General features: G+C 45.9%; 1 pseudogene; it reads right to left on the bottom strand.

Moving 5' to 3' along the window:
* Positions 1-34,547: 34,547 nt before the first annotated feature.
* Positions 34,548-34,712, bottom strand: LOC147661206 (U2 spliceosomal RNA; annotated as a pseudogene).
* Positions 34,713-72,089: the final 37,377 nt, after the last annotated feature.

Here is a 72,089-nt window from a genome sequence, read left to right as displayed (position 1 = left end):
GCATGAACACAAACATTAATAGTTTAATCAATTCTTTCTGACTTAAACATCAGTCAGTTCGTTTCTGGCCCCACTCACAAAGCTGGGCACTGTTTGGATCTAATCTTCGCCCAGACTGGAAAAGTCTTTAGTGATATACTCGATTTGGTACTTAGCCTTCCGAGAAGAGCTAACACAAAGAAAGACCTTACAGTATTGCACTGGCTGCCAGTGGAAGAAAGAGTCATGTTCAAGGCAATGTGCCATTGCCACTGCATTCTATTAAAGAACGGCCCAAGGTACCTTCAACCGTTAATAACCCAATACATCCCAGGACGGATTCTGAGATCTATGGGGAAGGCACTGGTGACTGTGCCGAGAATACTTAGACCACGAATGGGGGCATGCTCATTCAGGTATCTTGCAGCAGAAACGTGGAACACCATGCCGATGGCACTAAGAATAGAGTCATGTGAAAGTAGATTCTGTAAACAGCTAAATTCCTGGCTGTTCGCTAAAACTGAATAAAGGTAACTCTCGGATAGTTTGTACAACCCGGTACAGCATGCAAAGGTAGTCGCATCTTTTCAGTGGTTTTGTCTTAGCGCAGGGACACACCGGTGGTGTAACCAAGCACTCTACAAAAGGATAAATAAATAAATACACTGCATTCCTCTGGCATGGACTGATCATTTTATGATACCTTTTAGTTGTTTTCTACCTGAGAGATGTTGTGGAGTTAATAATGTTGTTAAGAGTGCTAAAAGGCGAGCTTTGTCTGGACTTTATGCCGGGAGTTATTATAATGCTCTTGCAGAAGAAAGGTGTCCTTCATCTTTTCTTCCCACTTCAATATTGGAAGATGACTTTGAGGTTTTTAACAACAAAATCACCCTTGCCCTTGAGAAGACTGCCCCTTTTTCCACTTGCATCTCCCATCGTATTCAGCCATCAGCTCCATGGTACCACAACACATATAGGAAGCCAGACTCCAATGGAACAAGCTGGAGAGAGTATGACACATGGATTATGCCCCTTAGAAAATGGAATTAACGACAGTTCAGTGATATTACAAGAGAATTATATACTAGACAAGGACCAAAAAGTACTGTAGGATACTCCCAGACGAAGCATGGAAGGGAGAAGAGCTTGAGGCAGGGACATTTGCATCTGGTAGGGGGCCCCATGTTGGAAGGACAGAAGATGACCATCAAGAAGATAGAATATTAAGTTGTAGCATGCCAAAACACAAAATAGCTTTTTTGTCACCAGAATATCTGTCCCAGAATAGTGAGAGCAAACTCACTTAGTTGTGAAGTGAGAAGGGGCAGGTTTCAGGGGGTGGGGATGATTCCTACAGCAGTTAAACAATATAATCCTGAGAAAGCCATCGACATTTGGTGAGGAGAAGGGAGCAGGGACTGGAGTTTTGTAGGGCGTAGAGCTATATGAGAGGATGACCAATAGTGGAGAGGGAAGGAGGGCCCAGAATTTGCCATAAAGTTTCTCCACCAATAAGAGTGGAAAGGGAGGGCCACAGAAAGGAAGGAGGATTCTATCAGTTGAGGTTGAGACTGGCTAGGTGGTAATACCTTTCCTTACCATAGGTTCTCCTGCTTATTTCCAGGAGGAAGGCGCTAGAGCCCACCAAGAGTTAGGGAAGTACTGGGAGTAAGAACCCAGGAGGAGGAGCCCAGTTTCTGTGGGTAGCTACTCAAGCATGGGGTAAAAGTTAACCCAGAGGAAGCCCAAGCTCAGAGTATGAGAGATAGGAACTGGGGCACATAATCAAGGTTACAATGACTGTGAATGATTAACTGTGTGAGCAAAAGTCATGTGGCCGGGTATATATACCATGAAGGGGATTCAATCTGTGGATGGAAATTAATAAACCTGTCTATCATAACACACAGTCTGAATCCGGTTCTGTCATTAGCCAGTTGACAGAAACCAAAGAGATTTTCAGGATGGTTCATTTACTTTCTTCCCTTGATTGTTTAATGTCCACCCTGATCCTTTCTCAAGCCCTTTATAACAATCGTTCTGATTTTTAATGACAAGAGTTCAGATTTTTATTGACAAGTCATTTGCTCCATCTTTCGAGACAGCTCCCTCCACATTGTGACAGACAATATGTTTGCCACTCCTTAAGAAACTTTCCGTTGATCCGACAGTTTGGAGCAATTTTCATCCAATGTCACTGTTACCATTCCTCATCAAGATTTAGGAGATAACGGGGATTAAAGGGCTTCCTCTTTTTTGGAATCTAATTTGATCTTGGACCACGGCCTGGGCTTTCTTGGGCGTTCTTAAAGCACTGAGACTACACTGGTCCCGGTACTTGATGATTGCACATGCTGGAAGATGTGAGCGAGTCTTCTGGTCTGGTTTTAATAGATTTGCCTCCCACATCTCACACAGTGACCCAACATATTACTGTCTCTTTTTTGATGACATGGTGCAGAAGGACGATACTGCCTTTGTATTCCACAATTGTAAGCTTGCTGTGTTTGACTGGTTGAAGAAGAACTACATGAAACTGAAAAATAACAAAATCAGATTAGCATCTTCTCAGGAAAAACATGCCCCAAAGTCTTTCGAACCATCTTTGGCCTAACCAGCTTGACCCCCCCCCTCCTCCACCCCATGCCTGATATGTCGAGATCAGAAATTCTTCAATTTTGACACTTCCTCAGCCCCACAGATTAATAAACTATTTCCTTCCAACATCTTTCAGCTAACAGCTAACATCTTGCACAATATTCTTGCTTTCACACATCCTGAGTAAGTCGCTAACTGACCCAGGCATCGCTCTTAAGTCATCTGGATTACTGCAAGGCATTGCTTTTTAGTACACCACTTTATTTACTTTCAAGACTTCAATGAATGAAGAATGTTACTGCCACGTTAGCACTCTGTGCCTCACCTTCGGCCTCTGCATTAGGCTGTCTGAAGTTACTATACTGGTTCTCTAAGAGGATCCTTTTTAAGTCCGTGTTCATTACATTCAACGCTTACCACATCCGGGGCTCAGTCTATTTAAGATGCAAATGTATTCATTTTTCTCTTCCTCTGCAGCTGAATCCACCAATGCCTGCCTGTTAGCAGCCGCTGAGTGTCTGCATGTTCGGTGGGAGTTAGAGCGGTCTCAGTTTGTGATATAAGAGTTCTGATCAGATAATGACATTCGGGAAACTCCTGAAGACGTTGCACTTGGCAGGCTAGTGGTCCCCTCTCCTCACTTGCCCCTCCGTTGTACTCAGCTTTTTTTGGTGACTCAACATCTTTGAGGTATTTGCACGCTCTATACAATTTTAAATCAATCAATCCTTCTTTGCGGAGTTTGTGCCCACATTAGATACCAGATGTGGGTGCAAAGGCAAAGAGAACATCATGAGGCACATTGATCTGACAGAGGGGGCACACCTCAGGGCACCCTCTCAAGCTGCTCCTTTAAAATGGGGAAAGAGGATCTTAGGGAGCCCTACAGCATCCCCTGCAGGTGAATGCAGTCACTCACAAGACCCGTCTGCAGAGGGATCTCTGGCCCTACTTTGTAGCAAAGGCGAGGTTGCTGCTTTCACAGTAAAAGGCAGTCTTGCAGCATTAAACAGCTAGTCCACGTTTGCCCCAAGGGATCCCTGCAAGGGGACATGCAGTCACTCATATAACCCCTCCGCAGAGGGATCTCTGTCCACCTTTGTAATGAAGGCGAAGTTGCTGCTTCTACAGTGAACCGTAGTTTAGAGGCATTAACCAGCTAGTCCACGTTTGCCCCAAGGCATCCCCTGCAAATGAATGCAGTCACTCTTACGACCCCTCTGCAGAGGGATCTCTGCCCCCCTTTGTTGAGGACGTGAGGTTGTTGCTTGCACAGTGAAAGGTAGTTTGGCGGCATTAAACAGCTAGTCCACGTTTGCCCCAAGGGATCCCTGCAAGGGGACATGCAGTCACTCATATAACCCCTCCGCAGAGGGATCTCTGTCCACCTTTGTAATGAAGGCGAAGTTGCTGCTTCTACAGTGAACCGTAGTTTGGAGGCATTAACCAGCTAGTCCACGTTTGCCCCAAGGCATCCCCTGCAAGTGAATGCAGTCACTCTTACGACCCCTCTGCAGAGGGATCTCTGCCCCCCCCCCTTAGTAGCAAAGGCGAGGTTGCTGCTTGCACAGTGAAAGGCAGTTTGGCGGCATTAAACAGCTAGTCCACGTTTGCCCCAAGGCATCCCCTGCAGGTGAATGCAGTCCCTCACAGGACCCGCCTGCACAGGGATCTCTGCCCCCCTCTGTTGAGGACGTGAGGTTGTTGCTTGCACAGTGAAAGGTAGTTTGGCAGCATTAAACAGCTAGTCCACGTTTGCCCCAAGGGATCCCTGCAAGGGGACATGCAGTCACTCATATAACCCCTCCGCAGAGGGATCTCTGTCCACCTTTGTAATGAAGGCGAAGTTGCTGCTTCTACAGTGAATCGTAGTTTGGAGGCATTAACCAGCTAGTCCACGTTTGCCCCAAGGCATCCCCTGCAAGTGAAGGCAGTCACTCTTACGACCCCTCTGCAAAGGGATCTCTGTCCCGCCTTTGTAGCAAAGGCGAGGTTGGTGCTTGCACAGTGAAAGGCAGTCTGCTGGCATTAAACAGCTAGTCCACGTTTGCCCCAAGGGATCCCCTGCAGGTGAATGCAGTCACTCACAGGACCCGCATGCACAGGGATCTCTGCCCCCCTTTGTTGAGGACGTGAGGTTGTTGCTTGCACAGTGAAAGGCAGTTTGGCGGCATTAAACAGCTAGTCCACGTTTGCCCCAAGGGATCCCTGCAAGGGGACATGCAGTCACTCATATAACCCCTCCGCAGAGGGATCTCTGTCCACCTTTGTAATGAAGACCAAGTTGCTGCTTCTACAGTAAACCGTAGTTTGGAGGCATTAACCAGCTAGTCCACGTTTGCCCCAAGGCATCCCCTGCAAGTGAATGCAGTCACTCTTACGACCCATCTGCAGAGGGATCTCTGCCCCCCTTTGTAGCAAAGGCGAGGTTGCTGCTTGCACAGTGAAAGGCAGTTTGGTGGCATTAAACAGCCAGTCCACGTTTGCCCCAAGGCATCCCCTGCAGGTGAATGCAGTCACTCACAGGACCCGCCTGCACAGGGATCTCTGCCCCCCTTTGTTGAGGACGTGAGGTTGTTGCTTGCTCAGTGAAAGGCAGTTTGGCGGCATTAAACAGCTAGTCCACGTTTGCCCCAAGGGATCCCTGCAAGGGGACATGCAGTCACTCATATGACCCCTCCGCAGAGGGATCTCTGTCCACCTTTGTAATGAAGGCAAAGTTGCTGCTTCTACAGTGAACCCTACTTTGGAGGCATTAACCAGCTAGTCCACGTTTGCCCCAAGGCATCCCCTGCAAGTGAATGCAGTCACTCTTATGACCCAACTGCAGAGGGATCTCTGCCCCCCCCTTTGTAGCAAAGGCAAGGTTGCTGCTTGCACAGTGAAAGGCAGTTTGGCCGCATTAAACAGCTAGTCCACGTTTGCCCCAAGGCATCCCCTGCAGTTGAATGCAGTCTCTCACAGGACCCGCCTGCACAGGGATCTCTGCCCCCCTTTGTTGAGGACGTGAGGTTCTTGCTTGCACAGTGAAAGGCAGTTTGGCGGCATTAAACAGCTAGTCCACGTTTGCCCCAAGGGATCCCTGCAAGGGGACATGTAGTCACTCATATAACCCCTCCGCATAGGGATCTCTGTCCACCTTTGTAATGAAGGCCAAGTTGCTGCTTCTACAGTAAACCGTAGTTTGGAGGCATTAACCAGCTAGTCCACGTTTGCGCCAAGGCATCCCCTGCAAGTGAATGCAGTCACTCTTACGACCCATCTGCAGAGGGATCTCTGCCCCCCCTTTGTAGCAAAGGCGAGGTTGCTGCTTGCACAGTGAAAGGCAGTTTGGTGGCATTAAACAGCTAGTCCACATTTGCCCCAAGGCATCCCCTGCAGGTGAATGCAGTCACTCACAGGACCCGCCTGCACAGGGATCTCTGCCCCCCTTTGTTGAGGACGTGAGGTTGTTGCTTGCACAGTGAAAGGCAGTTTGGCAGCATTAAACAGCTAGTCCACGTTTGCCACAAAGGATCCCTGCAAGGGGACATGCAGTCACTCATATGACCCCTCCGCAGAAGGATCTCTGTCCACCTTTGTAATGAAGGCAAGGTTGCTGCTTCTACAGTGAACCGTAGTTTGGAGGCATTAACCAGCTAGGCAACGTTTGCCCCAAGGCATCCCCTGCAAGTGAATGCAGTCACTCTTACGACCCATCTGCAGAGGGATCTCTGCCTCCCCTTTGTCACAAAGGCGAGGTTGCTGCTTGCACAGTGAAAGGCAGTTTGGCGGCATTAAACAGCTTGTCCACGTTTGCCCCAAGGCATCCCTTGCAGGTGAATGCAGTCACTCACAGGACCCGCCTTCACAGGGATCTCTGCCCCCTTTGTTGAGGACGTGAGGTTCTTGCTTGCACAGTGAAAGGCAGTTTGGCGGCATTAAACAGCTAGTCCACGTTTGCCCCAAGGGATCACTGCAAGGGGACATGCAGTCACTCATATAACCCCTCCGCATAGGGATCTCTGTCCACCTTTGTAATGAAGGCCAAGTTGCTGCTTCTACAGTAAACCGTAGTTTGGAGGCATTAACCAGCTAGTCCACGTTTGCGCCAAGGCATCCCCTGCAAGTGAATGCAGTCACTCTTACGACCCATCTGCAGAGGGATCTCTGCCCCCCCTTTGTAGCAAAGGCGAGGTTGCTGCTTGCACAGTGAAAGGCAGTTTGGTGGCATTAAACAGCTAGTCCACATTTGCCCCAAGGCATCCCCTGCAGGTGAATGCAGTCACTCACAGGACCCGCCTGCACAGGGATCTCTGCCCCCCTTTGTTGAGGACGTGAGGTTGTTGCTTGCACAGTGAAAGGCAGTTTGGCAGCATTAAACAGCTAGTCCACGTTTGCCACAAAGGATCCCTGCAAGGGGACATGCAGTCACTCATATGACCCCTCCGCAGAAGGATCTCTGTCCACCTTTGTAATGAAGGCAAGGTTGCTGCTTCTACAGTGAACCGTAGTTTGGAGGCATTAACCAGCTAGGCAACGTTTGCCCCAAGGCATCCCCTGCAAGTGAATGCAGTCACTCTTACGACCCATCTGCAGAGGGATCTCTGCCTCCCCTTTGTAACAAAGGCGAGGTTGCTGCTTGCACAGTGAAAGGCAGTTTGGCGGCATTAAACAGCTTGTCCACGTTTGCCCCAAGGCATCCCTTGCAGGTGAATGCAGTCACTCACAGGACCCGCCTTCACAGGGATCTCTGCCCCCTTTGTTGAGGACGTGAGGTTGTTGCTTGCACAGTGAAAGGCAGTTTGGTGGCAATAAACAGCTAGTCCACGTTTGCCCCAAGGGATCCCTGCAAGGGGACATGCAGTTACTCATATGACCCCTATGCAGAGGGATCTCTGTCCACCTTTGTAATGAAGGCGAGGTTGCTGCTTCTACAGTGAACCGTAGTTTGGAGGCATTAACCAGCTAGTCCACGTTTCACCAGACGCTGTCCCCAGTGCAAGCACAGGCTCTCATCTGCACTGTGAATAATATATGTGCTGTGATAGAGAGCACTGTCCCGGTCTGTGCCCGTCTTGCACACTTAAGTGTGCACCTTAGCACTGAGTGGGACAGTGTGCGATGTATTTAGAATGTTGACCCAGGTCTTCATTTCCTGTCAGAGATTTAGCAGGCGGGCAGTGGATCGAGCCTCTTGCGAGAGACCATGCCCCATTTTGGCACTGTGACCAAGAAGGCACTACCCCAGGTCACATAGATCTAATAGAAGGAGTAACAAAACAGTTTAGGGTCAAAAGATATAAAGGATCGGGAGGAAACAGACACAATGAAGCTAGGAGAAATTTCAAAATGCTGTGCGGATAATAACCAGGGACCAGGGGCGGAGCTTTAGGGGGTGTTTGGGGAGTTACACCCCCTAAACTTTTATTCTGTAATAAATAGTTGGGTGCAGGCGCTTTCCGTTGGGTATGGTAAGGTGTCTGTCGGATTGTACCCTCAATTTTCCACTTGACCACACAGAAAACAAGCATTTACAATGCAACGGTCTCTGCATTATTAAAGGTAGAGCTATTAGCATTGCTCATGACATTTTTTTTCTTTTTTTTTTAAAAACATAAATAAATGGTATTGTCATTTACAATGGCAATAGGTGAGCATTAGAGAGTAGTAGAGAGTATTCGCGGACAAAGAGCCACACACAGAGCCCCACACACACACACACACATACAGAGCCACCCCCACACACACACAGAGCCACCCACACACACACAGAGCCACCCACACAGAGCCACCCATACAGAGCCACCCATACACAGCCACCCACACACAGCCACCCACACACAGCCACCCACACACAGCCACCCACCCACACACGGTCTCGCCTTTGAAAAAGTTAGAGCTATTGGCATTGTAAATGACATTTTTATTTATGTGTTGGTCTTGAAAACAATGCCAATAGCGTAATCTCTCGCAAATGCTAGACCTATTGCATTTGCACCCACACACACAGAGAGAGCCACACACAGAGCCACACACACACACAGAGCCACACACACACACAGAGCCACATACACAGAGCCACACACACACACACAGAGCCACACATACACACACAGAGCCACACACACACAGAGCCACACACACACAGAGCCTCACACACACACACACACAGAGCCACACACACACACAGACCCACACACACACACACAGAGCCACACACACACACACACAGAGCCACACATTGCAATGATTAATAAATTTGATTGTCATCATTTTTTTTCAATAAAGCCTTATAAAACAATAAAAAAAACGTAACATGTTTGAGTCTTTCATTTTGTTCAATTATTCTCGCGTCTAGAAGCAACGTGACAGGTTCATGTCAAAAACCCCTTCAGCTACCTCACTACAGAGGTGAGGTGACCTGGATTTATTTACAAGCAAATAACAACACCAGGCAAAGGATAGTCTACCCAAGCCCCCAACCACCACAGCATTTCCTGCCTTGAAATTCAAATACCTGAGTACAGAGTCCAAGAGAGGAGAAAAAGGCATTTCTTTCTTTCAGCCTCACTCCGCGTCCCACAGCTATCCCCTTTCCAGACCATTCACCATTTGTGAAAACACGGAGGCAAACCAAAGCCAGCTAGGTAAACAAGCCAGGGAACCAAGGCCGGTCAGCACAACTAACAGGTGAAAAAAAAGCTACGTTCAAATCAAGCCAAAACACCTACCGTGAGCACCATGGCACTGGCTGAGCAGCCATTTTGTTTCCTGCACACACTGCTATGCTGCGGGAATTTAGCTTCGTTTTCTGACGCTACTCTAGCTCGTTTAGAGCCAGGCACGATGGGAAATGTAGTCCACGCGCCGCTCGGATGTGGCTCCCTCTTGCAGGATTTGGAACGCTGAAATACAAACCCCAGCAATCGCCCTTGAATCCACCGCCCAGGCCTAGCAGAGAGACTCTGAGAACAGGGTGTACCACGCACATCGAACATAAGACAATATAAGAAGCTGTTGGCTTCTGCTGCCTGATCACTCAGAGCTTTAACAATCACTGCTTCCAGTCCCAGACACTAATGCCGCCTCTTGTTCAATCTCGCTGCCATTTACTGCCAGTGTTCCGGGTTGCCCGGGAGATTAGCGCTCCCCTGTAACAAGCTGACAAATGAAGCGGTTCATTTCATTGAACAGAAAGAGCCCCGCCTGCTGCGTGGAGTCTCCCCGTTGTCATAACCATTTCCCGATTGTCTTCGGTGGATCTAGGGACGCCACGTGGTACACTGGCGCCCCCACACACCGCCCGCTCCTCATCTGTAATGAAACCCGCCATTGTGTCAGGAAAGCCCCCTTCACATCTGCTTGGATATTTCACCGTGGCAGGCGAGGGATTACTTACATGCAGTGCTCCTGACGTAAATAATTAATTTACTCTCTTAATTTCTATGCAGGTAAGTACTTAATCAATAATAACTCAGATCGGATGAAAAAAGACAGAGTCCGTGGTGTTAGAGTTTCTAAGGGTTTTATTCCTCATAAAGGAATGGTCGTGACCAGGATATCGGATTCTGAACACCACAGGGGTGTCAGAAGGGATAGATGAGCGCGCTACATTTTATTGTCAATACATAGCTTATATACTTGATTCACATCATAAGCAACAGTGCAAGAGGCGTAACAGCTGAGAGAAGACAAGATAACAGTATACACGTGGTACTAGTACGTAATCAAGAGGCGTGAACTGGGCGTGAACTGGAGGTGTGTGCTAGAAACGTCACTGATAGGTGACGCAAGTGGGTGGCACCAAGGGGTGGTGCTAACAGAATTGTTGCAATGTCAGCAGAAATCGGAAGCTTGGATGCGCGCGCAGCTGCATGACGTGTGATTGAAGGGGTGCAGGGGACTTGACATTTACACTGACGGAAAGAGACAGAAGTCTGGCATGTCAGATCTACTTGTACTTCCATCATATCTGATATCTGATGTTTAGGAACCATACTATCTGGGCGGAAAGGTCTCTAGGGCAGAAGCTATTCTATGCTAACTGTGGATGCGTGTATAAGCGCCTAAGTGTCTACATGAGAAGCGTGGGGGCACGGGGCCTTCCATGGGAGCATGGTAACAGAGGCTATGAATTACTTGTATTGGGACAGGTCGGCCCTTTGGCTCTGCAGCTGGGGAGGATGTTTACTGAAGCTAGTAGGCAGGAATGTATTCTCGAGGAGCGGAACAGATAACTCGAAGGTTATAGTCAGTCTTGGCAGAAAGCAGGCTGAGCTGAGCGCGAGGGGCCGCGCTGGAAGTAAGTCAGAGTTCACGGGTACAGAGGTAGGCTGGGCAGAGGCTGTCAGAGAAGAAAGCCAGAAAAGAGGCTCGATGGCAGAAATTCAGGGCCTACTCTGCCAGAGCAGGAAAATATGTAAAGTACACTACAAAAAGACGGTGGCATAACATACTTAGGAACGGACTATATAATCCATTCAGGGTGGATCTGAAAGAGGACAAGTTAACGTTGGACGCAAATGTATTTGCGTCCTCATAGCTGGCACAGGAGGGAAGTTACATGCACTCTAAGCTGGTACATGGAGTCGGTGGGGTACGCGCTAGGGAACATAACATGACCAAAAATTTATATTTCCTCATTCCCTCCTTGTTCCCTACGGACCCTTCATGATATATCGATCCTCATGAATCGATCAGTTTGTTCTTGCAACATCATTTGTTCTTCTTTCTTTCGTTTACGTTTTGAGAGAAAACTGGAATGTTCAATACAAGAGGTGGCACACAGTCCACAAATCGCTGGCCCACACTGTAGGCACAGGCAGCAACTAAATACTAGGACTAGGCCAATGCCTAGGAAGGATAGGATCTTCCATCCCCAAGCTGTTAACGTTGTCCAGAACCAACCGGACCAAGTCCAGGTGCCTGGATTCTGATGTATCTGATTTGCAATTTTATGGAGACGGGTGATAGCTTGATATACAGATGGTGCGTTTTGTGGTATGAAAACACAGCAACTTGACCCGATGACCTTACAGGCTCCACCTCTATCTGCCAAGATGACGTCAATAACAAGACGGTTCTGAAGGACAACAACCCGCATGGCGGACTGCTCTTCTGTTAAGTTACCTAAGGAGGAGGCAGTTTCATTCACTACTGCCTCAAGCGTTCTAGTTAATCTGCGTATTAATTTACTATTCTGAACAGGTCCTAAAAAGAAAAAGAATCCTTTATTAAAATCGGTGTACTGTTCCCATGCCGTTTCTGTGTAGTCGACAAGTGGGATATCTCTTCTGGGTCTATTCTTTACTAGATTGGTATTTCTATGGTAATCAGGGGGAGCTAGGAAGACAGGTGGCAGAAGGAATGCAATGTAACAGGTACCATCCCAATCTGGAGGTAGACGTATGTATGCGGTATGACCACAAACAAAGTAAGAATGACGAATAGCTTTAAAGGACGATTTACCTTGATCACTGAATTCGACCACAGTAGTGCATTTACTATGGCCTAAGTGTACTGAACCTTTCTTCCTGATACATAATTCACCGGTGACTGGCAGTACTGACATAATGGGTAGAACTGGCGTAGCTTCGGACTCAACAGTAAGAATCATAAGGCTAATTGTATAATTACCTAATCCATACACTTCATTTTCTAGATCAGTTCCTATTCTAGTGGGGAGTCCCTCCTTATCAGGGTAACAGACGTCTAGCAGGACTAAGTTCAGGTTTCCCCAAACCCAACCCCCATCGAAAACAGCAATATCAGGATCTAAGGAATTAATTATTTTAAACCATGCACCGCAGGAGCCATTGTGGGTGAATGGGTACGGAAAGAGGGGCAGAGCTCCCTTGTAGTTCTGGTAGGGGGGGAGTCGGCCACATATCCAGCAATTTGTAGCATTGTTAGTTTGATGAGAATGATGTAGCATACTAATGAATGTGTTGTTGCGCAGCGCAAGTCTGTAGGAAAGTTCATGTGGAGGTAACTCACTAAAAGTGTGTTCAGCAGATACATTATAGACAGATTGTTCACGCTTGAAAATAGGATAGTAGATAGGTAAAAGGATGCTAGTAACAATAATTAAAATACTCAGAATAAACATGATTAATAGTGTCACTATACAGTGACTACGAAGTGATTTACAATATGTACGTTTCTTGGCTTCTCTCTCTCTCTCTCTATCTCGATCTAGGGGATACATGTCAGAAACTATTTAACCGATTCACCTAGGGGAGGACTTAAACAATTAAACTGTCTGACTTGCTAGATCGGAGTTTCATACGGTATTCTTCTTGGGGAGTTTTTTCTCGTTCAGATTCTGTAAAGTCTTTTGGCTCGACACAGTCTTTGGTGGGGGTGGACGAGTCTCGATCAGGTTTCAGTCCAAAGAATTTTTTCACATGACTCGTATGAACCCACCCCTTTCTCCCCTCGATCTTCACGGCGGTCCTCGTGGTGAGAAGGACGGTCTTCGGCGATTTCCAGCGGGGCTCCAGCGGACTTTTCCTGTCGAAATTGCGCACCAGGACTAGGTCGCCAGGACGGACGTCGTGTGGCTTTACATCAGTGTTGTCAGGGAAGGCTGCGGCAACCTGTGAACGACATGATTGGAGTGCAGACATCAAGGAGGCAAGGTAATCTGTCAACATATTACAATCAACATCAGTAATCTTTTTCGGAATGGGCGTCCCCCACATATTCGGTGGTCTGCCAAAGACCACCTCGTACGGGGATAGCCCTGATCTCGAATGGGCGACCATTCTCATGTAGAATAGTGCCACTGGCAGGGCGACTATCCAGTCGACCCCTTTCTCCTGACATATTTTGGCAAGGCGGATCTTTAGTGTCTGGTTATGCCTTTCTACAAGGCCTGCGGCTTCGGGATGTCGGACACAATGGAACTTCCACTGGTATCCCAGTAATAAAGAAACTTCTTTCATTAATGCAGATGAGAATGGCTGACCGTTATCTGAGTACACGACACGAGGCAAGCCGTATCGTGGGAAGAATTCACGAACCAGCTGCTTGGCAGTGGTCGGAGCAGTGTAATCTGGGACTGGGTATGCTTCGGTCCAGCGGGACAGAGCACAGACAACTACGAGAACATATTTAAATCCTCGACAACGGTCCATCTGGATATAATCCATCTGGAGGACTTCAAAAGGGTGATCGGGAGGATGAAATCCACCTTGCTCTACAGGGACACTTTTACCTGGATTGAACTGACAACAGATCATGCAAGTACGCACTTTCTGTTTCGCTGCTGCTCGTAAGTGTTTATTGTTCAAGAGATTTTGTAAACTGTCTAACATCGCTTTCTCTCCTAGGTGTGCTGGGCTATGTGCTGTATTTATCATGACTTGAACCATAGAGTCAGGGAGAAACCATGTAGATTTTCCCTTCGTCACCCAACCTTGATCTGTTTGGATCCCTCCTTGTTCAATCCATTTCTTTATTTCTTCTGGAGTAGCATGTGTCTGAATGTCGATAACATCTAGTGTGGGATCCCTGACTGTCATACAGTTTGTCGGTTCTGTTGTCTTTGTCGTATCAGTTGTCTGAGTGTGAGTCAGTGCTGTATGTTTTGCTGTCTGGTCTGCCAGGTCGTTACCCTGGGAAACAGAATCTGTGACTTTAGTATGTGCTTTACACTTCATGACGGATATGGCTGAAGGCAGATGTATTGCTTCTAACAATGCTTGAATGAGGGGACCATGTTGGATCTTGGCTCCATGAGAGGTCAGGAAACCTCGTTCTTGCCATAACATGCCGAAGTCGTGTACAACTCCGAACGCATAACGGGAATCAGTGTATATGTTGACATTTCTGTTCTTGGCTAGAATACAGGCTCGGGTCAGAGCGATGAGCTCTGCCGCTTGAGCAGACAGCGTATCAATACGATATGTTTCTTCAACTTCGGTTTCAGTGGTCACAGCATATGCGGCCACCAATTCTCCTGTACTTGTTCTCATACATGAACCATCCACATAAAGTGTCAGGTCTGGATTTGTCAATGGAACTTCTGTTAAGTCTCGTCGGGGCTTTGTTACTGCATTAATGATCTCTATGCAATCATGCGGAGCTGGATCTGTCATAATTGTAGGTAACAGTGTTGCTGGGTTCAGGATACTGCAACGTCTGATTTCTATGTGTGGCTGGAATAGTGTCAATTCGTAACCTGTCAGTCGTGCTATAGTCAAGTGTTGAGTCTGGGTTCTGTTTAAAAGAACCTCTACAGAGTGTGGAACTTGTACTGTTAACTGATGGCCTAAAACAATTGAATCGCTCTGTCTTATTGCTAACGCTGTTGCTGCTACTGACTTTAAGCACGCAGGGAGTGCCTGGGCTACTGAATCCAATGTACTTGAAAAATAAGCACAAGGCTTATGTGAACCTGCCTGATCTTGAGTGAGGACAGACAATGCTGTACCGTCACGTTCTGTAACAAAAAGTGTAAACGGTTTGCTGTAACATGGTGTCGCTAAAACTGGTGCTTGGCATAATGCTTTCTTTAATTCCTCAAAGGCTTGTGTATGTTCCTGAGTCCAAAGGAGGGCAATCGAAGTTGCTGCCTCCTGCGTCGTTAACTGGATGAGTGGTTTAGCTAGAAATGCATATTGAGGAATCCATTGTCTGCAGTACGAGGTGAGGCCTATAAAGGCCCGCACTTCCTTTTGTGTCTGTGGTCGTGGCATATTTACAATTAACTGAATGCGATCGGGAGTGAGCTGTCTCCCCACTTTGGACAGCAAGTGACCCAAGTATACAACTTGCTGAACACAGAATTGTAGCTTCGAAGGAGACACCTTGTGTCCCTTGTCGGCCAGGAAATGTAAAACTGTCAATGATGCTTGTTCACATTCGGGCTCACTTCGTGCGGTGATCAGTAGATCATCGACGTATTGCAGTAAAGCGGTGTTAACTGGCATTTGAATACAATCTAGTTGTCTTTTCAGTGCTTGACTATAGATGCTGGGGCTTTCTGTGAATCCTTGAGGTGCGCGGGAAAATTTGAAACTTCGTCCATTTAAACTGAATCCGAAGAGATATTGGCTCTCTGGATCAATAGGTACACTGAAGAAAGCGTTCTTGAGATCAATTACAGTAAAGAACGTTGCTTCTGAATCAATAGCAGTCAATAGGGAAGAGATATCGGGGACCACAGGGTACTGTGGTACAATGCATTTGTTCAGTTCTCGAAGATCGATCACCAGCCGATATACTGGCGGTGCATTGGGGTCTGTACGCTTTAGAATTGGAATGATGGGTGAATTACAGATATTGGAGTCAGTCTCTATGACCACTCCCTGGGCAATAAGCTCTTCAATGATTTTCAGTAAAGCCACTACAGCATCGGGTGGTAACTTGTATTGTCTGATTCTTGGTAGAACAACTCCTGTTTTGAGTGTAACACGGTATGGAGTGATATGCATACAACCTACGTCAGCTGGGCCTTTTGCCCATAGGTGATCTGGTACATTTTTCAATCTGACATCAAATTCTCGTAAAACATAATGACCCTTGAAATCCCGTAGAAAGAGTCTAACTCCCTCCGGGGAACAGCATATTATAGCTCCTAGAGCTTTCAGAGTTTTTATTCCTAACAAATTTTCTGGGCATGATTTCGTAAGTAATAAATCTGTAATTCGTGATAATGGACCCACAGCCAAGGGTACTGGTTCCGATACTTCATTTACAATAGGCTGTCCTGAAAAACCAAGGGAAACATTCTGTGAGCCTGAGAGGGGTGCCCCTGGGACTTCATTGTGACTTATTGTAGTGCGACTTGCCCCTGTGTCAATTAAAAACTTTCTGTCTTTTCCCAATACGTGACTGTGTACATAAGGACCTTCTTGATCTACAGGAATTTCAATAAGAGGCAAACCACCTTCCCTCTCTAGGCTGTTTCATGTATATCGGGGGTAATCTGGATATGCAGATTGGGCATACTGGTACATCTGTTGTGAAACTTGCTGAGTCGCGGCAATGGGCTGTGGCTGTGGTACTGCTACTGTCTGCGCTGTGTGGGATGGAGCATGCATAGGCTGTGTATTCTGCATTGGCTGTACATTTTGTGAGGTCTGTTGCTGGACCTGATCTTGTCTAGGCGGATGCGGTCTTTCTTTAGTTTTGCCTGTTAAAATGTTATGTTTCAGGACTGGGCATTCATGTACGTAATGACCTGGCTGTTTACAATAATTACATGTCCCTTTAACGGGAGCTGTAGTGTGATTTGTCTGGGTCCCACCTTTTCTTTGACCGTCAGCTGGGACCGTCTGAGCTACTAACATTTTCATCTTTGTGTCCTTCATACGTTTCTGTTCCTGATCTTGTTCTTCTCTAATTCTGTTCTGATGATATTGTAACATTTGTAACATCTGGGATGGCGTATTTGCCTGCCAAGTACTTTCAACTTTATACACTCTATTTTTTACTAATGGTAGGGAATTCTCGACTAGTTTTGATACAAAAAGGTGTGGATATGACTCGCTGCTTGGTTGTAGGCCACTATTTATAATGAAACATTTCTCGAATCTTGAATAGAAGTCACTAGTATCCTCATCATGTTTCTGTTTACAGGACGAGATGGCGTCCCAATCTTCCTTTCTAGTTGTCAATAATCTTGGCAACACCTGTACTATTAATCCGGGCAATGCTTTAGTCTTATCCCCAAGGCCTAACCCTGGGACCCGTTTACTTTCTTCGTCTTCTATCTCTGCCCATGCAATCTTTGTGTCCCCCACCTCCCATTCTTTTTCTTTTAATTTCTCGTAAATGCCCGTGGGCAACAGTACCTTCAACATTTTCATGATATCATCATACGTGTAATCCCCCATCAGTAACATGTCTTTAAGCTCTCTGTGAAAACCTGCAGGGTCTTTATCATGACACGGAACTAGTTTCTTCATTTCTAACAGTTCTAACTTAGTCAGTGGTGTGTGAACATATACACGTTTCAAGATGTGATCCGTACCCATAACTGGGTGTACTTCTCGTAAGGGGTTCTGACTTTCAATGCCACTACCGCATTGCATGTGGTACATTTTCCTTTCTGGAGGTGGGGCGGGAACATATTCAGAGCTTATGAAGGTGTTATATTTATGTCGTTGTTCTAGAATTATTTGTATTAACTTGGTACTGAAACCTCTCCATCTATCCATGAGTAGTGCTTCTAATGTTTCGTGTAAGGGACCTGGATCGGAATGGTTGTTTCTGTACTTGATGAGGAGGTGCTGAATCATGTATACACCTGCTAATTTCTGCTCGTCTGGGGAGAGGTTCAAGAATGTCTGCGCTAACGTATCATCATTATATATGTCTGGATTCTCGGCCCATAACACGGCTGACCGAGCTAGTTCCTGTTCATCCATAGAATTCAGTACATGGTATCCCATTCGGTCTCGAAGCCTTTTATCAGTTTCCTGGAACTGATGTTCAGAAGAATTCGGGTTTGTTAAAGCAGAGAGAAAAACTCTCTTGTTTTCCGGGCGGATGCCTTTCCTAAGGTAGTTTCCCTTACCTACATACGCTATAGTGTCTGTAGTCCTTCCTGGTTCTGCAAGTTCTTCTTCCTCCTCGGAGGAAACTTTGTCATTCCCTTTCTGGTGTACCGTTATCACTGCTTTTCTAATTTTCTTGTACATACTGGCTATGCAAGCCCCCCTGTCATGTTTTCCATCGGCTATGTTTTGACCCCACTTGTTTAGTGCATCTAATTCACTTTGATCTGTTCCGGGCCTGTCTCGTTCTCTTATTAAACAACCTTCTGTTTATCCATTGCATCCTTGATACTGTCAGGGTCTTTCCCTGTCTGAACAAACTCATATATTCTATCTAGACGTTCCTTCATTCCTACATAGCATAGCAAGATATCAGTGGCAGATCTTAACCGTAGTGATGCCAATATCATTAGATCGTTTTTTCCGGGTACTGGATCATATCTGCAAACTGACATGTTTTCTTTTAATGCGTCAAGGCGAGAGTGGGGAGACTGGAACGTGAGAGGACTCTGCGTGTCCCTGAAATTGAATCTGCGTGTCAATGGCGGGGTCCGAAGACCCACAGTCGCACCTCCTGAGGCGGACGCTTGGGCATTATCTCCCTGCTGAGTCTGGCTCTGAACTTGAATTTGTCGTTTAGTAGGATCAGGTAGGACTTGTTTCGGTAGGTCAATCTTGGGTGCGGGAAGTGGCGGAGCTGGTGGAACGGGGGAGGTCTGTCGCGGTACCGGCGGAACATGATCTGGGGGCGTAGTGCCACCCCCGTCCCTGTCAGTGGGCAGGGCACGAACAGGCAGATTGGCGTAAGCTGGTGCTACATCCTCTAAATATGAATTTAGGAATATGTCTTTAGTAGTTTTATGCATTACTTTAGTTGGAACTAATGGTGGCGGTAAGTTTTTCGGTATATCTGATAGGGCTTCAGATGTGCCTTCGGCCGCGAGATACATACCGTTTACAAGATTGTTTCGGGCACGGTCTATTTGTTCTGTTTTTACTCGGATCCCTTCAATAACTAATTCATTTTCTTGGGCTTTTTCTGATTCTTTAAGTCTGTCCTCTCTACGGAGTGCTTTCTCAGCACGCTTATGTGATTCCTTACGCCAGAATTCTATGGCGTCTTTCTGGGATTGTCTAGCTTTCTTTTTCCATAATGCTTCTTCTACCTTCATGATGCACTCGGCATCCCATGTTCCGGTAACAGGCCATCTGTGTCTTTCGTCTAGGTGCTTGGTGTAATCGGCCCATAAGTCTAGATACAATATGGCGTCTATGCCATGTTTGTGATACATAAAGTTACCTGGAGTGTCCCTAGGGGGAATAGGAATTTCTTCCTCCAGTATCCCTTTCCTAGTTCCTATCTGCTTTAACTTGTTGAAAAACGGCATTTTGCTTACTTATTACTGAATACTCAATCCTTACTACTTAATACTGGTTACAGCTACTTTATACAAGAAACACAAAAATGCACATTAAACGGTCACATTCATACCACGACATTAATCACATAAGAAGACATTTAAGACATAGATGACTACCCCCCTATACTGGATGTACTGCTCAACAGTACAGATACACTGGTGTAACAGTGCAGAAATTCGGAATACTAGATATACTGCTAAACAGTACAGATACACTGCCTAAAAACAGTGCAGACCGGACTTGTGTACCCAAACCCGTCTAGATACGTCCCAGCAATGGTACTCACCGGGAAGCACGGAAACAGAAGGCCTCAGAAAACTCGACTGGACTCGACTCGGTACTTCGGAAAACTTCGGAAACCTGGTGGGCCTCTTGACACTTCGGACCTTGCTTCTTTCGGCTAGGCTCTGGTCGGGATCCTCCGCACTCCTCACCGCCTCGTCTGGGCACTGATCGCAGTCTTCGTCACCTCCGTGGGTCAGAGGGAGATGCAGGAAATCCTGCCAGTACGCGTAGGTTCCGTCTAACTGATGGCAGGGGACAGAGCTTGCAATGCGCCAACCGGCGCGTGAGGTGGGGGAGGGGTCCCTGTTCGGGCGCCAAAATGACGTAAATAATTAATTTACTCTCTTAATTTCTATGCAGGTAAGTACTTAATCAATAATAACTCAGATCGGATGAAAAAAGACAGAGTCCGTGGTGTTAGAGTTTCTAAGGGTTTTATTCCTCATAAAGGAATGGTCGTGACCAGGATATCGGATTCTGAACACCACAGGGGTGTCAGAAGGGATAGATGAGCGCGCTACATTTTATTGTCAATACATAGCTTATATACTTGATTCACATCATAAGCAACAGTGCAAGAGGCATAACAGCTGAGAGAAGACAAGATAACAGTATACACGTGGTACTAGTACGTAATCAAGAGGCGTGAACTGGGCGTGAACTGGAGGTGTGTGCTAGAAACGTCACTGATAGGTGACGCAAGTGGGTGGCACCAAGGGGTGGTGCTAACAGAATTGTTGCAATGTCAGCAGAAATCGGAAGCTTGGATGCGCGCGCAGCTGCATGACGTGTGATTGAAGGGGTGCAGGGGACTTGACATTTACACTGACGGAAAGAGACAGAAGTCTGGCATGTCAGATCTACTTGTACTTCCATCATATCTGATATCTGATGTTTAGGAACCATACTATCTGGGCGGAAAGGTCTCTAGGGCAGAAGCTATTCTATGCTAACTGTGGATGCGTGTATAAGCGCCTAAGTGTCTACATGAGAAGCGTGGGGGCACGGGGCCTTCCATGGGAGCATGGTAACAGAGGCTATGAATTACTTGTATTGGGACAGGTCGGCCCTTTGGCTCTGCAGCTGGGGAGGATGTTTACTGAAGCTAGTAGGCAGGAATGTATTCTCGAGGAGCGGAACAGATAACTCGAAGGTTATAGTCAGTCTTGGCAGAAAGCAGGCTGAGCTGAGCGCGAGGGGCCGCGCTGGAAGTAAGTCAGAGTTCACGGGTACAGAGGTAGGCTGGGCAGAGGCTGTCAGAGAAGAAAGCCAGAAAAGAGGCTCGATGGCAGAAATTCAGGGCCTACTCTGCCAGAGCAGGAAAATATGTAAAGTACACTACAAAAAGACGGTGGCATAACATACTTAGGAACGGACTATATAATCCATTCAGGGTGGATCTGAAAGAGGACAAGTTAACGTTGGACGCAAATGTATTTGCGTCCTCATAGCTGGCACAGGAGGGAAGTTACATGCACTCTAAGCTGGTACATGGAGTCGGTGGGGTACGCGCTAGGGAACATAACATGACCAAAAATTTATATTTCCTCACTCCGACCCGCCCAGAGGCTGCTGGGGCAGCACCCTTAATATTTAAAGTAACAAGGACCCCCTGGTTCAGTAGAATACTTCTAGGACAGAGTAAAACACAATGTAAATATCTTCCTAGACAGTAATAAATGCGGGCAATTATAAGTAGTATATCATTCTTGAGCAAGGAAAAATGTAATGTCAAGCAAGGAAAATTTTATTAAAAATTCAATCAAAATCTTGAAGTGCTTGTTACTTTGGACATTGAGTCCCTTTACAGCAACATACCACAGTCGGGTGCCGTAACAGCTGTCAGCTGGTTCATAGATACCTTCAATATACCACACTGTAAACCCTTCATTATTGAATGCCTACAAATAATACTGACGGAAAACATCTTCTCCTTTGGTAATGAAATGTTTCGCCAAATCACCGACGTAAGCATGGGCGCATAGGTCGCACCGTCCATTGCTAACATCTATATGTCCATGTGGGAATCTAAATTCATTTTCAGTGAGGTTGCGCCCTTCTTTGAGTCGGTCACCCACTGGTCCAGATATATCGATGACATCTTTTTTATCTGGACCGGTGGGATAGACACCTTAACGAACTACGTGGAGTGGCTCAACCTTACTGATCCCAACCTCAAATTTACATCAAACAGTATCAATACTCATGTCAAATTTCTTGATATTAATATCCTCAATCGCACGGGCCATCTGGAAGTAGACTTACATATCAAACCTACCAAACCAGGATTCCTAAAGATGATGAAGAAAGCAGCACCCTGATTAAACAGGGCATGCCTGCAGCGTGAGCCGGAGCCCAACAGCTGCAGCCACGCTTATGAAATTAGAGCTTCGCCATCAGTGCCAGGGGAGGGAGGGAGGGGGCGCTGTCCGGGGGAACAGAGGAACCAAAGGCAGGACGGGAGGGAGGGAAGAATGGTGATATATACACATGGAAATTAAAAGTGAACGGGAGGCCCGGGGCAGAGAGAGGGTACGAGGAGAGAGGAAGGGTGTAACTTCGAGACAAGTAGCACATCAGTTATGTTATGTTATGTTATGTTATTGGTAATTTGTATAGCGCAGGGGCACCCAGAGGTTTCATGGCGCTAGAGAAGGGGAAAGATGGTGATCAGTATCCTAACCGTGTGCTTGTTTGAATAACCAGGTCTTCAGTGCGCCCCTGAATTGCAGTAAATTGGTGCAGCTCCGAAGTGAAAGGGGAAGCGAGTTCCAGTTCTTTGGTGCCAAATAAGCAAATCGGCATCCGCTGAGGCATTTCTTTTTAAAGAGGGGCAAGGTGAGGAGGGAAAGGTGGGCAGAGCGGGGATTACGAGTCGGTTCGTGTTTGTTTATGAGATGGTTTATAAACTTGGGGCTTTTTCCATGAAGAGCCTTGAAGGTCAGGCAGCCTACCTTGAAGGTTACCCGTTGGGCTATAGGTAGCCAATGAAGGGTGGCTAGCAGTGGTTTCGCCGAGCTCCTGCCATTGCATTTAAATATTAGTCTGGCCGCTTGATTTTGCACAATCTGCAACCGATTGGAAAGAGCCAAGGGGATACCCAGATAGATGGAGTTGGAGAAGTCAAGGCGGGAGAGGACCAAGGCAATTACCACCTGGATGAGGGCGGAATGCGTAAGCTGATGAGCAATTTTCTTAATCTTCCGTAACTGGAAGAAGCATGAGGAGATCACAGTTCCCACCTTACTTTTTAAGGATAGATGGGTGTTAAGGGTGATCCCAAGACTTTTTACCGATGGAGAGGGAGACGGCGGAGATCCCATAGAGGGCGGCCAAAAATGAGGGCCCCAGCTGGTTGCACTTTTACCTGGGAGTACTAGCTTGGTGGGTAGTCTGTGGATGGGTAGAAAGGGAGGGCAGCGCGGAGCAAGGAAACGAGGAGAAAGGCGTTTTTAGGGCGAGAGAGAGTCTTGATAACAAGGGAAACAATCCAGTATCCGTGCGTTAGCAACTTTACACTCACTTGATAGGAATGGACGCTCTGAACACACAGAACAAGGGAGCTCCGGCAGCATCATTTTCGTGATTGGGGTGCGCGTTTTCGTTCTATCCTCTTCCCATTGCCTGGAAGGTAAAATTCCAGCCAATGGGAAGAGGAGAGAAAGAACACAAGAAAGAAGCTTAAAAAAAAGCTCCTGAATCGGGAAAAGACAGGGCTTAAAGGGAGTGACGCCCCTCTCCTCCAGTGGCCGGTCAGCATTTACGAGGCCAGCCAATGGAGAAGAGGGGCAGGTTCAAGCCCCTTAACTAAGAAACATTAAATCTTCGGACCAAACTGTGCAAGCGCAGCCTACGGTCTTCGACCTAAAAACAAACACTCTCTCTCATCTCTGTCTTAAAACATGGTTAGTTTGAAAACTATTGTGTTTTAAGAACCCCTAACACCCCTAACAATCCACACTCCCCTCTCTTTCCACTGCCTCTTAAGCAGCCCCCAACCCCATGTCCTGCTTCTCATAATGTATTTTAACAAGAGATGCTAGGGTGATTTTTGGCAAATCTAAAGCTTACAACCCCCACACTTATTGACCAAGCTATGCCCCGCCTGAAACCTAAACATGATTCTAATCCTGGAGGATTCTTCTCCTGGTGGAGAAATGTGGCTCAATGATTAGAGCGGCAGACCCTGATGCAGAGGTCTAGCCCGGGACCAGGGTTCAATTTCCCGCCTCGGCGGATCTTGGGCTCAAAATTCCACGGACCTGATAATTCTCGCCTCGGTGCCTATTCCAATCATGGAGTCCCACTCTGCAACTCTGGGCAATAGCTTGCTTAATCTCCACAACGGCCCCCACAACACTAAGGATGCCTGACCTCCACCTTGGGGGTGCCCAGGAGTGGACACCTCATTGGGAAAGCCAGGATGGGTTCCACAGCGGTATTCGTACAAGCGCCTTGAGACCCTTGCGGGTGAGTAGTGCGCTATACAAGTATACATTTACATTTACAATTTACAATCCTCACTGGGAGCAGTGGACATACAAGATACCTCATGCCTTTTCAGGAGGCCTGCACCTAACTTAGCAGCTGCCTATTAAACCAATTGTAAACCGGCATTGATCTTTTCACGCACCGCAATGTAAACATTATTTGATAGTCAAGGTAAGGTTATATTAAATCGTTTTAATTATAAAATGAAGATGAGATTTATGCTTGACTCCTGTCCTTCTCAGCACCTTCAGATGAAAAAGTTTGTCCTGGTCACTTTGACTACCTATTTTGTCCAGTCACAGTTTTGACTCATAAAGTAGCATAGATGGTTAATGCACCTGCTGCAAAGCACATGGTGTAAAATGCAGATCACAGATTTTGTATTTTATGTAGCTAGGTAAATGGACAACTGCTTTCGACACAGAGATCATTTTATTACCTCCAGTTTGTAAGTTGCAATCCTTCTAATATAGCAGTGATGTATTTATCGGCATCAAGGGGCTGTATTCAAACAGTATGCCATGGATTTAGATCCTCTTTGGGTTTTTTAAAGATCTATTGTTATTCTAACAAAGAGCTAATTTGGGTAGTAATAACGTCTTGTTAATTCAAACAACCACAGTCTCTATGTTATGTTTTATATCCTGACTTTGTGTTTCTCCCAACTATTCACCGTTAACATATAATATCTACTAGTAAGGACAAATGTGATTCCTACCTCTAATAACCCTCATTGTCTTATGTATCATTTCCTGTACAATGACATTCACTTTTAGGATTTATTGTGCCTCTGTGTGTGATGTAAAGGAATCTGACACCCTAAACTCAGATGAGCAGCACTCTTAAATAATTCAAGAAAAGTAGTAGGTGTCATTTAAATAATTCTTTTTGTAATTACTCATACAGACACATAAATCTTGCATTCTTACAGGGCATGCACATCTCTTTCATATGGGGTTGAAAAAAGAATAAAACCTGCCTCCCCGGGGACAGGTTTCCCTTCAGTGAGTAGGACTGCGGTTCTCACTGCCTGAGTAGGCACAGGCACCTCTAACATTGTGGCTGGCCCAAAAAACATCGAATAGGTGTTCTGCGGTTGATCCAGTGTAGCAATGTGTCTTTTAAGCGTGTTTCTTCACAACAATTCCTCGGTAACAGCAGCCTTTTTCAAGCAGCCACCTGTAGGATGGGTCCAACATATTTAGGATATACCCTCTGTGAGACAATCAGTGGTGCCGCAGGAGACAAGGCAGCTACAAAAAAATCCAGACTTTTTTTGGGCCCTAATCCGTCCTAAAACAAGAAGTGACATTCAGGGTCTTGAAGAACCAAGGGGGCTAATTTAGAGATTGGGAGCTGAGCTAGGCCATCACAAACGTGGCGCATATCCCATGCACCTCATTGCAAATGCATTATATATCCTTTGGCAATTGAAATACAGTGGACGGGATATCTGGCACTTTTGTGACAAAGAAACCCTCCGTTAAACTCTAAATCAGGCCCCCAAGTATCTCAAATGTAAAATGATGGACCGGTTCAGAGCAAGAGAGGCAAGATAGGATTATTCAATGCATGACTAGTGCAGGAAGTCCGTGCTCTGAGCATGTTGACACCAGAGTACACTTTCAAGGATCCAAGTGGTAAATGTGTCTGGCCACATGATCTCCAAGACTGGAATAGAAGTGGACCTAGCAAAAGTGCATAGTCACAAGCAAATGTAGAGAACCACCAGGATTTCCTAGAGTTCTAGAAGCATTACAGATGATTCATCCTTTGATCACCGTAATCTGCAGGTGACTCATGGATCTGACTAAGGCATACCTACTAATTAAGAAAACCAAACACATCACTGCTCTGCCAGTGCAACCCAGCCAAAAAGTTCAAACGCCTTTTGTATCAAGAAAAGGGCACAGTTTAAAGATCTGTTGCCTATGCCTGGAGGAAAGAACTATGGGGCAGATTTACAAAAACTTGATACAATTCAGAACAGCAACCAAAAATGTTCTACCGCTGTGTGTGAGGGGGGGGAGAACAGGACAGTGTAATATCTAAAAAGATGGGGTGCTTCTGCACTCTTTCCAAGCGCTGGTGTGCAGTTAGGCTGCCTTGCACCACACACACATCTTTGCACCATTGTAAACCACTATTAACGGGTATTGCTAACAAAGCTCTTCCCACCTTAGCTTATGCAAATGCAGCAATGCATGGTAAGGATTCCGTTCTTTTAAACAACTTAATAACCAAAATTTACAAAAAGATCCTTCAACTTCCCAGCTCTGCTTCACCAGCGCAAATGCGCCTAGAATTCGGCTTAAAGAACGAATCATTGGGAAGACTTGATTCATGCTTTAAGCTGTGGTACCAGATTAAGAAAAAATCCAATGATAATAATCTCAATAAATTTCTATGGCAGGAAACGGAAACGCATAAAAAATCAGAGGCAAACAAATTCCTGTCATGCGCCTTGGAGTTAACATGCTCTGCAAATCTTTGGGATAAAAATTTGCCAAATGCTTCATTCAAACAGACATTAAACAAAGCCGCCAACTTTCATTAAACGATCACAGATAAAGAAATGTTTTCCCATCACTCCCATTCATGGGCCGTGATCAATAGTTACAAATCACTTACCCCGGCAGCCTATTTGGATACAACTTACTGATGGCCCTGAGATTTGGTAAATTTCCAACCTTAGCTGATGAGCCTGCCTGGAAACAGACCGAAGCTGTCGCCTGTCGTCTCTGTGGTAGCATAAAAGAAGATTTAATTCATATTATATGCCACTGTATGATGCTGAACCGGGAACGAACATTATTTTTAAAGAATATCTTTCGGATTAAGAGATTACGCACTTGCAGAACTGCTGTCATCGGAGGCTTGGACTTAACGGCTCCTCAAATAAACTGTAATATGGTAAAGTTCCTGCTGGCCTTTGAAAAACGCCTTAAAACTATTTCAGCCTAATAAGGTCAATGGACAAATTTCTTGTCTCTTCTTTCTTTTACTCTAATTTTAGTATTAGGAGAATTATCATTAGGATTTTAATTATGTTTAAACTATTTTTTTTACGTGATTTTTTGTTTGTTTTTATGAGATCTTAATTTTAAATATCGGTTGTGTAATGTAAAGGAAAATTGTTATGGTTTTAATTAACTAAACAATAAAGTCTAAAATCAAAGGTGTATTTCTCATATTTAGCATCCAGAATGGTACCCTTCCACTACAAAATATTTGGCTCTTACATAATTTAAACCTTTTTCTACTTTGCATGTTGTAGAGGACAGGACACATGCAAAATCTAGAGAACAAAGCTTTTCTGCTACTTTGCACCTGACTCAGGAGGAGCATTTTGTGGCACAGACTTCCTTCTACAAATGTTAGCAGATAGGGCTTTGTGTCAAAATCCATGAGTGGTTGTATAGGAGCACCTTTGTACCACCCTTCGGACACTCCCTTGATGCTAAGCAACACCACAAAGCAGCACAGTCCGCTATTTTGTGTTACTTTTAGGCAACTTTTCAATGGAAATATATTTTTTCACTGGAAAGTAAAGAACAAATCAAATCAAAACTTAGCTCTGCATCACTTTTAGTGCCTTTGCACTGGCATAAAATATTGATAAATCTGTCAGTATGTAATGTACGTACGAGGCAGCATTTCTTATATTCAAATTCGCAGACACAAAGAGCATTCTCTCCCCTGGACTCAGCTTGTTATCTGTATCAAGTGGATCTTCTTGGTGTACTGGCAGCAGTTAAGACTGTCTCCGGCAGTATTTTGTGCAATAATCTGGGCTAAGGACCTCTCCTCCCAAGTGGTCAAGTGGCAGTCCTTATGTATTAAATCTTGTCAGAGATTGGAATTTCTGACATAGGTTTGGGAATGTCTGACATGTATTTATTTATTTATAAAGTTTTATATAGCGCGAACATGATCCCAATTATGTGCATCAAGGTGTGCGTCCCATATCCATATGAACATATAAGGTAAATGAACATTAATTCAGACTACACTATTTTGGCTTTATGTCTGTGTTTGTTCTTATTTGACCTTGATATTTGCCTAGACCGATGCCACATTAGTTGTTATGTCTATGTTATTGTCAGAATGACTTGACACTTTCACAGTACTTGGAATGATAAGGTCAGACGACATCTACGTCAATAGCAGACATAACAATGATTCTGCATAATTTGAGGAAATGGTGAATCCCATTGCCTAAGATAGCATTGGAGCCTACTTTAAATGGAGTCGTGCCATAGGGGCTTTAAGTCACAGGAAGGCAAAGCCTAAGAATACAGATGGGGTGCAATATGTTTAGGGCACTTGGACAATGTATCTGGTCTGTATTTTCGTTTTGTTACTTGCCTCAGATAAAATAAGCATTGAAATCTTCTTCATCATCACCGAACATTTTATCAGCGATGCACCAACATCATCTCGATGCAAGGATCAAAACACGTACACTGAAACGAAGGTTGTAGGGGATATATTGTTGCAGCTATGGATTTATATAGATGGCTAGCTTGTCTGCATTCAGAACAAATGAAATTGAGTTTTTACCTGTGTTGTGTAGTTCCTATAAACCTACATAGGATCTGCGCGTTTAGACAACATACACTGTAGGATTGGTGTCAGACTGATTCTATACACCCCTGCCGGGTATGTTAGCCTGTATACCAGCTAGCTCACAGTGCCACTAGAAACCCCTTTTACCAAGGAAAGAATAGTTCTTGGCAACTATCGAACATGACAACCCTGATCCCTCAGAATCGTGGCAACAGTGTACTACTTTTCGCTCGGTCACTCGTGCTTACTTCGACTCAGAGAGATAAACAGAATAAATGGTGGGGACGTTTTTCAATAAGCATTTATTGAACCAGCCTCGTTCTAGTGTAGAATAGGTGTGCTGAAACAACCATTAGATAATAACAGATATAAATGATTATAAGCAGTAACAGAGTAAAAGGATGGTAGATTTCTACCATTGTGCTAAAACAGTGATTACAGACAAGGATATAAAATACATGACAGTAAAATGCGGACTCCTACGATGTGACCCAAACTAGATGTATCTAAGTGTACCTAGCATGTATGTGGGTGTAAAGACCAAGAATCCCTCTAGGATAAAGTCAGCCCCATCACATGAAGTGAGAGACTGTAGGACCAAGTCTTGGTCTCGAAGTGGACACCCCTCAGGCAGTAATGGCTCCTCGAGGGAGTGCTGCGGGCCAGTGGGGCAGGGCGTGGGAGGGCAGGGTGGGGGGTACAAAACTCTGGCATGCGGTCGAACGGAAGTAAGTAAAGAAATAAATAAATAAAACGAATTACATTGCGCACGCTGCAACGCCAAATGCCGATGCAGTGCTCACAATGTAATTCCTTTTATTTCATTATTTCTTTACTTACCTCCATTCGGCCGTATGTCGGAGTTTATAACCCCCATCATGCCCTTCCCCGCCCCGCAGCACTCCCTCGAGGAGCCGCTACTACTTGCAAGGACTGTCAGACCACTGCGAGCTGGAGTGTCTGCGTGAGGAGACTCAGCGTATTGCATCAGTGTGTCGGCATGGAAGTCTTTTTTCCCCTCTCTCCCTCCCTCAGCAAGATATGGTGTATATATAGCCAAAGTGGTATCCCCTGGGGATATACCTTGCGTTGTCATGTCGGACTAGGATGACGGAAGGAATTACCCTTATACATAGATATTATGCAGGAGATGGTAGGCCTGCTGTCATGCTGTGATTCCAAGAATCCTCATGCATAATGAATGAGGCTTAAGCTTTTCGGAGAAAACCCAATGTCATCTCTGGACATTACCATAACTAGGTAAAAGGTCAGTACTAAGAACGGTTATGTGGTGTAATGGTACGGAGAATATAGGTGAAAGGTTAGGTGACTACCTGAGCCTATATTGGGGTACCTATATGGAACATAACACCTGCAGACCAACAGTTATTACTACTTTTTGAAATAGGTGCTGGGAACCTGATTTGAATGCCCTAATTGTCTAACTCCACAACACTTCCCCATTTTAGTCTTTTTTATGGACATTAGCTCTTTAATATAGTTGTTTTCATATAATGGTAAAAATCCCATTCTTCAAAATTCCTAATACAGTGATATAGTAATATTGCCCACCACTATGATTTCACAAATATTTGATGACAATGCACATCTAAATAATTCACAGAACAAATGTAAATGTTCAAGCAAAATTTTTTTTTTCTTCTTGATCAAACACATAATGCCCGATTTAGAGTTTGGCAGAGAGGGTGCTCTGTAGCAATGGCAACGGAGTTTCCTCTCCACCAAACTCCTGGTCCGCCACCCAAATTTTGAGTTGGGCAGACCACCAGGTTTATGCCAATAGAGTAAAATATACTTTGTTGGTGTAAACCTTCCTCCAACGGCATTGTATTTAGAATGTACAGCGTTATGTGTATTTTTTCCTGTCCATCAACAAGTGATGTCTTACAAATAGTTCACTCCTACATTGTTTATTTTAAATTTGACAAGGCTTGTTTTCTTTCAAATAGGAATATATAGTGTTTTACCATGAGTACACATACCTGCTTAATCTCTGGATGGACTCTTATTGGTATGAGTAAATTAAATTGTATGGACATACTGGATCAAGTGTTCTTTATTATGACCACATAGCACACCCACACCATGGGAGAAAACTCCCATAGTCTGGGGGTCTCATTAGTGCTATATTTTTCAAAAACAAACTCTCTCTTTGAGAGTTTGGTTTTGAAAAAAAATAATCTTTGGAAGAGTTTGAGTTGCCCATAATATTTGAAGGTGCTGTCTGGCAAACCTTTCCAATATTGACAAGAACTGCAGTGATATAGAGATGTCCAGAGAGCCAGAGTACATCTCTCAATTTTGCCCCTGAGGTAAAAGCAAAGTGGCAGACAAATAGACCTTTGTCACCATGTCTGCGTTCACTCCATCTGGCAAACCCTAGATCAGGCCCCTACTCTTTAAGGTGACTCAGCAGTTAGACAAATGAATTAGTTTGTTGAGGGAGGGGTTCTTCAATCAGCCAGTCCGTTTATTAGTATATCAAGATTTCCCGCATTAATTAGAACGCAGAGGCTTTAGAAGCACATTGATCAAAGGAAAGTCATTTTTCATTGTTGCAGTTAGAGAGCAGTGTCTTCAATGAATAGTCTGGGGACATTCCGGTAGGACGTAAGATATTTATTGCATGCAGACCATTAGGTTACAGCAACAGTAGGTAGTTCCAGTTAGAGCTCCATCTCCCCCCCCCCCCTCCGCCCCCCCAACTAGTCCTATCTCCTAGCCGCCACTCCAGGCCATATACTAACCTTCTATTACATTATTTACTCTCAGCATTCTGGACACCAGCTCAGATATACAGGAAATTAGGACAAACACTGATGGATTGAAAAAACTAGTGAACCAGAACCACCTTTCATCATCCTCTGGTTTAGGAAACACATCCGAGTAATAACTGTCACTTTGTGGTAGGGGGAGATAAAAATAGCTTTCACATGCAGGATATGAAGTAGTTCTAGATTGTTGATGGTTCTACGTACAAGGAATGTGAGTTTTGAGATAGAGAGGCTTTAAGTGGATGCACATGCTCGCTGTAGGACAATATCAGGAGTGTGGGATGGTGGAAGGATAATAGCTGTATCAATGTCCGCACCCCCTGAACTGCAAACACTGAACTTGGAAACATTTGGCTTTACTAGTGCAGATTTTAGAAGGCGCCCAAATAATAGGGGTGATATAAACTTGGCAATGGAAAAGGATAGGTTATTGGCTAAGGGGATGAGCTGAAACTCGTTATGAGCCTCACACAGCCTGGAATGGAATGGGAGTGGACCGGTTTCTGAAAGATCTTTCACTGCTGCTGCATGTAGAACACAAGATTACTCGGGAGCACAAGATTTCAGAGGAGGAGGCCTCTCTCGCTTCGGTCCTAACAGAGTTGTGTGAGGCACTACAGCTGAAGAGGTATTCAAGAAACTGGCCAACCCACAGATTACACATGCTAACTATGTTGTGATCAGCTAAGACAGAGAACAGCAATAGTGGTATTGGTTCACAAAATTTGGAAACCACAATATGAGTGTGCATCATAACAGACAATATCCTTTTTGAATATTGAATACTGAGGTCAGTATCCAAGCAATGGCTGGCCCTAAGCATAGCCCATCCAACCATAGCTCCTAAAGAGAGAATTGTTTTTCGAAAAATATAACACTAATGACCCTCCGACCAAGCAAGTTTTCTCCCATGGTGAGGGGTAGCAATATTTTTTTCTTCCTGTCCCTTGCTGCCAGGTTTTACCTGGTGGTATGTAGTAATACTGAAGCCAAAGTTTTAGCAATGTTTTATGAATCAGTGGCAACGTTCTTCTCTGGTTCCTCTCTTACCTATCCAACAAAAGCACTTTGCTCACATGGCCACTTCCAAGTCCAAAAAGGTCCCTTTCAGCTGCATGGCCACCCAGGGCTCCTTCTTGGCTACCGTCATTTTCAATCTCTACATGGAGCCACTTCAGACTCTACTCACCAATAACAGCATAAAAATAAACACACCAGTGATACATAGCTCTACTTGAAAGTCTCTCTCCAATTATGCCATCTAGTGCCCAAAACACTGCCTGTTGCTCATCCAGACCTGCATGTACTGAAGCTCAGCCCCATCAGAACAGACTTCCAGTTATTTGATAAGAGCAACAACCTACAACTAGCCCAAACTAGGCTCCTCAACATGAACCTGGACAGATTTGAACTTGAGCTGTCACCCTGCACACTAACCACACCCTCACTAAACATGAGAAACAGGATGGCCTGGTACTAGCTCTCTACTAAATAAACAATAAACGGTTCCCCTAGAAAGTGACTTCAGAAATAGCATAAAGGAGTTTATACACTTGCATCATAGTTTATACAACAGGAGTCACCAATAAACCCAAAGGGGCCTGGGTAATATTTATATCTTAGAACAATGCCCCAAAGGGCCTCATTATGTAGAGAACAGTTTAGTCATTCATACAATGCTTCAGACCATCTGTAAATAAATTACAAATAAGGATATGGCCAATAATAATTCAAAACCAGTTATTTCATATTCTTATATTCAATTTAATTTTATTTCTTTGCGGATAAGCCTAGGGATCTATGGGCTGGCGCTACTCATTTTCAGCCCCATCCACCTTCTATCCACCTTCCTGAACTATGCCACCATTGGTATTACAAGATGTAATGCAGCTGAGACAGGGTTTCGAATATTTACCATATAACTTTTAATTTTAAGGGCACAGAATGTAGTTTCCCTGAAATCTAACTAAGACCATATCATCAAACCAGCTGATAATGATGGTGGCATTGTGGTGACGGACCAAGATAAATATATGGGACTGAGATCATGCAACTTCTTTCCAATAATGATCACTATTGCCCCCTCCCTGGTGATCCCTCAATCAATCAATCAATCAGGGTTATATAAAGTGCACTACACACCCGTTAGGGCCTCAAGGCGCTGGGGGGCCGGGGAGGGGGGGAGGGGGTGAGCAGCTCCATTGGTGCCATTCAAAGAGCCAGATTTTGAGGTCCTTCCTGAATTGGTGCAGTGCCGGGCTCCCCCGGAGGAGAAGGATGAGATCGTTCCAGGTCTTGGCTGCGGGGTAGGAGAAGGACCTTCCACCTACTCTGTTCCTGTAGAAGCGTGGGACAGTGGCTAGGGAGAGGTCGTCTGAGTGGAGGTTTCTCTTGGGGGTATGGAAGGAGATGCAGTGGTTGAGGTATTGGGGTCCGGTGTTGTGGAGGGTCTTGTAGGCCTGCATTAGCAGCTTGAAAGTTTGAAACAAATACAATCCCAGATCAGAAGGCCTACTAAATCAGCCTTGGATAAGGATATCATTTCCAAATAGGAATATCTGTTCCTCAACAATACCTGCCCTTGAACCCCAGCAGTTTATGCATTGGCAAAAATACCCTTCAGGCTGCCCCATTGTTTCAGGTTGAATCTCAGTCTTGGAAACACTGAGCAAATACATAGATGTGATTATTAAAAATGTCATTCTCTTTACTAAAACTTACATTAGTGATAGTATGGACCAATTTGGCTTAATAGGACATGGACTTTGACCCCAATACGGACATCTTGGTAGGATTAGATATAGAATCCTTAGATACAAATATCCCACAATGGGAGGGCATTAATATTACCCAAAGACACTGGACACTAAACCATGCCCCACACGTGTCCCCACAGACTTCATCATTTAACTTCTTGAAATTGTACTCATGCATAATTATATTCTGCATTCAGATATGTTTTACCTTCAAAAGAATGACGTATCTAAGGGGGCTTACTTCTCACCTAACCTTGTGATTCTTTACGTTAAACTGATAAGAACAGATACTACACTTGATCTTAGCCAAAAGGCAGAGAAGCAATTGTGATTCTTCACATTGGCGATTTTGAAACCAGCCAAGTGTTGACCACCTAATAATCCTTAATATCTTACTGATCTGGAAAGGCAGCATTGAACCGTTGCCACACTTTGTGAACTGGCTAAATCAGACACATATATACCTACCCATCATATTTGAAGCAAAAGCCAATAACGTACCATTTCTTGGCTTATCTATGCAGGTACAAGATGGCAAGATGGGCACATATCTATAGCAAAAAATCATATGAGAGAAATACCTTATTGCAATACACTGGAAATTACCGGAGAGGTCTGCGTGATGGTCTGCCTTACAATTTCTACGAATTCATAAAGATTGTAAATAGCTCAAGGATCAATTATGTGAAGCACCTATTTTGTCTCAAAAACAATTGCTAATGGGCTATCCCAAATGCCTCATATCGAGATCATTGCACATGATATTGCCCCACGGACATGTTACTCACTCCTAAAGAACAAGGATCAAATGTACACATCCCCTTTGTGTCCACCTTTTGCTCATCTAGTAACAAGGTGAGCAAAATAATCAGGAAGAATTGGAATATAATTCTGTTTCATGATCTATTTTATGTACTTCGATTCTAGTACAAAATAGTACACAACTTGGGTGACGTTTTGGCGCTTGCCACGACATGGACCCCCAAGGATAAGTCCAATAATCAATTGATAACTTCCAGCTGGGGTTTGCCCCACTTATAAATGTCACAATTGCTATACGTTTAATGCCAGGGATTTCAAACGTAGAACAACACCTTATTCCTCTGAAACAATTTACAAACTGCAGAGTCACTAATGTAATATAAGCCATTCGGTCCCATGTGGACTTCTCTACATTGGGCAAACCACCCAACTGATCAAAACCTGTTTCATGCAACCCAAAAGTTGCATTAATTGTGGCAGTGAGAACACCCCCTGGTAGCACATTTTTCTACATACAACCACTCAGAAAAGGATTTGGTGTGACAGGTCATAGAACAACCCGACTTCCAATACGGGGCGGCAACTTATCGTGATTGCTCACACGTTGTGTTGTTGGATCTGTAAATATGACACTTTTAACAATGGACTAAATGCATTAGATGAATAAAATAGTACGGTCACTATGTAATTTGAAATGACCATCAAACACCTTAACAACACCCATAAGCTTGATTAACCAATGTCTGCTACTATATATCACATGTTGGTTTGTGTTATTCTCGATGATCCTTCTCCCTTTGGCAGGCCAGGGTATTGATCATTGTTATTATTTGATTTGTGCATGAGAGCCTAGTTGGTTCTTCTTTGTAACTTGTCGCTTGATTTAATAAAGTTGTAATTTTGGCTGGTATACTTTAATTGGGCTTTTGTTCATGCAAATACATAACAATAACTAACACCAGGACTATATCTAGCCTTGATGTTATATACTATGTTTTTTTCCACTCCTGATTATTCCTCCATTTGAGATGCTGAGACATTTCTTACTGTTATGATTGAATATGTGCAATAGAGCCTTATTTGTTTCTTTTACGTGATGTCCTTCTGTCAAGTTACTTCACAAGTTTTCCATTGATTGACATTGTTTAATTGGACTTTTATCCTCGGAACTACGATATTTTGATTGGTTAGCTCGACTTAATATAATTCATAGCATGACGGATTCATTCCCTGTTTTCAATGATTCATTACTGACTTCACACTGTAATATTGGCTGAATCTCTGGAGGTGATTGTTCCCTCATGATCTCTAGGGTTTTTATTGAAGACATCCACCACCATTTTTTTTCCATATCCCGTTGCGGTTTCATTTTTATCGCTGATTCTGTCTACTTTTTCATACTGTTCCCCTTGTCAATGCTTTTCAACCATCGTGGTGCGCGCTCTAGTCTTTTTTTTCCATTTTTTTTGGTGAAAAGTTTTATTTAATTTAGGCATAGAGTAGAGTTAACACATACACATCAGTAATCATCCTTGTTGACATACATGTATAGATCAGGGACTAGCATAGTAATATAACATATCTTAGACAACCCCGATTCAAATCCGGTCCCGTAGCTCAATCTCCCCCCCATCCCTTGTATCATAAGGCCACACTATTAGGCAACAGTATCCGAGTCAAGTTCTGGTGGTTCACAAATGTCTCCTCTGAATTTGTTCCATGCCCCCCAGACCATTTCCCATTTTTTAGGGCAACCACGGTGTATGAAGACCGCCCTTTCCGCCACCATTGCCTCGTCCATATCTTTACACCATTTGCGAAGCATAGGCAAGTTCCCGATCCCCACAACATAGCAATATTCCGCTTCGCCATCATCGTGCCAAGCATAGCCCAGTCCTGTTCCTGATGATTAAAGTCATTTGATTCCCATATATTCAATAGACAGCGTCTCGGCTCCGGAAAGACCGAGATCTCTAGAGCTTGTGATAATGTGCGCAGAATCTTAACCCAGTACGCCGCAATGCAGGGCAGTCCCAAATAGTATGATAAAATGTACCTTCACCACCACAGCCGCGCAGACAGTATTTATGTGTTGCGGCCCCTATTGCGTGAAGAGTCGTTCTGGTGTAGTATGTGCGGTGTAGTATTTTAAGTTGGACCTAAGTAAAAAAGTTCCCTTGAGGCAGAGCTAGGTACAGGTTTGCAATACCAAACCTTACAATGTCACAAGTACATACAACAAAAGCATAATAAAGTTAAAAATTCATTTATTTTGAATAAATTTAAAAGACACAATAATAGGGCTGACTGGTCTAAATCCCTAGTCTAAAACAAAATTAAAACAGTACAGTTAATTGCGACCTGCACAATTAAGAACAGACAGAACAGGTACAACATAAAATTGTTAGGTACGGTTTCTATATACTTGCTCCGATGTGATAACACCAATGTTGTGTCGCTACCACCTCAGCATATCAAATATGGTGTTGGAGGCTTGAACTATACAGTTTGTTGCGTCAACGCGTTTCGGTGGGTTCTCCTTATTGTTACCACCTTTATCAAGACATGTGATTATCTGTCATAACAAGGGAGTGTATACAATCGCCCCTAGGTTTCTGTTGAGGGTCACTTGTAATGATCAATTATCAATTCCCGATCGGAACATAGATTTCAACTGGGGGCCAATTGGTTATACTTAATAGCATATGCTTTGTTTGTTTCTAGGCCACAATTGCCATCCGAGGTATCCGCGGGGTTCCAGCTTCTTACAGTTATTCAATAGAGTTGGTTGCTTGTAGTGAGTACCTCACTATTAGCCTTCTCGAAAATTGCCTAATAGGATGGCACGTGGTTCCACTGTCCCTTTAAATCTCTTTCTTGGTCTTTAAAAGTCTATCTTGTCAGTAGTTAAAGGTTCCACTGTCTGTGGGGGTCGTGGTAGCTCTGCCTCACGGGAACTTTCTTACTTAGGTTTAGTAACCCCATTTCCCTTGGCTTACTCAAGGGGTACCTCTCCACTTTACACACAGTATTTTAAGTTGGACTAGTCGGAGCCTGGATGGGATCGCCGTTTCGCAGGGCGAGGATAGAGCCTCTTGCCACTCTGAGTCTTCAAAGTCACCCACCTCCCGGGACCAGGTCCGTCTTAGTTTGGATGTGGGGTCCAGCAAATTATTGACTAGTTTACGGTACGTTAGGGAGGTCGCCTTTTCTGTCATGTACTCTGCCAGGAGCCTATCTTCTAGTGGAGTGGATTCTTGTAATGCGGTGCCCGGTGGAATGGCTGCTTGTAGTGCATGACGGATTTGTAAATATCGGAATTTCTCTGTTTGTGCCATGCCATATTGCGCGTGAAGGTGTTGGAATTCAACCACTGCTCCCTTTTTCCAAAGGTCTCCTACCACTGAGAGGCCAATATTGTTCCAGCCTTGGAAGCCCTTACTCCTGCGAAGGGTACCCAACTGCTGGGAATCCCACAACGGTGTCATCTGCCTGATTAACCCCGCACATTTCAACCGTATGTGAGCCTGATACCAAATGTGCACCGTGTGTGCCGTAGGGTCGATCAGTCTCGGAGGTTTACGGCGCCAATAGAGATTAGCCATCAGGCCTCTGCCCTCCAGATTGTGTCTGTCAGCCTGATATGCCGGTTCGTCCTGTGGGGTGTGTAACCAACTATTTATCAATTTAAGGTGTGCCGCCCAATAGTATAGCTGCAAGTTTGGGAGTGCTATTCCTCCATCGTACCAGCTACGTACGAGCTTGTATTGTGCTATCCGCGCTGGTTTATTGCCCCACAGTAAATTGGCGACCTCCGCTGCTATAGTTTTAAAATAAGCCTGTGGGACCAAGAACGGAGTGTTTTCAAGGACATAGAGAAAGCGCGGAAGTGCCATCATTTTATAGAGTGCTGGCCTTCCTAGCAGCGTTAGAGCGAGGTTACGCCACACCGCTACATCGCGTTTGAAGCGATCCAACTGGGGCTTTAGATTTTTGTCGTAGAACTCAGAGGGATCAGGCGTCGCATATATACCCAGATACTTAAAAGCTTCTGTAGTAACGCGCAGTGGGCAGTCCGCAGGTAGCCGCGGGGGCGGTCCAACCAAAACATAGAGGACCGATTTTGACCAGTTTATTCTATAGCCAGACACCCTGCCAAACTTATTGCAAACATTCAGCAGTTTCAGGATGGACTTTCTAGGGGAGGTGAGATATAAAAGTATGTCGTCAGCATATAGGGATATGCGGTCTTCCCAGGTATCAGACCACTGAAGGCCTCTGATGGAGGGCTCCCATCTAAGCCATGCCGCGAACGGTTCTAGTACCAGTGCGAATAGCAGGGGGGACAACGGGCATTCCTGTTGCGTGCCTCACGCCAGCAGGAAGTCTCTGGACATATGCCCATCGGCCGCCACATGAGCCAATGGTTTGTTATAAAGCAAGCGGATCCAGGCCCAAAACTTGGGTCCAAATCCCAAGTGTAGTAACACAGCAAATAGAAAAGGCCACTCCACCATGTCGAATGCCATGCTGGCGTCGAGAGAGAGGATAACCACAGGTTCGTGAATGAAGGACCGGCGAGCCAGTACTGCGTGGAGCCGCCGTAAATTAAGAGCCGTACTCCGGTGGTGCATGAATCCTGACTGGCCAGGACCTACCAGGGATGTAAGATGCGGAGTCAGCCGTAGTGCCAGAAGTTTGGCCAGTATCTTAGGTTCGGCGTTGATTATGGAAATCGGACATTAGGAGCCACACTCTGTGGGTGGTTTGCCCGGTTTGTGGGTTGTCACGATTGTAGCCAATCGCTGATCACGGGTAGCTCGCCCACCTGGAGGCTGTCGCGGAACATACCCAGCAGGAAGGGAGCAGTTACCTGAGCGGTACGTTTATACAGTTTGACCGGGGCGCCGTTGTGGCCCACAGCCTTACCGGATGCCAGGGAGCCAATGGCCATCTCCACTTCCTCGAGCGTGAGGTCAGCCTCCAATAGCAACGCCACCTCCGGCGTGAGCCGTGGCATGGCGAGATCTTTTATATAACTGTGTGCTTCCTTAACTGTGAACGCAGTAAAGGAGGCGTATACCGCCTCGAAATGGTCAGCCAGCGTGTCTACTATGTCCCCAGGGGTCGTCAGTAGGGAGCCATCAACGGCGCATAGTTGTGCTATAACTCTCCCCTCCCTCTCCTTCCTGTCTAGCCAAGCCAGCATTTTCCCGGCCTTATCTCCCAATTAGTACACCCTATGTCCTGTGGCTCGGTGCCGATCCATTACAGCCTCCTTTTGGTATGCCACATGCTCCGCCTGCTTAAGTCGTACTCGTTGTGCAGTGAGAGGGGTCGGACCGGCCGCATGCAGGTCCGTTTCTTCCGTTAAGTCTGCCTCTACTTGATCAAGCTCAGCCCGCTTGCTCTGTTTATGGCCAGTAATTAGTGCTATAGCTTGACCACGGAGCACCACTTTGTAGGCTTCCTAAAAGGTACTAGGGGAATCTACAGATCCTACGTTTTCTTGGAAGCAGTTCGTGGTGGTGTCTAAGATACCCTTCGAGACCTCCGCCACCTGTAAATAACTAGGGTGGATGGGGAACACTCGGCAACGGAGTGTTAAATGGCGCGCATAGGTGAGCAGTATGGGCGAGTGATCAGATATGCCCATGGGGCGGATATCCACCTTATCTATTCCGTCCAGTCCGTCCGGTGATACCAGAAAGTAATCTATACGTGTGAGGCAATCATGGACTGCAGAGTGGAATGTGTATTGTCTGGTAGTGGGGTGCTTGTATCTCCATGCGTCTGTTAGTCCAAAGGCGTCAATGAGTCCCATCATACGATGGCTGTATGGTGCCGACAGTTTTATGGGATGTCTGTCCAGTGTACCATCCATGAGGTCAGTAAAGTCGCCCCCCAGTACCATAACTCCCACCGGCAATGTAAGCAGGAACGTCGTAAGTGCCGAATGCGCTGCGGCGTGCAAGGACGGGGGGGATGTACACTGAGACAAAATTGAAAATAGTCCTTTCCCATTGACAAGTAGTGGCTGCGAAGCGGCCTTGGTCGTCAATCCGTGTTTGATGTAGTATACGTGGGAAGTTCTTTTTAATTAAGACACCCACCCCCCTAGATCCAGAGGTGAATTCTGCATGGGCCATCATCCTGTAGCCCCAACTGTCCATGGCCTTGCACGTAGACCCCGTCAGGTGCGTTTCCTGCAAAAGGGCGATCGCCGGTGCGCAGCATTTTAAATATTGCAGCACCAAGCTTCGTTTCACTTTATCTCCCAAACCCCGTACATTCCAGGTCAAAACAGTCAATGGGGTCCCTGGGGTAACCTAGGTCATAGTATGATCAATGTCCTGTGTAGGGTGTGTAGATATCTGGGCTGTAATCGTGGGCCCACCTCATGTGTTCCTGCCATCCTGATCATGATGAGATTGCGCTTTCTTCGTGTTTCTAGTGTGTGACTGCTGTCAACTCCTGCCTTTAGAACAAAACATAGAATAACCAACACCTTCCTGTCCCTCCCCACCCTCCTCTCTGCCTCTCTGCTCAACGGACTTAGAACCGCCCGCCACCTCAACTTGGCAGAGTGCTTTTCCCCAACCCAAACCATAGTACTTGCTTGTCGGGGTACAAGATCCGTGGAGGCGGTCCCCCTCGTGTATCCCCCGGACTCGTCTCAGTCCAGAAGTTGGAACCAAGCCATTTTAAGTAGGTAGTGCAGTATCCATGTCGGCCGAAGCCGGGAGGTTATAGTTTGAGATCCAGGCCCTCATTGACAATCCCTGGGTATGGTGAGCGGCTCGACTCCTCCCGTTCAATCTCTTGAGATCTGGCGTGGTCGCCGTCGCGTCGGTTTCTTTGAGTCCGGCCGGTGCGTCGCTGCGTTCCCACCTGCCGCCAGCCCTCCAGCCAGTCGTATGCCGCGTCCGCCGTGTCGAAGAACCATGTTTTACCGTCAGCCACCACTCAAAGCCGGGCCGGAAATAGCATGGAGTAGGGTAGATCACATGCTCTCATCTCCCCCTTGACTTCCAGAAAGCTTCTCCTGCGGCGGGCCACCTCTGCTGTGTAATCCGGAAAGAATGCCAGCGTGGAATTTTGTACACGGACCGGTTGGGATGTTCTTACTGCTTGCAGGATTGCATCCCGATCACGAAAGTTCAACAGTCTGGCCAACACCGGTCTTGGGGGCGCCCCTGGTTTTGGCTTGCCCCCTGGAACTCTATGGGCCCTCTCAACTGAGAAGAAGTGGGATAGACCTTTAGGCTGCAACTTAGTTTTGATTAAGTCCTCCACATATAAGTCCATCGCCTGGGTTCCTTCTGTTTCTGGCAGACCAAGAATTTGCACGTTGGTCCATCTCGATTACCCTTCTTGGTCATCCAGCTTCTCTTTCAGAAGTTTATTTTCTGTTTTGATCCGCGCCATTGCTCTCTGCAATTCCGATGTGTCCTCTACCAATGATTTAGCAACTATTTCGACTTCCTTGACCCATTCAGACATTTTGTGGAAGTCTGCCCTCAGTAGAGAAACGTCCGTTGATATAGTTCCCACCGTCGTCAGGACCGCTGAAAGTGCTTTCATAATGTCCTCTAAGGTGACCTTCTTCGCCCCGTGTCCCTCCGGCGTCTTCCCAGTGGACACTCGCCCCTCCGTCTGCTGTTAGTTGTTTTTCTCGTAGGAGTATTTATCCAATTTTGCCTGAGTCAACAGGTTCCGTGGACCTCTACCCGCCTAGTGCCTCTATCGTGAGAGTTTCTGTGGCAAAGCAGGCGTGGGGGGGGAGGATCAGTCGGCAAGTCGATCCTCGACGAGGAGAAAATGTAGTGCGGCGTCCGGTAGGGAATTCAGTACTGCTGTGGTCGTGGTATCACTGGCAGGAGCTTGTAACGTGCACCAGGCCGCCACGGGGCCCAGGGACAGAAAGAAAGAAGGAAAAGGGAGGGGGGGGGCGCGCAGATCACGCGTCCACGGCCACCATCTGCAGCCAGTAGGTCTGGAACCCCACCGGCCTCCGGACCCTTAAACAGGCCCCTCCCCTGCTAGTGATGTTCACTGTGAGCCTTGGTCCCTGCACCTGTGAATGGAGTGTCTCTTATCGCAACCACAGTTGCCCAATCGCACCTCTGGATTGTAAAGCACCACTGTCCTGTATGGTGTGCTGGGCAATTGGTCGAGGTGTCCGAGACTCCCGTAGGCTGTTTTACGCTGACAGGGTGGGGGGGGAGAAATGCCGTCCAGCGAGGAGGGGCCGTGTGGGGCGCTCTGATGGAGGTGCGCACCACACACGTCAACGTCCAGTGCCTCCGGTTGCCAATGCTTGAACCCACACGCCTCCCTGTGAGCTCCGGAGGCCGTGAGCGCCCACCCACCGTGCGCGGTTCAACGTCGCAGGCAGATGCCCCCTGATGTATTCGGAGCCGGGGCCCTTCCGGTTCTGCAGCGTCCGGCCACCTCACACTTCTGCCCGGCTCCTGTAGTGCGGCAGGACCCGGCTTTCCGCTGGGATGAAGGCCCTCACTGTCCGTCGTCCTCTCTCCTCAGTTGGCGGTCACAAAGCGCGTCTCGACTTCCCCGAACAGTCCGGCTCCGTTCCGGACCTCGGCTCTCGCCCTGGGGGTGAAGATGGAATGGATTAGTGGACGGATTGGCAGTAAGAAGGTGTCTTATTCACGGAGCTCAGCAGCTACGCCGCCATTACCATCGGCTGCTAGCCACGCCCCCGCTCTAGTCTTTTTGATGCACCAGACATTTAACATCATGATGTCTGCCATGTTTATACCTAATTGGTGCATTTACCATAAATCCACAATTTCTCGTTACCAGAACACCATAATTTCACATTCTTCACCTCTTGGTGCCGTTTCTCCGGCAGAGGAATTTCTTCCTTACAGGTATGTTCTAATTTTTCTCCTTAACTGCTGGAATATCAGCCTTTACATGGGAGTGCACAATTTCAAGAAGCTTTCTATCACTCCCCTCTGCCAGCTTAATGAACAGCATGATTTCCAGCGCTGGTCTGTGTACAGATGCCATCTTGCTCCACCATTAAAATATAAGTCGCCACAGTCCCTTGTATAGAGTGGAATGTTTTTACTCTTGCAGCTTAATCATTTATCGCCCACCTCCTTTTATTTTGTCCCGACTAGTAAAGACATCCCAAAATGTTGTTGTGAGTGTGCATACACTTCTCACGTTGGTGCGATACTGGTTGTGCACCTCTCTCAATGTTGATGCATTTTTGCAGACCTTTTAATACAATTCAGTACATTTTTTATGTCCATCTCATTTTACAGTATTCTTTGGAATGCATACAGGTACTGGAGATGTGGCCTTTTCCAACCCTTTAATCCATGCATTGTTCATTATTTATTTTATTAATTCCTTTCCCCTTTTTGTTATTTTCCCTTTTTGTTCCACACTGTGACTCACCAGGCAGCAATCAAACCCCTTTTGTGCTCCTTTTTGTCCTGATGATGACCTGATAAATTGTGAGATGTCGAAATGCCATCAACAGTTTTCTGGCTGAAAAATGATATCTATTGTGCAATGATGCATACATACACTTTTGACCTTTACTTTTACTCATGCACAATACTGGATTACCATTACGTTTTGCCTTTAATTTATTTTGTATATCACTTTGCGCCATTCACATGAGCTTCACAAGCACTGTGTGTTTACCTTGCACATTGAGTACTTTTTCTTGCAATTTATGCTTGATGCTGCTAGTAATTGAATATAAGAAAATTAAATACCTGCTTTGGATTATTGCTCGCACGATCTTTAAAACTAGCTTAATCATCTACAATGTCATAAAGACCGGTGCCCATGTCTCTCTGTTGTGGCTCTGAGCAGATCTGCAGCAAAGACACTATCAGACTGGAGAAGTGCAAAAGGGAAAACAAACAAGGTAACAGGGCTTTTCCATCTGTGCCCTCGGGATCTGGAACAATCTCTTTATGTCAATCAGTACCACCCACGTCCCCGTCCTTCTCCAATGTAAGAAAGAGCAGAGGGCATCCCTTTTCAAAGAACACTAAATCAGAATGCAGTAACAATCCACTTCCACTCTAAGGGCCAGCTGTACGTAGGGATTTTGCATTTCTTGAAGGAGCAAATCGCAATTTCAGGCTGTTAGGTTATCCAAATGTCATTATGGTATGTAAGAAATATATTTTCAGTGGTGTAAAATGAGATTTCCTTCATGTAGAAATTACATTTTTGGATTCCCAAATACGAAATCGCAATTTCGGATTTCCAAATAGCGAACCGCTAACGCTATGAACAAAAATATTCTTTTTTTTTTTTTGTTTGTTTTTTTTTTGGGGAAAACCTTTATTTGTAGAAAAAAGTACACCGCTATTCAGCCATACATCCCGGAGGCCAGGCAGCATCATGATAGCCCTCACGATCGTGCACAAAACTGTACACAGGAACATTCAGGTTTAATTTTCAAATATAATAGATTAGAACAATAAATAAACCAAAGATCAGCAAGAAAGAGCAAGGAGTAAAGAAAAAGAAAGAGAAAGGACGAGAAAAAAAGGAAAAGAAACCTAGGCTGAGGACATGTATCGTACCTTGGGCTTACATCACAGGGAGAGATCGGGGGCCGCACACCCTATTGTGCTTGCAATACAATGAGTGACAGCAGTTCGGATGGGGAGTAGCAAAACAGGATAGCAAACGTGGAACCACGGGAGGGGGGCACTATGGAGATAGACGGGCATCAGGCTCCACCTCCTCGAGGGGTACACAGATGTCACCTCGGTACGAATTCCATGCTCCCCACACAGACCTCCACATTCTAGGTTTGCCCCTGGCTGCATACACAGTTTTCTCGCGTAGCATGCACCAGTCCATGTTAGTTTCCCACAGGCCAATCGTGGGCAATGTCTCTCTTGGCTATCATGTTGCCCAGAGTGACCCAACGGGTCTGGGCAACGTTGTAGTCATTCGGGCCCCAAATGTTAAGTAAGCAGCGCCGGGCTTCCGCAGGTAAAGTCACACCAGTAACATCTCTCATCACCTCATGCACTCGCACCCAGAATCGAGCCACCTCAGGACATTCCCAGATGATGTGCATGAAGGTCGCAAGCATTCCACATCCTCTCCGGCACATGCCATCCTGCGAGAGCCCCATGTGTATAAGTCTAGAGCCCGTGACATAGACCCTGTGTAGAATCTTCAGCTGGACAAGACGAAGCCTCGCCGAGATGGCCACCTCCCTGGGGGAAGAGACCGCTGACTGCCACTCCTCGTCATCCACCTCAATGCCATCGTTCACCCAAAGCTCCCTCAGCTGCACCAGCAAGTCAGACCGCACGTTAATAAGCTTCTTGTAGGTCAGGGAGATGGCACTGTCCGGCATGTGTCCGTCCAGCACTCTATCCTCCAGTGGAGACGATTCGGGCACCACCTCCCCCACCGTTATACAGGACGAGAGAGCATGCCGAAGCTGTGCGTATCGGAAATACTCCGTCGCACCCAGTTGAAACTCAGCCTGTAATGCATCAAAAGATTTGATCACTCCCCCGGCCATCACATCACCCACCTTAGATATACCAATGACATCCCATCTGTCAAACCCTTTGGTATGCCACAACTTCCCTAACAGGTCAGAGTCATATAGTGGAGTGGCCATGGAAATCCTGCCCTGCCAGCCCAGAGTTTTGGTAACCGCCCGCCACAAGCGCACCACCGTCTTGTTGGGACCCGTCAACTTCCGATCCAGAGACCTTGAGTATAGCGCCCTGTAGTAGTTCCCATCATTCATAAGCCATCGGTCCATGGCATAGCCAGGGCTGACTGCTGGGCCGCAGAGGCCGTGATTGATTGCTGCTAGCTGGGACGCCCAGTAGTAGCGACGTATATCCGGCAAGGCAATGCCTCCGTCGTAACACGGTATGGTCAGTTTAGCCAGGGAGATCCGTGGTCTACCATCCCACAGTAAAGTGCGCTGTAAGGACTCAATCTCCCCAAAATATTTGGCGGGCACCGGATCCTGGGTGTTCTGCAGCGCGTAGAGGAACCGCGGCAGCGCCATCATTTTAAACAACGCCGCCCTGCCCAGTAAGGAAATCGGCAGTTTTTTCCAGCCCTCTACATCTCGACGCAACCTCGCCAAAGGCGGAAGCAAGTTGTGCGAGTACCGTGCTCGGGGATCCTTTGACACATAGATACCCAAATACTTAAAGCCCTGTTGGGCGATCTGTATTGCACAGCCACGGGGAAGGCGCGGAGTGTCCCCACACAATGTGTATAGAGAGGACTTGGACCAGTTAATAACCAGGCCCGAGTAGGTTCCAAAGGTGCCCAGCAGGTCAAACACTACTATGAGTGAGCGGCAAGGGGAGGTGAGGTACAAGAGGATGTCGTCGGCGTAGAGCGACACCCGGTCCTCAAATCCCGGAGACCATGTTATCCCAGCGACATCGGGATGCACCCGGAACCACGCCGCCAAAGGCTCAAGCGCCAAAGCGAATAAGAGAGGTGATAATGGGCATCCCTGTCTGGTGCCTCTGCGTAACGCGAAAGAGGCAGACACTCGGCCGTTCACGGTCCCATTAGCCAGCGGGGCAGAGTAAAGGAGCTGGACCCAGCCGATATAGGCGGGTCCAAGCCCCATCTTGGCTAGCACGGCCCACAGGTAGTTCCACTCCAGCGAGTCGAATGCCATGGTGGCGTCGAGCGAAGCGAGTACAGTAGGTTTAGTAAGCAGGTGCGCTCGCGCCATGACCGCGTGGAGCCTGCGAAGATTGAGGGCCGTGTTGCGGTGCGGTATAAATCCAGACTGGTCCGGATGAACCAAGTCCGAAATTACCCCCACTAGTCGGTTAGCTAACAACTTAGCCAGAATTTTGGGTTCGGCGTTCAACAGGGAGATGGGCCGATAGGAGCGGCATAGGTCACGTGGCTTCCCCTCCTTGTGTATAACCACTATGGTGGCAAGTCTTTGATGGAGCGGGAGCTCTCCAGCCTCGCGGGCCTCGAGGAACATGTCTAGCAGGGGCGCGGCCACTGTATCGGCCTTAAGCTTATACAGTTCCACAGGGATGCCGTTGGGCCCCGGCGCTTTGCCGGAGCGCAACGACCGGATCGCCAGCGCCACCTCATCGACCGCCAGATCTCGGTCCATGTCTTCCCGCTCGACATCCGAAAGACAGGGAAGCTCGATATCCTCCAAAAGGGAGGTCGAAGCAGATTCCGGTAGGGAAGCCGCGGATGTATAAACCGCCTCAAAGTATTCTGCAAACGACCCAACAATGGCGGCCGGGTCCGTCAAGACTAGGCCATCGTCGCCCATTATCTCCGGGACTACACGAGACGCAAGTTCTCTCCTGTCCAGCCACGCCAAAAGCTTACCGGCCTTGTCCCCAGAATCATAAATTCTGCCCTGCTGTTCCCTGCTCAACGCCTTCGCCGCGTCGGTGGCAGTGGTCCGAAGCTCAGATTGTTTCAGGGAGAGGGCATGGAGCAGCTCAGGAGTCGGTCCTAAGGCCAGCTGGGAGTTCAATTCGAAGATTTCAGACTCCAACCGCACCACGTCCTCATCCCGCCGTCTGCGCGCTTCCGCAATCAAGGAGAAGGCCTCGCCGCGGAGCACGGTTTTAAAGGCCTCCCATAGGGAAACGGCCGAATCAACCGAACCGGAGTTCTCGGCGAAGTATCTCTCTATAGAGTTGGCCAGGAGATCCCGAGTCTTTGGATCACGAAAGTACCATGGATTGATAGGGGCCACCCTCGATGTCGCGAATACCTGAAAATCGAAGGACACCCAAACCGGGGAGTGATCTGAAATGCCCCTGGCCATCAGACGGGCGGTGGAAACCGACTGTGCCTGGGCCGCAGGGGTGAGGACGTAATCAATACGAGACAAGCTACCGTGGGCACCCGAAAGAAAGGTGTACTGCCGCAAGGCAGGGTGCAGTAGTCGCCAGCAATCAATCAGCCCCATGGAGCCAAGGAAGTCAGGGAGCCAGGACTGTGAGGCGCGCAGGTCTCTGGATGGAAAGCGATCTAAGTCCCCCGATACCACTGAATTAAAGTCCCCTCCCAGGATCAACAGGCCATCAGGGAGATTCAAAATGGCGCTACCCAGATCTCGAAAAGTAGTCTCCTGCAGCCCCGGGGGAACATAGACCGAAACCAAAACCAGGGTGCGTCCCTCCCATTTACCCACCACCGCCACATATCGGCCCCTCTCGTCAACAAGTGTAGACTCCACCTCCAGCGGAAGGGACATGCGCACCATGATGCCCACGCCCCTGGAGCCCGTAGAGAACCCCGAATGAGCCACCATCTTGAACCCCCTCCTGTTCAACGCGTTACACGTATTTCCCACAAGATGGGTTTCCTGCAGGAAAACAACATCAGGCGAACAACGTTTAAGCAGTTGCAGTACAACACCCCGTTTAATCCGATCCCCCAACCCGTTCACGTTCCAACTCAGCAAGTTAAGAGATTTACCCCCCATCGTCTAGGACGCTCCACCCCATCCACCCCACCCGCAATGGTGCCGACAAAGCAAACACAGCATTCCAATGAGACCTCAGCCAGAACAAAGAAAGAGACAGTAAAGAAAGTAGAAAAAACACACCCCAACTACCCTCCACCCTGCACCCCTGCATTAGACTAATAGCCACCCCAACTAGCAGTGTGCCTGTCGCCCCTTAACTAATCTACAAGAAGTCCCTCAGAGGAGAAAGGAGGCATCCTATCCCCCCCGTCACCCTCCATATAACTAACAGAGATATCCAAATCAAATGCAGCAATGTCTTCAGTCGGTGCCACTCGCAGCCGCCCCCCCCCAGAAAGTCTGAAGTCTAGTCGGTCATTCCTGAGAACCTGCTCCTCCGGTGGTCTCCTCCGTCTGGTCTGCCGGGTCGGTCCGTTGTTGGGATAGGGTATCAAGCCAGTCCCCTGCTGCATCCGGAAGGTCGAAGAACAGAGTTCGGTGATTGTGTTCAATGCGAAGTTTGGCCGGATAGAGCATAGAATAGCGCAGTCCCAACTCTCTAAGCCTTCTTTTTACCCCAGCAAAGCTCTGGCGACGTTTCTGTACTGCCTGGGTAAAGTCGGGGAAGAAGTTAACATCTGAGTTCTGGAAGCGCAGCGGGCCTGCGGACCTCGATGCCTGCAGAATGGCGTCCCGGTCCCTATAATTAAACAGTCTCGCAATGATGGGGCGAGGGGAAGCGCCCAACTTCGGCGGACCGCCCGGGATTCTGTGGGCCCTCTCCACCGAGAAAAACTTGCTCAGACCCCCCGGTGCTAGATTTTTAACCACAAGTTCCTCAACAAAGAGTTCAGCTGAGTCCTCCTCGGCTTTCTCCGGCACTCCAGTGATGCGAACGTTCTGGCGTCGCGCACAGCCCTCGAACTCATCCAGTCGGCGTGCCAGAAGTCCGTTAGCCATCTTCAGGTCACGGACTTCGGTCTGCATATCGGACATATCATTGACCAGGCTCGATGTCTTAAGGTCCAATGATTTCACCCGATCGTTGGTCTTTCCGAGATCAGTTCTGATGAGATTCAGCTCGATCTTCAGGGTGTCAACCTTGCCAGACAGCGCCTCATGAAGAGAGTGCATCTCCGTCTTCACCCCAGCAATCGCACCCATCACGTCCCGAAGCGTGAATTCAGAGTCATCAGGGGATTCGTCCCTTATCGGGTCCTTAGATCGGCCCGCCAGTCCCGGTGATCCCTTAGAGTGGGAGAATCGTTCCGGAATGGTGGATTGGGACTGGTTCAGCTTCCTACTGACTCTCGGGGGCTTGCCTTTGTCCGAGTCCCCTCTGCCCGACATGTTGGCACACCTGGACAGAGCAGTCCAAAGGGGTGAAGAAGATGTGAGTCGCGCCCACAATCGGCACAATAGGGTCTCCAAAGGCCACCAAAGGAGGCACCCAGCTTAGAGCTCAGAATCCAGTAGCATCAGCCGGGTCGATGAAGCAGAGACAAGAAGTTCCGTAGAGAGGCACCGCTCGTACCCCTCGACGTCCGCCAGTGACGCAGGCGGGGCCACCAAAGTACCGACGAGCTAACTAAGTCCAGGAATGTCGGATTTTCAATCTGAAAACGGGCGCCGCATCAGCCCCGGCTCAGCAATAGTTTCCCACGATCGTGGGACAGGATGGGTAGCAGGATATTTGCGGAGGATCGGGAGGTCTTCGGAGCTCCGAGCTCACGCGGCCATCTTGGTTGCCCGTGAAGCTCCTCCCCCAACAAAAATATTCTTAATTGCGAATAGTTGTAAAATGGTCCTTTAGGAAACACAATTTCCATTAACATGTATCAGGTAGTAACCAGGTGCAAACTATAAAAATTCACCCAAAATGCATCTGGGTCTTTCAGAATGGTGGATCTGTGTGTCTTGGCGAGGAGGATGAGGATTTTGGCTGGTAGGCAGGGAAGGAGGAGGTGACAGGAGAGGATATTTAGGGTGAGGGTCACCCTGTTTGAACAGACTGAGGAGGAGATATATGAGAATTACACACTCAGTAGTGATGTAATTTTGGAATTAATCGCTAAGTTGCAACCTCAGCTACAGACCCCAAAAGCAATGCAATCCCACTACATGTGCAGGTATTGTGTTGTCTACACCTTTTGGCTTCTGACAGTTACCAGGGAGTCGTAGCAGTGGCAGAGGGAGTGTCACAAAGTGCATATTGCCATATGCCCCTCTCTCCAAATGAAGTCATTTATAGAAATAAGAAAATAACCCATTCACTCAATGTACAGCTAGTGTGTGATGCCTCGTGCATCATAACTGACCTTATAGCCAGATTCCCAGGCAGCACACCTGACTCCCTTATGTTCTGCCACAATGGAATACATACCCGTCTGTCTCAGGGTGACTTTGAAGATGGCTTTTTACGTAGCAAGAGAATAGCAAACTCAATTTATACACTGTCCAAAAGTGTGCTTGTAATGTGACCTAATGGGTTCTCCTTTTCATACTATTTAAGGAGATAGGGCATATGCCTTGTACCCTTGCATACTAACATCATACTTGAATCCAAGAACAAGAAGTGAAAGGTAGTCCAACAGGGCACATAAGACAACACAATCAATAATAGAGCATACCTTCGGTATACTAAGGTCTAGATTCATGATGTCTCCACAAAACTGTGGGACCACTGCTTTACAGACCTGAGACGTCTTGTAAAAACATGTGCCATTCACCACAACATAGCCATGAAACAGGGTCTGCGCAACATCGAGCTAGATTCAGACTCAGATGAGCAACTACCACCACTACAAATTTATCAGGCCGGGACATGGGCAGCAGAGGGTCAAGCACGACATATAGAGATGACCAACAACTATTTTTAAGATAAGACCGATGAGCACATCTAAGAACTAGACAACACACTTGATGTTAATGTTTTGAACATAACTGAAAGATCAAATTTTAGGTCGAAGTAATGTAAATCTTCATCATCAACTGTATCCACAGAGGGGGTACTATTGTATCATCAAAGTTTAGAAACACAAACATTCCAAAATACCCTCATAATTATGAGTGTCTACAAAATTCACTTTTCATGGCCTCTGGCATTGGTTACCTTCTCAGCAGCATTGGGCTGTGGAAGAGGGGATATATCTGTTCCTGATGAGTTTCAGCGTGCCCGCCTGATACAGCCTCCTTCTGGCACAGATGTGACACTGAGGCTAAAGACGTCTTCACTCTAAGTTGGCGGCAAAATGTTAGCGACAGGCAGGTTGTGTGTCTTTATGTTTTCAAGGGCTGTGGTCACTTATACCAGCCTACATACAACATCTTGGCAGCAGTGTCCCATGTCATTTTGTATATTGACAGTTCTCCTGGCAAGAGTGGTCGTGGCTACTGCCAATCGATTGATTGATCTAGTGAAGGTATCATAGCATGCCATGTGCTGCCTCTACCTGCTTCTTTGCAGACATTGCTCCTTCTCCATGGTAGCAAACCAACAGTCTTGTCCCTTCTGCAATTGCAGCACTGCCCTTGGCATGCTTTGCAGGTGCCTATTAACAGTATTATATGTTTGACTTGCAGTACTGAGAGGATGGATTTCTAAAGGCCATCAAACAAAGGAAAATTGTCTAACATGTCATCTGAGACATTATCACTGTGGATTGTTGCTTGTTGAATCTATGGTGTCTGTGTGTCCTGCACACAGATGTAGTTGTGTTCCTGCTTTGGGATAGCTCCTCATTACCTTCCTCTGAGTCTCGTAGTGGTGACACGTTTGCTCTACTGGTATTTGGAGTTGGAGTAATGGGCATAGGAGTTGCAATTTTGCTAGCCTCCATTTCCACATGTGTATCAATACCTTCATCAGCCCCAATAGTTTCAGACACGTCCTGGGTGTGATCTGTGGAAACATATGTATATAGTTATTGTAAATAAATGATTAATGTTTATTCACAATATTGTAAATTGTGATTTATGTGTTTGTGACCTGTAGCGAATGTACAGATAAATGTATTATAGTTATCAGCACACAGTACACCATGTAACGTAGATGTACTACAACTCCCATAATGCATTGCCAAAGTAGAGTAAACATCTCAATGGAGTTTTGTTAGCTAAGATCTTGTAACTGATGACTTTCAAACAATATGTTACGGTAAGTAATTAAATGGAAAATGACTTATCTTTGCTGGAGCATACAGGATTGGAAGTGTCAATGTCTGGCACTCCCACCACACTTTCAGGTGTTTGGAAGGTTCACCACCTGTGCCATTAACCTCCACCTTCCTACAAGCCACCTTCTCTTTGGTGCAGGACCTTAGGTCATACCAGCATTTCCTGATCTTTGGTATGGTCCTCTGGGTGACACCAAGGAAGTTGACTTTCACTAGGATGCTGGTCCATATTTTGTTTTTCTGGTCCTCTGCTTCCTTCTGCCAGAGTCCTCGTAACCAGGCTCGAACTGGCCGTAGTGGGCACCAGGCAATCCCCTTGTGCGCCGCATGGGTGGGGGGGCCGGTTTGGGGCCCCTGGGGGCCGTTTTTGTTATAGGGCCGTTTTTGCAGCCCTGTAACAAAAACGGCCATAAACCGGCCCTGGCAGAGAGCTCGGCGGCACCCACAACCCCGCGGGGGGGGGAGAGGGCCGGCCGAGCACTTTGCCAGGGCCGGTTTTGGTTCCCAGTCCGGCCCTGCTTGTAACCCATCTTCCTTGGACATGGTGTTCTCCAGGGATTAGGATTCCACTGCAGTTGTTAGACAGGAGCACTCCTTTCTTCCAGCACCTTCCTAGGCTTCTGGGTTGAGGCCACCTCCTTTATTTGTATTTCGGTTTCGTAAAGTGCATAAAACCAGCATGGCATCAAAGCACTATAACCAACAAGAGCTTACGGGGTGTTGTAAACCATTTTAGGACACTATTGTAAATTACCCGATTCATGCCCTTATATAGATATAAATCACTGTGTCCTTATATAGGTATAAGAATCATAACCATATTTAGACATAGCTCATGCAGTCCAAATGCGGCAGGGCTACTTCCACTAGTTCCGAAAATCTAAAACGATTTCTTGGAAAACTCGGCTTCAGCAGCTAGGGACTTTCCCTTGCTCGAGAACTGACTTGTCCAAGAACTCATGGAGTTTTCAAAGAACCGAGAGTCTTTAATGACGTTATTATGTCCACCTTTACGCCAAACTCAGCAACTTCAAGGTATAAATATGCCCACACTTGCCTTAGCAAACACACAGTGGTTTGGAGCATTTCGACCGATGCATCCTGCTACAGCAAGTGCCGAAGGAAGCCGACCGTCCAGCAGACGCACTGAGAGAGACGCTGTCTTTTCTCCTGCCGAGAAATCCAGCTCCAGTGTTTCCAGGCTACCCTCGAAATCGAGTCCTGTACCTGACCTTCTTCATTCCAAACTAAGGTATGGAGCTGATTAGACCCTAAGAGAAATCTTGGACAGATTCTTGGCAAAAGAATACTACATATATGCTACACCTCACTTACTTCTTCCCTGGTACTAAGCTTAGGTTAGGTACATCCGGATAGGCGTATTTTAGAAGCACCAGTTAAGTACTTTTAGCCTCTGTTATTTATGTATGTATTTATCTAAGGTTTAGGAAACATACGATGCTCTTACAGTATTGTTTTATCCTACTCTTTATACTGTATGCATTATATTTTACAACCAGTTTTACGATTGTAGCAGTTAATTTCTTATGCTTGAGAAAGAAGACTGTTCAATAAAACCTTTTTATTGAAAACGCCTGTCTCTCTATTTCTTTGCTCGTCTGGTGAAACGAAGCATGCACGATTGACTGAGTGAAATATCTAGCTATTGTTTCCACGACTCTGATGATCAGTTTTATCTTGGGGAAACAAAGTTGTCATGTTTATGCGGTTGTCAGAAACGAATCGATAGAGACCTAGTAGACCTCAGTCCTATGTCTAAAGTATAGGATATATTATTCCAATGCGCAGAGCCTATTGGGAATATAGGAACTACACTACATGGCGCCCAACGTTTGGTAAGGCACTAATTTAACGCTAGATAATAGAGTAACTCAGTTGTGCTTTTCACAGAGACCCCTTTATCCCGTAAATACTCCAATAGACGTCTGGAGTGGGTTAAAGGATGAAATATACGCCATACACTGAGTAGGACAAAAAATCCTATGTATTAGTTTTGGTTTTGTTCAATGTTGAAGGATACAGTGTTCCAAAATATTGTGCACCTTATCTTTATTTCTTCGAAACATGCTCTGCAAAAACTTTCATTAAACAATGTCGAATAACGACAACAACGCAACCGGGGGAGCTGCAGCAGCCCAACCGGGTTTAGAGGTTACAGGGTTTAATGAAGACAACGCGGATGCCATCATCATGCGGGTTAACATAAGAAAAGCCATAGCTATAAAACTTATAGAAAATGGCCTATCACCGAGAGGTGGTACAGTTATATTCGTCATAGAGGCACATGAATATCGGCAGACAGACGTATTCTATTCATGGATTGTCTTTCCACAAGCAAATCCAACAACACTTGTTCCATTTCTACAAGATGGAGGAACATCCAGCGGAATACGTTCCTTTTGAGGACGTTGAAATTCCACTAACTTACCAAGAGCATCAGCTCTGGTTTAAAGGCGCCCTACAAAATCAAAATCACACCACAGACTATACAGTCAGTAATCTGTAAATTACCCGCAAAAAGGGAACAAATTCCATTCTGGTTAGCCCAGAAAATTACTCAAATAGAGGCAATATTTCCCGATAGTACACCTCATGAGAAACACAGGATTCTAACAATCTGTTTACCAATGGGGATTGCACCACATGTGGAGGACTGTGACACTTGGGGTACAGACTTTGCTTCAATTTACACAAAAACACATGGTGTCCTGTCTATGGCGGTGATACCAGACGTTGTGAGACAGATTCAAAATGAATACGGTCCAGAACCAGCCTTGAATCTTGGTATGAAATTACTAAAATGTTTCAAACAGGTCTCAGCTATCTTTTTAGGTGTAGCAGCATCCGTGGCAATCCGCCAAAAATTAAAAGAACTCGATAGTACTGAGCAACCGTATGAGCTTGCCAGAATTATTGAAAAAATCCTAGGAAGAACTAGAAAGAGATAGTTTGGGAGGGAAACCTGTAAAACCCAAACTAACAGAAAATCCTGAAAAAGTTTTTATCAAAAATAATCTAACTACTCCTAAAAAGAAATGGGAAAATAGCAGACAGTCACTTCCTAAAGAGAAGCGTTCTCAATCCAGAGGTAGATCTCCTCAAAAGGAGCACTCTGAAAAGAGGTATAACCTTAGAAATAGGGATAATTTAAGAAAACCTGATAAATATCAAGATACTGATACACGGTCCTCACATACCTTTCAGACTTCCTCGCAGAAATCCGAAAGAAGAGGACGATCAGAACACAAAGAAGAACGTGTGAAGTCCAAAGATGATCAACACGTTCCAAAAAATAAGAAAACTTAATTCTCCAAAAAGAAGGTAGCAAGTATTAAAATCAGACATGCCGAGAATCTTGAGGACACAACTCAAGAACGGGGAGTGGGCCCAGACAATGCTGGACAGCGCAGCAGAGGTCACCATAGCTCGCAGGATCCTGAAAGATCATTTGGAGACAGTGGATCTGAATGAATGCATTCAGGTTGAAACTGCCGACACCAGGGTTAGTGTACCCCATAAGTTATATGAAGTAACACTCCGGATAGAGGGGGACATAACTAGAAAAATAAAAGCACTCTTTTGGGAAAAACTATCTAAGGGTTATGGCATCCTTCTGGCTGAAAAAGACTGGCCTCCTGAATTTGTCAGGGAGTGCCCACATGGTAAAGAAATAATTATGTCAGCCTTCTCAAATCATATTCCTATTCATAAAAAATACACCCATGCCAGAAAATGGGCTGAGGCCCGGGCTCCAGCAACATATAAAAATCATGTGGGATGGGATGAGGACTCTCCTCACCATAAAATTCAGGTACAAAATCAACCTACTGCTCAGAGGCATTATCCAGTAAAGCAGTAAGCTAAAAAGCAAGTCAGGTAGATCTTAGATCAACTTGAATACCAAGGGGTGATTGAAACATGCACCTCGTTAATGAACAATCCTTTGTTTCCTGTCTCCAAACCAGATGAAACATATCGTCTAGTTTTGAATTACAGACATTTAAACTCTTGTTGCAAAACTTTTGCAGTACAAAATTCACAAAGTGCAGCACTAATGAATAACATTGTTCGCAAGAAATACAAACCTACATTAGATATTTCAAACGGTTTCGTCTGTCAAAACATTGCACCTGAAAGCAGGTACTTGACCGCTTTCTCAATAATGGGGACACATTGACACTTTTGTCGTCTCCCCCAGGGATTCAAGAACAGTCCTGGATTATTTTCAGCCAGAGTAACAGAGTTACTACAAACGTATGATGATGAGGCATTATCCTATGTCGATGAAATCTATCTTACAGATGATGATTTGGACAGGCACTTGACCAGGGTGAACACCATAATACTTGGATTTGCCTCTGAAGGGTATAAATTCAACTTTAAAAAATCAAGAATTGCCCAACTCATCGTCCTATTCTTATGGATACGAACTTTCAAGTGAAGGCAAAAGCCTGGCAGCAAACATTGTGCGCTGCTCCAACCTCCAAAATCGCGGAAAAACTTACAGTCAATTTTGGATTCCTAAACTTCGGAAGAACTTACATTCTGAATTACGCAGAAAGGGTTAAACCTCTCTATGAACTATTCAAACCTGATTTCAAACCTACTACTTGGACTCAAAAACACACAGAAATTTTGCGTTCAGTTCAAACTGACATGTTGGCAACAGCACACTTACAAACATGCGACAATGTACGCAACCTTGTAATCCGAATCATCTCAGGGAGATGCGGATTCACATACCTAACCTATAATGAAGGTGAAAAGGTGCCAATAGCTTACAAATCACACTTGTACAAACAAGCTGAAATGAAATTCACTTCAACATAAAAAATTCTGCCAGCGGTCCAAACTGCAGTAGCAAAGGAGAGAGCTCTCGCACAGGGTAAACACATTACAGTTGTTACACCTGTACCTGCCTTAGAGATAGTGACAAAGGCAAGCTTCCCAAATGCAAAAGCTCTACATCCAAGATGGATACAATGGGTTAATTCTCTTGCTGCAACAGACGTTGAATACGTTTTTGACCCTTACTTGAAGACACAAGAATTTCTCCAATAGGAACAAGAATGTCCTCTGCCTACTGAAATTCTACCTCTAGAACATTACGGCTGTATAATATATACAGACGGATCAGCACAACCCGCAATTGGGGGTGAACAAGCTTAGAGTGCAGCGTGCGCGATTGTTTAAGGTCGCTAGCGCCATGGTAAATTCAGACCTTTGGTCACAAAAAGTCAATCTCTAGGAGACTGTACAGCTCAGCGAGCTGAACTACAGGCTTTCAAGATGGCACTTGAAAATACCGATCGCGAATTCCCCACACTGATAGTATGCGATTCGTACTACTGCGTCCAGTCTTACAATGAATATCTGCAGTACTGGGTTCAAAATGTTTTTAAAGACGAGAAAGGTGGCACATTCAAGCATAAAATGCTTTGGGAACAAGTAGGTCTTTTGCAGAAAGAACTAAAAAGACTCACGTGATCCATACACTGATTCATCAGCGTGATGGCGTTCAAGTAGAAGGGAATTAATTGGCTGATGAAGCCGCGAAGGCAGCTGTGACAGCGGCTTCCGTAGCTGCAATTAATCATTCAAAAATGAAGATAGACAGGGAAATAGTGCAAACAGTCACTGATTTACTAAAAGACAGTGGTAAAACACTACCAAAAGGCTATCCACTCAAGTACTCCTATATAACTAATGCAAATAATGTTCAGTTTGCTCGAATCCCTGGAGTGGGGGATAGAGCAATCCCATACATGGAACACAGGTTAGGACTAATCTTAACAGCACATGAAGGGCTTGCCTCTGCACACGCAGGTGTTTCCGCCACAGTTTCATAATTAAAAAAACAATACTGGTGGCCGCGCATGAGGAAACAAACCAGAAACTATGTTTTGGAATGTGAAATCTGCCAAAAAATGAAGGTTTGAAAAGTGAAACGCCTGGCACAGACGCCCCTTCTAATTTTAGATAATCCATTAGCATGTGTTTACCTGGACCACTGTGGTCCCTTACAAAGGGATGGTAACTATAAATATATCATGGTCGCAGTGGATTCATGCACAAGATTCATTTGGATGTGGCCTCAGCGCTCGGCTGATGCCCGAACTGTTATAAAAGATTTGCGAGTCTTTATCGGCACATACGCAATCGGCACGCTACATTCTGACCAGGGTCCTGCGTTTAGCTTTAGAGCTTACAAGGACAAGGGCTTACACCTTGGGTTTTGCATTGCGATTTTCGAGTCCATTCCATACTGAGGGAAATTTGGTTGTGGAGAGAAAAAAACGTGACATAAAGCAATCTATAAATACAACAAAAGGAGGGAGGGAGAGAAACAAGTGGATTCTGTCTCCCCTGGTAATTCGTTTAAACAAAAAGGAATCCACTCAGAAGGTGGTAGTGATCCCTAAAGTGATGGGGAGCACACAGTGTTGTTTAAGTGCCCCTCACACACCAACAGGCCCCTTGGTGTCATGCTTCATCATCGGGGCCTTCGCACCACTCTACGGGATGCGGCGTGCTGCGACTCACGGATACGTAGGAGCACTGATAGTGAACTATGTGTTTGTGTGTGTGAGGGAAGGAGTGTGAGTGGTGAGGTGAGGTGAAAAAAGTGAAGGTTAAAAAATACCTGGCTCGTAGGAAAAAATTATTTATTATGTCCTCGGCTGGTATTGTTAAAAGGGTGCAATGTGAGGTTGACAATTATACGTATTAGGGTATATCAACCTCTAAAAAGCGTCGACATGTTTCGGAGTACAGCGACTCCTTCTTCAGGACGAGGATATGCACGGTTATCCTCAACTTACTCACATGGATGTAAAATGTAAAAGTGTATTTTACCAAAAAACACTAGGTGAAATGTACCTATCAGTGTAGAATTGTAGATAAGCTCTGTTGCGCCCAATTGGCGTTTAGAAGAACCTGTAAGGTGAAAAACATAATAAACATCACAGTCGGACGTCCAGGAACAGGGAAAAACAATGATTTCCAGTTATGTGAGGGTAAAAAATGAACCGGAAATAAGGTTCAAGGACCCTGTAAAATAAAACACTAGAAGACCCACAGTAGACACAGACATACACTTAGTGGAAATACGCCAAAACATCTTTCCCAACAATGACTGTGGAGGAAGGGAGAGAATTTGATAATAGTGGCTTACTTATAGATCAAGGTTGTCTGACAACATGAGCCTAAGCGTGGTATTGGGGGTTCCTTCCTCACTGCTCAGTATAGCAACCTATAGGATGTTAATGGTAGGTTTTAGGTTCATATAGTTGTAAATGGGAGAATTCGATGGCCCTAGATTTTACAACCCAACTCACGGTTACTGCACGGCCTAGTAGACTGCCTTCCCCTCAACGGGGCTCCGAGGGTGTGTCGGGTCAGGTTGATTCTGGCCTATTTATATACTGCCAGCCGCTTCAATTAGTGAGTAATTAGAAGCGGAATCATGCCCAAATAAGGATAAAATATACAGGCCAGGTCCGGTATTGTGCGCTGGTCAAGGGCGTGTTACGTTGTGAGACTGCGCATGTGCTGGGGGTGAGTGTTCCTGCACTCGCGCATGCGTATTGCCGGTAATGATGCCGTTCGGTAGACACGGCAAATCAAGACGGCGTGCATGCGCCGTCTTGATTTGCCGGGGATTCTTTTTGTGCAGGAAGGTCCTCCTTCCTGCACAAAAACAATCCCCCTTTCAACGCAGGAACCCTTGCACCATGATGCTGGAGTGCTTGCATTGGTACTAGTCAGCACATTGTGCACTAGCGCTGGGAAAAGGCAGGAATGCACCGTATTGAGTTAAATACGATGCATTCCAGCGCTCTACCTGTAACGCAGCACAGCAAGGTGGCTAGCTGTGCTGCACTGTGTTACATCAAGACAAATATGGCCCCTAGTATTTGTACTCCATCAAGAGCTGTCTCAGAGGGTCTATAGACATGTAATGGGTTGGTCAGTTGAGGACCATAAAATAGACAAGGAAATTAAGTAGGTGGTGGTGAGGGGGACCATCAGGCTGTACCCCTTGGATTGACTTCCATTTATGTACCAAACCCGGAACAGGAGCCTTTCTTCATCAGGCCATACATTGAATATCTGAATAGGCAAATGTGTCACTGATGATAGGGTGGGACGTTCATAGAATCAAGTGCCACACTATAGAAAGAAGCAAAACTGTATTGGAAAGATTGTTGTACCCTTAGGGTGCTGGAGAATTTAGGGTTGGTAGATGCTTGGCGGCACGGACACCCTCCATTAAAGATGGATTTCTCACAATACTCAGTGGCACATAACTTTATGTAATGCATAATCACATTTTAGTGGATAAGTGACTCCTGGGACGGGTTTGAGATAAAGCAAGGCCCCATGGCCCTGTTGGATTATGGCCCATTTGCATCATTAAATGGACACGGAAGAGAGACATAGTGAAAGTACGAGGGTGGTGCCTAAAGGCTGATCTGCTGGCAGACCCCAAAGCATTGAGGAATATCAGATAAGGCAATAAAGACTATCTCACTGTAAATTATATTGGCAAAAATTGCATACACACATTATTCAAAGATCCTAAGACAGTTCCATGAGTTTAGTTCAGAGCAGAAGAAATTATTTCCGGTGGTCTTTCTGGTAAAGATTTAAGGGAGACCTATTGATGACAGGGGGAAAACATAAGTGCTAACACCTACAAAAGCTATAGAGGAATGTGCTTTTATTGAGGGAACAGATCAAAATGCTGGAGATGGGCAGGACAAAGTTATTCATTGTAAAACTGGATATGAAGTTTGTTAATGAGCGTAAAAAGGTTTACAGGATTTTGGTCAATTAATTTCTTGCTAGGAAAGCCTCGGAAAACCCACAGTTACATAGCAAAAATAAATAAAACACAAATCCTAGGTTGCTTGTGTTCCGGTTCAGGGAGGACCTGGCCTGGCAGTTCGGCTACACTGTTCCCATGATGAGCACAGTCAAGACTGATTTGCATATGGCTGGGTCCAAACTGAGGTAGCATGGTGGACAAAAAACGATGGATTGGGAGGCGGCCCGAGTGATTGCCAGTGGCTGAGATTAATTCAATCATTTTATCCATCACCTTGTTGTTTTTTCACTCTTGTTGAAGGGCAGAATTTCACCTGTAAAATGACAATACTGCCCAGGATCTTAAATGTATTCCGGGTGACCCCTTTATGGTTTTTGCCGAATGCGATCAGAAGACTGCAGGTGTCTTGTATGGACTACACATAGCATAAAGGAAGAGTCAGATTCTATCTGCCCCTCTTTTCTTGACCATACGGGTGTTCTTGTTGTGACCTTAGTTGCCGCAGCATCACGTTTTTATTCAGATGTAGTCCAGATGGGTCCTCTGCTTTCCCAATTCCCCCGGTACCCTCTCCTTGGGCAAAATAAGTCCCATGTACACCCTACACCTCCGTCTCCGAAGACATGAATATCTATACTGTGTGTCACCATGGACGTAGTGACGACCAACGTGAAAGTTTGATATCTTGAACTCAGTTGTAAGTTGTTTAGTAACAAAAAAATACAAAATAAAAAAACGTTAGACCTATGACTCATCCGACATGTGACCTGGTCGCTACCAAGTACGCTCAATAATATTACGCCGCCGGGCCCCAGGGTTGTCGGCTAAAGGGCTGTGTTTTAATCCGCAAGTATTGATGTGCACCTACAGATGCCACGGCCGGCCCCCGGGGTTGTAGGCCTTCTGCTGTATTTTTGTTTCCGAAGAGTGTACAATAAAAGTCTTTAAAATAAATAAATAAATAAATAAGTCACATGTTGCATTACATTTGAAACATTATGTTTTGGTTCTGTGCTTCATAGCACTTGGGGGAAAGCATCCTCTTCTAGAGCCGGCTATCTCTGTGTGCCTGCTAGCACTTGACTTGCTTTTTCACTTCCCAGAGAACTTGTGGTCATGTTAGCAAAATGTAAGTGTTTTAAAGAGCTGATCTCTTCTACATTTTCTATGTGCAAAGATAGCCATGCCTCGCTCTCTATTTTTCTTTCATTCTCCCTGGTTTTTCCCCTCACTTGTAGGTGCCAGGGTGCACTATCCCCATAATTTGGAAGATATTACATTGCCACCCAACTTTAATTCATGATGTTGTTTCCATTTCAGCATATAGCAATGAGTGAGTGAACATATGAGTGAATCCTAAAGTGTGAGCTACCTTCCTCTTAGCAAGAGCGAGTAGTTGAGGGGTGGGTGTGTATCTACTTAACTAAATGCTGCCGAAGAGTGCTCAGGTAACCTCACCTTGTGTGCATTCTCAATTGACAACTCTATAATAGTAGGATGTTCAGGGGAAACCAAGACTGCAGAATGTAGTGTCCTGGTTTAAATTTTACATTACTAGATCACTGGTCCAGCTTTAACCTCAGAGGTTTTGCATACCCTTAGTGCTTCGAAGTGGGCTAAGGATGCTATATGTAGTTTGTAAGCAAACAATGATGCTGTGGGACATTATAATTAGCACAGTGACACAGAGGGACACACACTGACAGAAGAAGACTAACACCGAGATACTAACAATGACATGGGGCACCAGGGCTGGCTTGAGCGCTGGTGGCGCCCGGTACGACAATGTTTGCTGGTGCCCCCCCATCCATTGTGGTGACCACCTCTACCAAAGATTCCATCACCACCACCTTTTAACAGTGCCCCTTAAGTCTCCATAACTAATTAGTTATATAGTGCCACTCATACCCCTATAGGGTGTCACAGCACTTGGGATCACACACAAATTACACAGAGACAGTTAATCATACATGTAAATCAGTTTATATGAAATGTTACATAAGCCAAAGGACTACAAGCTGTAGGAGTGACATGCCATCCATTCTGGCTGGCAATGTAGTTTAAGAGTGTTTGTTCTGGAGAAGCACAAACTCAGAGTTAAAAACGGAACACCTTAGTTGGGGGGTTCTCTTTAATAATAATAATCGATTTCTACCCAATTGAACCCTATATGCACTATTAATCCATGCTCTAATCTATACTTTGCAGTGTTCATGCAGTTCTTTGATGACAGTTAATAATTCACTGTTCTATATTAGGATTTTAACTTCTAACTTGCAAGTAACAAAAGGATGTCTCTTAGATAAACAGTAACCCACTGACGTATTTACATTATGGGCACTTTGTGATCTGCATGGTACACGTTCATTGCAGCAAGGCATATTAATCCTCTGTGCTATTTTATGATCAGTCAAAACCTCAACTAAGCAAAACTCCAATTTGTCTCCAGGAATAACATTAATCATCCGAGTTATGTTGACATTTTTATTGTTGCCTTGAAATTGCTGGAGGAGCTGGTGCTTTTAAACCAAAATAAACTTGCAAACACTGCGCCCCCTGAAGTCAGCTCCCCGGTGCTGTGACACCGGTCGCACCGCTCTACAGCACTGAAAGATGGGCATCGACAATCTCATTGACACACTGTGAGGACGCTGGCATGGGGACAAAGACATAGAGACACTGGCGGATGTATGACGGTACAACACGTACCGTCACAACGCATCCCTTTACCACGCATCCCTTACAACGCAAGTCGTTACCACGACTTGCGGTGGGGATGCGGATTTCAAATAGTATAATTTACTATTCTAACACCAGTCCCCGTGGACCCTAGGGAAGGTGTTGGGATAGTAAACTTACTATTTTTAATCCTTTAGCACCCTCCAGCGCAAGTCGTGGTAACGACTTGCGTTGTAAGGGATGCGTGCTAAAGGTACTGCGTTGTAAAAACTTCGTGGTAAACGATGTTTACCGACACTGGCAAATGAACACTGCTACTACAACACTGACACATGCTAATCAACACTGACACTGCAGCTCTGGCAAAGGGGACACTAAAACAGGAGTATCACTACTGGCATGGGATCAGCAACAATGGAACACTGACATGGGAAAGAAGAAGCAATGCTAAGACACTGGCACAGGTGTTCTGGAGCAGAGAGATACTGATACTAAGGTAATAACACAACACTAAAACAGTTAGTGACATGATATACGGACACTGGCACAGGGGCATTGACTGGGGTGACACATCGCTAGTATACTAACATATGGATATTGACAGGGGGCACTAATACACCCATACTGCCACTGGGATACGGGCACTATAACAGTGACAAAGGGCCATTAACACCCACATGGGGATGTTGGCACTGGGATAGTGATACTGGGACTTTGACCACAATCATTGACATTAGGAAACTGAATCAGAACACCAACCCTGTCATTGGGACACTGAAATAGTAGTACCAGCAATCACAATGCAAAACTCACACAAGGGCACTGACACAGAGATACCTTGGGCCCGATTCACAGGACTAACTTAAGACAAAATCCTAAACTAACTTCCATTTTGGTATTCACAGAAGGCACTTACTCATTTTGGTATTCACAGAAGGCACTTACTCATCAATGAGTAAGTGCCTTCTGTGAATACCAAAATGAGTAAGTGCCTTCTGTAAATACCAAAATGAGTAAGTTACTCAAAATGAGTAAGTTACACATTTTGTTATACACAGAAGGCACTTCTGTGAATACCAAAATGAGTAAGTGCCTTCTGTGAATACCAAAATGGTAGTAAGTTTAGGATTTTGTCTTAAGTTAGTGCTGTGATCGGGCCCCGAGACAGGAGCACCAACTCTGACACAAGGATATTGACTTGAAGACTGTGACACTGGAAAGCTGACAGAGGGCACATACATTGATGATGGGACAATGTCATGGGGCTGTGACAGCCCCCAGGATTGTGACATCACGTTTCTGCTGCTTGCACACAACACAAGGAAAGTTACACTGCACAATGACACTAACAGAAGGAAACTTGCTGGGGGACAAAGGACTGGGGTACTGACCTGCGATTACCAATATGGGGAGGCTGACACTAGGATACTGGCATGAGGACATTATACATGCCCACACTGACAGGGACACAGGTAATGATGCACTGCCAGGTTTACTGGCACAGTGACAGCGCCTGGGTGCAAAGACAGTGACACTGGGAGAAGAGGGCAATGACAAAGAGAAGAAACTAACATTGACATTGGCATTGGCACATGGAACATGACACAGATGAACTGACAAGGGGTCATTGACACTTGGGCACTGAAACCAGGCAACCGGAACTAGGATATATTGTGAAATAGGGACATTTACATGGACACTTGAAAACTGATGGGGACCCTAGTAGAGGGACATTAAGACCTATACACCGTGACATGGGGACTCTCACCCAGAACCACTGACACAAGGGTGCCAGCATTGGGACTGTGAGAAAGGGATGCTGTAACATATGATTGCTACACTAGCAATAAAAAGCGACACAGCATAAGGGCAAGAAGATGAGGCACTGATCTGAGGTGCTGGCACTAGAGCATCGATACTGACACAAGGAAACTACCATGGCAACACAGGACTGGGGTACCAACCAACACCTGCATGATGAAACTCACATAGGGAGACTGGCACATGAGCACTGATATGGGTACATTGAAGCAGGATCACTGGGATATTGATACAGATACTGGAACACTACCAGGGGTGTGGGAGTCTTTCTCTGCCATGCGGACACAGCCACACGCACAACAGAAACGGACTCTGGGGCAGTTAAAGCTATATGGGGCAATCACGCTAGGTGCCACAGCCATTGCTATCAGATATTGGTAAATGAGCAAGAATAGCAATGCTGAAGCTGCCAATGGAACAATGGGCACATCTGCAGTGAAAAACAGACTCTAGTATCTGGACACAGACAAACCGAGATTGCGACTGACGCTGGCATTAGGAGACTGTCAGTGTAACATTGGCACTGGACATGGAGATAGAGGGACAAAGGGCATTGAAACTTACAAGAGGTCACTGAGGCTTGGCCAAGAGTACATATGCACACAAGTGCATGGGCGCAAAGTGTAAGCCAGGGAAACAGACGAGTGACACTCGCGCCACGAACATAAGAACAATTAAGCCCATAGTCCTAGCTAAACAACATTCTTTAACACTTGTGGCAAGAGGGTGCAACATTGGCAAATACATGTCAGAAATCCTTCCTTACCTTTATTCTTGAAGTCATAAGGCAGCCTATCAGCTCCCACATACAATAACCCCAGCACTTCCCAAATCCCCAGTGTTGGACTTTTTTGCAGGGTCTTCCCTGAACTTTTTGCCTTCCTCCTGTATTTTTTCTGACCTGCTGTTGTCTGTTTTATAACTCTGGGCACTTTACCACTGCTGATCAGTGCTAAAGTACATATGCTCACCCTATTGTAAATTGATGAATGGATCAGTGACTCCATGATTGGCTGGTTTGGTTTACTTGTCAGACCCTAGTACAGGCACTGCGTGTGCCTACGGCTTGTAAATCAAATGCTGCTGGTGGGCTTGCAGCACTGGTTATGTCACCCACAGAAGCAGCCGTAAAGTGTGTCTCGGGTCTGCCATTGCAGAGCCTGTGTGCAGTCTGGTAGTGCCATGTTGACTGGGCAAGTGCCAGTCCTTAGACCTTCCCTTTTCTGCATATTAGTCACCCCTGTGGTAGGACCAAGGGCAGGGTGCATTGTAGGTAAAAGGTAGGACATGCCGTGATGTGTGTGGCATGTCCTGATAGTGAATTACAGACATTTTCGTTTTTCACTATTGCAAGACTACCTGTTCCCCATGGGCCAGAATGGGCAGTTTGATTATAACATCTTATAATCCTAACCGACTCAGGGAAGTAGGTAGAACTTTGAGTTTAGTGCGCCTGAACTGAGAATGATAAAATACATCTTTTAGTGAAGTGGGTTTTAACATTCTGTGTTTGAAAACACCACTTTTAGAAAGTGGGTATTTTCTTGCCTAACTATCCAAGCCTGCCTCTGCTAGGTTGTGTATTCCTTGTCTGGAGTTTGAGTGACAGAGGATGGAGGATTCCAGGAGACAGGGTGAGTCAGCACAGGGCTGAATAGAGCTATCTGCATGTAGATGGACCTGAATAGGGCTGTGCCTGCCTTCCACAATGCTGGCTTCACCTCATGTGGTGTGTCTGATGTCCCTAGCCCACACTGTCAAAGGAAAGAATGAGTCTTGTCAACAAAAATCTGTTCAGAACTGGTTTGGACTGGGTACAGGACCCTCTGCCTTCAGAGGACAAAGGATTTGCTAGTATAAATATTGGGGCCCAGACCCAAGAACTTTAGATCACTTTTGGGAAACAAGAAGAAACTTTGCTGAGGAGAGGAACCAGTGAAACTGAGGAGGAGACTATCCCTAAGCTGAGTCCTGTTTGAGGGATTGGTCTGCAGTGGTTGCCTAACTGCCAAAGAAAGGAGAAAGGACTTTGTGCTAATTTCAAATCAACTTGTAAAGGATCTCTAAGGGCTTGAGATAGAGCTTGCCTCATGCTGAAGTCTCAGGGACAACAGACTTCACCAACCAGCTCCCTTGCCTTACCTTGCTGGGAATTGAAGTGCCTGCTGTTGAGCTGGGCCTTCTGAGAGACTGTGTGTCGCTGGGAGCTGGAAGCGCGACTCAAGATGAAGAAGCGCGCTGCCGCCGCAGCCGTTGTCGTCGCATCACCGGAGAAGAGTGTCGCCGTCGCAGCAGATGCCGTCACATCACTGTGGAGAAGCGTGCTGCAGCTATTGCCATCGCATCACCCGAAGTGCCTCGCTTCACCGGAGAAGAGTGTCGCCTTCGCAGCAGACGCCGTCGCATTACCAGAGAAGCGTGTCGCAGGGCCTGTCGCAGCTCAGAAGAATTGTTGAGTCACTGCACGGCCGTCAGGCGTGCATGCATCGTGTCACATCAAGAAGAAGATGCCATTTTGTTTCATTACACCGGATCTTCATTGCATCATGGCGCTGCTGGTCACATCACCATGGAAGCGCAGTAAGAAACCGATGCATCACGGAGAAGAACTGACGCATCCCTACGCAGCAGAAGGGACCCGACGCATCACTGTTCTTGCGTGTAAGGAACCAACGCATCACCTTCCCTGCAACACTTCCGTTGTATAGCATTACCCATCCAAAGGTACATTGAACTTAAAGTGCTACATTTCACATCTAAAGAGAACTAAGCTATTTCTACCATTTTTTATGTACAGTATTGTGGATTTTTGTCTTTTGTGGTCTTGTGTTAAGTCTATATAAAAATACCTATTTTTATACTACATCTTGTGTGGTGCCATCTGTAGTGTTGTCACTGGGTGACTGTATGTGTTCACAAATGCTTTACACACTGCCTCAGAGATAAGCCTGTCTGCTCTTGCCAAGCTACCAAGGGGGTAAGCAGGGGTTATTTTAGGAGTGTACCCCCTTACCCTGACTAGACGCAAGGGTCCCTATTTGGTCAAAGGTACCTACCTCTGCCAACTAGAGACCCCCAAACATAACACCCAGCCTCTGCCATTGTGAGGTTCCAGAATGCACCTTTTGGTTTCCATCACTGGAAGAAGGGCGCCTGTTTTCTGCTGTCCCCACGCAGAAAGGGGTTGCTTCAATCAGGCTAGGCTTGTGTATGTGGAGAAGAAAAATGGATCTTCTTACCCTTGCTGGTTGAGCTTTTTTCAATATTTAAATTGCACTGCCTGCCATTTGATCAGTCAATCTGCATTCAATGTGCAAGGAGTGGCAGGCATGAGAAGAGACCAGGGCAGAGAGAAAGTCTGGATCCAAAATTAATCACCACCGCTTACTTTCAATGGCTTGTGGTCCAAGCAGCGTTTAATTTGTAAATAAGTGCATAGGCCCGAACACTTTCTTATCAACCCTCTGCCAGCACTACTGAATGTTATGGCTTGTTTTCTTATCTTTCTCTTTCTCCCTTTACTAGTTTTCTCTCTTTTGGTCTAGTTTAAATTATGATTATGAAAAAAAGGACAGGGCCCCAAAAATTGGATCCAGTGCCCACAACATGTGCAAATTAAGCATTAGTTCCATGATTCTAGAACAATGGCTGGGTGGCTGCCAGACAGGTTCTTGCTCCCTTGACTAGTAAGTGAGCTCATCGCCGCAATCACCCCCTGAGCTGTGACCATGCACCACCAAAAACCTATAAATACCCGATTGCCATATCCAGACTACTGTTCTCTGGAGGTCTCTCCTGCAAGATCCAGAAACTGCAGGAATTCAGTGAAGAAGTGTAGTACTAACTGGCAGTGGATCCATATCTGTATATGCAACATCTCTGTGTACTCTCTGTGTACTCACAACTAATGCTGGAACTGGAAAAGATTTTCTCCGGGAACCAAGAAATTGTGGGCCAAGGTGTGTCCAGTGCTTTAAATGGGCCCGTACTGAGTACCAGAAATTTTTATTTTTACCAAGCCGAGTACAGGCGCTTTTCCACTGTCAAGGATAGTACCGGTACTCAGGGTCGGACTGATAAGGTGACACTAGACTGGTACCCGAGGGCCAGCTGAGTGAAATTTTTTGGCAGCATGTTGGCCGTTGCAGTCTGTCTGTATTATTCAGTTGTACAAGTTGCCTGATGGGGAGGGAGAATGTGGGTGTGTGAACTTGAAGAGTGAGGAGGAAGGAGCAGAGAGTTTAAAATACAGAAATATAGAGAGGCAGAAGGGGTAAGCGCAGATAGAGATATGTAAGAGATCCAGATGGCTACAGAAAGAGGTAGAGATGCGCAGAGAGGGCAGATTAGAAAAAGAAAGAGTGATGGTAGAGAGAGTGATTTGATAGAATAGGGGTAAAGAGAGTGGGACAGAACTAGCTACAAAATGGGAGGGAGGTGAGTGTGGGAGGGATCTCGAGGTTTGAGATGTAAAGACAGATAGTGTATGTTTGAGAGGAACAGAATCGGGACGTATTTGAGAAGAAATGCATAGAATGCTTGTTTGTGTGTGTGCACTCTTGAGTATATAAGGATTGCATCAAATGCAAGCAAGTAGGAACATTAGAATTATTATGATAAGAAGCTGCAAATATTACAAAACAAGGAGACATGAACATTTGGTCTTTATTTTGTGAAAAGAGTTAACACATTTTGTTTAGATTGATACATTTCTCACATGTTTTGTTCTGTCCCGCAACCGATGTAAGTGCCAGAGTCTCTCTCGCCCTAGAGCACAATAATTATTAGCCTGAAAGTGCAAAAGTACTGTTGATGGCTTGGCACATTCAGGGTTTTAGCTGTTATTCTGCAAATATGGAAAGTTTGAGACCACGAACCAGGGAAATGCAAGGGCAAAATGAATACTCAATAGAAGTGTTTTTGTATCATCATGTCTCGCTCTGCCTCTAACCCC

Source organism: Lissotriton vulgaris, unplaced genomic scaffold, assembly GCF_964263255.1.
Source record: "Lissotriton vulgaris unplaced genomic scaffold, aLisVul1.2 SCAFFOLD_228, whole genome shotgun sequence".
Classification (NCBI taxonomy): Eukaryota; Metazoa; Chordata; class Amphibia; order Caudata; family Salamandridae; genus Lissotriton; species Lissotriton vulgaris.
The sequence above is the reverse complement of the archived record's forward strand: the minus strand, read 5'-3'. Positions and strand labels throughout refer to the sequence as shown.